Source organism: Lontra canadensis, unplaced genomic scaffold, assembly GCF_010015895.1.
Source record: "Lontra canadensis isolate GAN:19392208 unplaced genomic scaffold, GSC_riverotter_1.0 scaffold50, whole genome shotgun sequence".
NCBI lineage: Eukaryota > Metazoa > Chordata > Mammalia > Carnivora > Mustelidae > Lontra > Lontra canadensis.
In genome coordinates this window covers 8,048,990-8,121,078 of record NW_022631044.1, presented here as the reverse complement: position 1 = coordinate 8,121,078, position 72,089 = coordinate 8,048,990, and the positions used below count along the sequence as shown (strand labels likewise).

General features: G+C 37.1%; 1 protein-coding gene across 2 annotated transcripts; it reads right to left on the bottom strand.

The window, feature by feature from the left end:
* Positions 1-13,566: 13,566 nt before the first annotated feature.
* PELI1 (pellino E3 ubiquitin protein ligase 1) lies at positions 13,567-71,582 on the bottom strand. 2 transcript variants are annotated; one of them, XM_032873786.1, is made up of 7 exons: positions 71,476-71,582; positions 27,049-27,188; positions 24,139-24,268; positions 21,053-21,154; positions 16,843-17,040; positions 16,559-16,747; positions 13,567-16,001 (listed from the first exon to the last, which is right to left on the bottom strand). In XM_032873786.1, exons 2-7 carry the CDS (start codon positions 27,117-27,119, stop codon positions 15,435-15,437), a joined length of 1,257 nt encoding a protein of 418 aa, XP_032729677.1. In that variant the 5' UTR covers positions 27,120-27,188; positions 71,476-71,582; the 3' UTR covers positions 13,567-15,434. The 2 variants fall into 2 exon arrangements, with proteins under 2 accessions (XP_032729677.1, XP_032729678.1); XM_032873787.1 differs by lacking the exon at positions 71,476-71,582 and adding an exon at positions 40,292-40,313.
* Positions 71,583-72,089: the final 507 nt, after the last annotated feature.

Sequence of the window (72,089 nt, the reverse complement as noted above, 5' to 3'; positions counted from 1 at the left end):
TTGAGACTTGAGTCTTCTTCCACACAGTGGAGTTCACACAAACCTCATTGGGCTACCTTAACACAATGCTAGAATCATTCTGATTACTCCCAACCCCCAGTCCAAGAGAACAGAGATTAATTTTTGAAAGATTTTGCATCTGCCCAGACTCTGCATATCTCTTCTTCCCACCTCCATTCTGTTGTACCTACCTTGATAAACCCTATTAGTATCTGCTATGGTCTGAGTTCAAGCCTTTAATTTAACATGTAACTGGGCACAGGGCCACCTATAATAAAGTCTATTTGTCAGTGTCCCTTGCAACTAGATGTCTCATGTTCTATGGCCAATGGATTTAAGTATGCGTAGCATATGGGCTTCTCCTGATCCTTCCTTCCTTCCTGCTTACTGGAACACAAACAAAAAGGAGGGAATTGAAGAAACTGCTGGACCAGGATGTGTAAGTCAAATCTGAGGACAGTAAAACTAGGAGCTAGAAAGAGTCTTGGTTCTTGACACCTTGGTGCTCTTCTTTGGCCTTATTAGTCTAGCCGGATTTTTGTGTAAGAGAGCAGTGAATCTCTTATGTTTACGTTACTTGGGCTTTTCTGTCACTTGTAACCTAATCTAATGAATATAACAAAGTTGCATCATGATCATTCTAACTTCTTCCCCTATACCAATCCTGGGGTTTCTAAATGCTAATGGTCAAATGACTAAGAGATCACAGCCAATACCTAGTACCTTCTCCCACCTCACCTGTGCTGCTTAGCAGTGTGTCCAGTTTTCTCCAATAACCACTTCAGATCTCATTTTTTCTCTTAGAACTTTTCTCTCTTCCTTCTCCCGTTTCTTCTCAGCAGTTGGGTCTCTCCTTATTTCAGAAGGAAAATACAAAAACCCATTAGATAGGGACTATCCCCCCCATGACCCACTTCCTAGATTTTCCATATCCACACCCATTTTTTTTCCTTTCCACCATTTACAGTGAGATTAGCTTCTGAAGGCTAATTCTTTCCCTTGCTAAGGACCCAGTCTCTTCCATCCTACTAAGAGACTACCCTACTACTACTGTCCATTATCTTCCTCCCTTATTCCACTGGCTCCTTTTCAGTTTCAAGCATCCTCAAGTAGTTCTCATTTGCAAAACAAACACATAAAAACCTTCCTTCAGCCTTGCATTCCTGTCCAGTTTTCTCTTCTTCCCTGCTTCCCTCTCCTCCCTCTTCCCTCTCTAACACCCTCCCCATCTCCTCCTCTCCACAGTCAAACTACTTGACTTTTCCAGGATCTTCTCAAACTTTCAGAGCATGGTTTCTGCTCCCACCACTCCACAAAAATACTGTTGTCAAGGTCACCAACACCTTCCTTGTAGCCAAATCAATGGATATTTCTCAGTCCCCAACTTGCTTTGCTCCTCAGTAATGTGACTCTGTAGACCATCACTCCTTAATGCGTTCTCTTCTCTTAGCTTCCACATCATTTATCTCTCCTGGCTTTGTCTTTTTTTCCCAATGACATCTCTTTCTCAGTCCTTGTTATTTTTTTTTTTCTTTACTCCATAGATGTTAATCTTCCTGTCTGTCTAGGTCACAACTTCCTGGGAAGTTTCATTCACTTATAGGACCTCAGGCTGGTGATCCCCAAATCTTCATTACCATCTCCAAGGTGGATCTCATTTTGGGGCTTCAGAGTCATACATTCAACAAGCAACAGAGCAGCATCATGGATGTATTATAGTGGTCTCAAACTACCTTCATCCCTCACCCCCAGACCTGCTCTTCTGTTAGTCCAGTTCAGTAAATAAACAACCATCCATCTAGTTGTCCAAAACAGTCATGGGTCTTCTTTAATCAATCATAAAGTCTTGCCAAGTTTACTCTTAAATGTGTTAAATTTGTTTCAGATCCATCCACTTCTCTCCATTCTCAATGTTACTTCCCTCATGCAGTTCCCCACCATCTCTCCCTTGGGCTATTCTACAACTTAAGCTCTGCTTTCCAGTCTTGCACACCCATTCCCTGCAGTACAGCTGAGTGATCTTTCAAAAGTGCAGATCTGCCCTTGGCATTCCCTGATTCCTTGTGGCCATTAGTATAAAGCTTAATATCTTGGCTTTCTTACAAAAGCTGTCGGATATGTCTCCAGCCTGTGTCTTAGGCTTCTTCTCTTGCCATTTTCCTCCTTTTATTCTCCACTCGGCCACATTCAACTTCAGTTCCTCAAATATGTGAGGCTATTTGTGCTGAGACTCTGAACAGGCTAAGCTGTTTCCTCTGCTGGGAATCCTCTCCCCACTGCCCTCATCTGCCACCCTCCTTCATCCTTGGTTACCTCCCCCTTCTTTCAGGTGCCTGATTGTTATCACTTTCATCTAAAGAACCTTCTCTGACCTCCCAAGTTTGGTTCAGTACCCCTCCTATGTGCTCTCTGCCAACCAAAAAGACTGAGATCTTATTTCTGTCATAGCACTTACACATCACATTGTAATTATTATCCACTTCCTTTTACTAGATTTTTGGCATTATGAGGGTAGGGATCATTTCTATTTTACTCATCTTTATATCCCCAGTGTTTCCCACTTAGTAGATGCTCAATATATTTTTAGTGACTACATGAACCCAAAGTAGGTATATGGTATTCAATACATGTGTCCTTTTCTCAGTGGCTAAACTCATCTGAGTAGTCAGGCAATTGAGAGACACTCAGTGAAACAATGCTCCTGGTGAGTGAAAAGAAAGAATCCCTCTCTTTAAACATTTTTATTTAAAATTTTTTTAATATTGCTAAGTTTAACAAAGCTCTGGAAATTGTGACGCTCATTCAGAGAAAAAGATCAAATTAAAATCAGCTCTTGCTTTCCAATTAAGCTGTCAACAGGCTTCCTTCTTTGAGGTTTCCCCAGGAGTCCCACAGACTAAGGAAAGAGAAAAGGTTTATCTTAACTGTGAGCAAAGACCCTTATTAATTTCCTACTCCATGCAGAAGTGGAGTTCCTCTCTCTTCCATCTTGTGATCTCAAGTTGCTAAAAAATTAAAAATAGTTCTTCATCATTCATGAAGGATGAAGGGTCCTCTTCTGCTCAAATATTCAATGAATATTTAACTGAATGCTGACTATATGCAAGACACCTCTTATTTGTCACAATCTCAGGTTTTAAGAAGGATCATTGGGGAGGGTATGTGCCATGGTGAGTACTGTGAAGTGTGTAAACCTGGTGATTCAGAGATCTGTACCCCTGGGGCTAATAATACATTATATGTTAAAAAAAAATGAAAAAAAAAAAACCTAAAAAAATAAAAAAGGATCAAACTTTTGTCTTTTGCAAGTATTTTATTCTCTCGCAGACCTCCCTTCAAGAGGCCCCCTGGCCTTTAAGAAGCAGAATGAAATCAGAGATATAGTTTCAGTCACAGTCATTCAAGTCTAAATCACATTACCGATTTAAGACACCAAAAAAATTTTTGCTCTGAGCTGTCTTTCTAATCATATTGATCATGATGCGTTACACTACTTACATGCTCTAATCCAGTCATTCCAGATGGTCCCTAACTTATAATGATTTGACTTAACAATTTTCTGACTTTATGATAGTTCAAAAGCGATATGCATTCAGTAGAACAAATTTTAAGTTTGGATCTTATTCTGGACTATCGATGGACAGTTTGAGCTCTTGTGACACTGGGCAACAGCATCCCAGTCAGCCTTGAAATCAGGAGGGTAACAACCAATATACTTACACACATTCTGTCCCCGTACAACCATTCTATTTTTCTCTCTCAATATAGTTCAGTAAATTACATGAGATATTCAGGACTTTATTATAAAATAGACTTTGTTTCACCAACTGTGGGCACATGTAAGTGTTCTGAGCACAGTTAAGGTAGGTGAGGCTAAGCTATGATGTGCAGTAGTATTTAAAGTATTTTCAACTTAAGATATTTTCAACTTATAATGGGTTTATTGGAACGCAACCCCATTGTAAATCAAGGAAGATCTGTATATATTAGCCCCTGATACATGTTTGTTGGTCATAAAATAGTTTTCTCCATGAGAAGATAATTGTTTCAGAAGGATCAGAAATTTTAGTGTTATTAAAAAACCCATTTCACTATCTCCAACTTCACTTAGAGAACTGAACTCCTGGAATTCTCCAAAAACATGGCATTACTTTTGTTGGCCCCCATGTAAGTTGAGCTTGCTTAAACACACCACCAGAAAACAGAAAGCCAATGCTGGCATTTCAGAAATGCTATGTTAGCTGGAAATAAAGCATGCAAACAGAAGCAAATGAAAGAGGGCCTTAAAAGTCACAGAGTGTTTGCCAGCCAGGAAGATAATGTCACTGCCTAAGATTCCATTTTGTTTCATTACACCTAGTTCTCCAAATAAATAAAGACTTCTATCACCTTTCTACATAAAGAGAAACTGAAAAAGAGCAGTCACAAAATAGGTTTTCTGGAAATATTCTCACTTGTTTACGTGTAAATCTTCTCTAGTGAATGTGGTTACAGGTGAACTTACGATTCAGACGAAGGGTATTTCAGAATCCAGAAAGTTGACTGGTAGCTCAAAGTGCCAGCCATTATGAGCAACGATAATGACCTACATCAAATTAATGTAATATTCTCAGTAAAAATTTAAACTACTACATGTGTTGCCCATTCTTTCATTCATGTTTCTCTCATTTGATGGTATATTTTATGGGTGAGCAGGCTTAATTCATAATAAAGAAATACATAAAAAGGTTAAGATCAACTATCTATTCAAATTGCCATCATAACCAAATATTTTTGCAGATCAAAAAGATACTCAAACTGCTGTCATAGATCAACATATAACTAAATTGCAATACAGGATAATATGGACAGATCCTTGGAATCTGTTAGGGGATTTCAAATGTTGCATCACTGCACTGACCTCTGTCCCCTCAAACTAGATAGACCCTTTCAGAAGTGTTTCAGCCATGAATAATTTGGAATATCCTTTTTGTTAGCCATTAAATGACTTAAAAATACTCAAACTGAAGGTAATCTCAGAATTTCTTTAAGACTCTCTGGTTCTGTTATATTTCAGAGAGGCTACTGAGCTCTTCAACTGAAGTTTTCTTAGTCTGGGACCATCTGCTCTGACAAGTCTCATTCCACACAAAGGACCAGCACCCAAGTCCTAAAGGCCCAAGATGAGGTAGTGAATGCACTGATGCCAAAGAGTCAGATTATCTTGTTCCCATAGGTTAGCAGGTAATGAGATTTTTTTTTTTTTAAGATTTTATTTATTTGACAGAGATCACAAGTTGGCAGAGAGGAAGGGAGAGAGAGGAGGAAGCAGGCTCCCCGCCGAACAGAGAGCCCGATGTGGGGCTCGATCCCAGGACCCTGAGATCATGACCTGAGCTGAAGGCAGAGGATTTAACCCACTGAGCCACCCAGGCGCCCCAGCAGGTAATGAGATTCTTAACCACAGTAGAGCCAGGGAGCTAAACATATAAAGTATGTTGCAAAATTACAGGACATGCTGGCCTCAGCATAACTGGATCATCTCCAAAAGGGGACTACTTATCTCCATATTTTCGAACTCCCCTCACTCAGTCTCTAGTTTATTTACAGCGAATAACTGCTCATTGTTACCTACTTTGATAAAAGAACATCTAAGCACTGGTATCTGGGGCCAGACTGGATTAAGGCTTGGACTCATGCCTTGTCTGAAGAATTCCTTGTGTTTGTGAAATTCCACCCAGACATTTTCAATGGTCCTTTTGTATTTGAAGAGGAATTAAAACACTTTGGTAAATAAATATGGTCATATTTGAAGTCAGGAGTAATAATGAAACCATAAAAGCACCTTTAAACAAACCGTTGATTATAAACTCTCAACCTTTTAAACTCCTAAAGCACATGCCAAAGCGGTAAAAGTTCTCTTAATGCTTGTCTGCAAAAGGCCACGTCTCAAGAGTAGTATCTCTGACTTTCGCTTCATCATATCCCAGGTATCACTTCATAGTTATTTATATTCGTTACCTCTGCCACAAGATACCAACTTTGCATAGGACACCTCATTCAGGAATTCCTGCCATAGTTGAGTTCTTTGAATAAAATCAATCAAAAATATAATTAACTTTTGCATTCATGCAGTGTGACTAGTATAGAAATTACACTAACAAACTTGTTAGAATTTACACACTCAAGTGAACACTGTTTCTTTCAAAAAGTCATCTTGAGAGGCTATACTTATTCCAGAATTGCAAGCAGCTGTTTGGTGGGTGTGTGTGTGAGACAGACACAGAGGGACAGAGAGCTCCAAGAAACTGCCAATCTCTTCTTGTTAGATTCCTTCTTATAATGTCCACACCTGGACATGTGGATAATTACTATGGCTTCTCAGGGGAGAGGCACAATTAATTCTCAAATCCACCAACCCATCCCCAACCCCTGTTTACACTCAACTCTGAAAGTAATTACTTTAGGGATCCTAACATGTTGCTAAGACCCCTCTTATCATGTTACTAAGATCCTAATATGTTACTAAGAATTCCTTTCCTTAGCCCTTCTCACCTGCACCTGAGCCCATCTCTGCTTTGGGAGCTCTTACCTGCTGTAGGTATTTGAAGTCATTTTGTAGGAATGTCCTTGTACAGCTAGGTACAACTGTCAACTACTGTTTCTCTACCCAGGGATCTCTCCCTTGTAAGGGCCTATTTAGCCAGAGCAGCCTCACCCTGGTTGAACTGCCATTTTGTTGTAAAACTTAAATTGACTTTGCCCCGCCCCCCGGGGGGGGGGGAACTTACTTAAAAGCAAGTCCGGGAAACCAGTCCCAGGTAACAAAGTCCAAATACAAGTGTGGGTCAGGCCAGGTGGAGGTATTCAATCTGTGGCGGCGCATACTGTCTCCTAGCTAACAAGGAGTATGGGCCCTGCCCTTTGGGTACCTTTGGGGCACCAATTCTGAACTAGGTGATAGGCTGGTTCAAATTTCTACTAGGGTAAATTGTAATTCAATTGGTCACCTAGCATCACTGTGGAGTTTCCTGTGTGTGTTACAATCTCATTGGCCACCTGTGTGTGGCCAGGCCCAACCACATGGCCTTTGCTCTATAAAAGGTAGTCTGGAAAGCAGGGAGGGTCGTCCTCTGTGTAGTGGCGGCCCCGACCGGTCTGTTTGACGGTCGGTCTGATTCCTGATGCTTGGCGCGAAATAAAGTTGTGCTTGACCTTTGCTTTGTATCAGTCTCGCTCCTTTAAAAATGGACCCATTATTGGGGTACCCAATTTTGGGGGGACCCAACACCTTCATGATTCAAGCTTTGGACAACTTTATGGGCACTTAGGATTCAGGTGACTATTGTTAATTACATCATGGATTAAAAAAATTTTGGGTTGCTTGACAATGCAATAATTTTAACTTTTTTTTTTTAAAGATTTTATTTATTTAACAGAGAGATCACAAATAGGAAGAGAGGCAGGCAGAGAGAGAGAGGGAGAAGCAGGCTCCCTGCAGAGCAGAGAGCCCACTGCGGGGCTTGATTCCAGGACCCTGAGATCATGACTTGAGCTGAAGGCAGAGGCTTAACCCACTGAGCCACCCTGGCACCCCTAATTTTAACATTTTAATGAGACATTACATCACCATTTCAAATAAGTGATTTTCCAAAGGTTGTTTGACAAAGAAGCCAATTCAAAGTGAGGAGTATCTGAACATGCTGCATTCCCGTATAGGTGTGGTATGCAAAACAATTGTGCTAACCACACAATAAACAGAAAAAGGGACAGAAGAGCCTTGTCACTGAGTGAGTGCTCCTGTTAGCTGAATGATTCATGCAGAGTACCAAAGGGCTATTAGTCAAACTACTGCACGCTTTGATTCTCACTTCCTCTTGTCTTTCATTTCCAAACTAGACAGCCTTTTAGTTGAAAGAATTCTGAAGCAGATCATCCCCTACAATTGGGAATTATTGTTTATAACACAACGACAGTTGATGTTTTGACTCTACTGGCACTAATAATTTAAAAATAGAAACTATTAAAGTGTAACATAGTTATCTCTGCTTCAACAAATAAAACTTGGGAATTTAACTGAAACTTGGTGACCTAAGTCCCTGAATTAGGTGGACATAGGAAACAGAGGTTCTAGTACCAAATTTATCAGTCAAGAGCCACTTTGCCTGACTAGGCTTTGGTTTCTCAACTGTAACTTGTTTGATGGAGGGATAGTCCTAGTTTCATATTCTGTATTTTTATTAATAGTTACACAGTAATATGATATAGTAGAACTTTAGGAAATTACAAGGTGGACAGATCTTAATTTTCCCTTTCAGTCTTGGATTGATTTTTGTGCCTTTCCTACCAAAGACAGGCTCTCAAGTCTGGATAACATACTTTTGGGCTGTAATTGATATTCCTTGTCTTTTCTCCAGGAGAATCCTTTTTGTTCTCTTCTGGCATCATCCCTGGGTTTCTTTTTGTTGCCCAGTTACCTACTATTGTCACCTTTTGTTATGTCTCCACATTTTCCATTTTTATCTTTTCAGCCAATAAAAACCATTTTCTGATCAAATAGCTTCTGTAACCTTCATTCTTTTGACTGTTTTTGTTAATGCTCCTACTTAGAGACTGTTTTGGTAGTAATAGTTCAGAGTTCTAACAGTTTCCTACAATTACCTAAGAAATAGTTTTTGAGCATCTACCTTGTGCGAGGGACCATGATAGCTCATCAACTGGGTTAAGAATTCCTTCAGTGTGTTCTCTCATTAAAGTGGGGAAGGAGCAGATAGGACACCAGAAGCACAGGCAACAAAAGCAAAAATAAACAAGTGGTACAATATCAAACTAAAACCCTTTTGCACAGCACAGCAAACAACAGAATTTCGAAAAGGCAACCTGTGGAATGGGAGAATTTATTTGCAAACTGTATCTGATAAGAAACTCATACGATTCAGTAGTTTTAAAAAAACAACTAAAGTTGATTTAAAAATGGGCTAAGGACTTGAATAGCTATTTCTCTTAAGAAGATATACAAATGGCCAATAAGTATATGAAAATGCTCAATGTCACTAATCATCAAGGAAATGCAAATCAAAACCACAGAGAGATGTCATTTCATATCTATCAGGTTGGGTCTTTTTTTAAGACATTTTATTTATTCACTTGAGAGAGACAGAGCAAGTAAGAGCACAGCTGGTGGGGGTGAGAGGGAGAAGCAGACTCCCTGCTGGGCAGGAAGCCCAACACAGGGCTGGATCTCAGGACCCTGGGATCATGACCTGAGCCGAAGGCAGACATTTAACTGACTGAGCCACGCAGGTGCCCCAGTCAGGTTGACTATTAAAAAAAAAAAAAGACAACAAAGCACTGGCAAGGCTGTAGAGAAATTGGAATTCTTGCACACTGTTGGTGGAAATGCAAAATGGTGCAGTCACTATGGAACACACACACACACACACACACACACACACACATAATTCCTCAAGAAGTTAAGAATATAACTACCATTTGATCCAGCAATCCTGTTTCTGGGTATTACCCAAGAGAATTGAAATCAGGTTCCAGAGGAGATACTAGGACTCCCATGTTCACCATGACACTATTCACAAGAGCGAAGGTATGGGAACAACCTAAAAGTCCAACAGGTGAACAGATAAAGAAAATATGGTATATACATACTCTGGAATGCAATTCAGCCTTAAAAAAGAAATTTTACAATATGCAATATGGATAATACCTTAAGGACATTGTGTTAAGTGAAATAAGCCAGTCACAGAAAGACAATCCTGCATGAATCTACCTATATGAAGGAATGGCTCTATTTCCCAGATGTGAATTTCTCTGGTTGTAGGATTAGAAATGATCGTGAGTTTCTTCATCAGTGAGTTTGCTGTTACTTTCTAAGCAGCTGCCCGGATCTTGTAACTGATCATGTTGCCCTTACTGAACAACCCACTAAACACCTTTGTGCTAGACTGATTTGTGACTCTCATCTAACAAGTCTATAGGTCTTCATTAAATCCATTCATGTACTCATGCCACTTCTGGTTCTATCTTACTTTGTTCTAATTTCAAACCCTTTTTTTCTTTTTATTGTTGTTCATTTAAAAATTTTTGTTATTGATGTTTTAATCTTCTTAATTATAATTTTGGTTAGCTACCATAAATCATTTTAAAAACAGTGAAAGAAATAGACTTCAAATCCTACTCAATAAAAAAGGGGTAAGGAGCAAACATGGTGGCTGTGTACACAGGAATGGAGCAAGAATTTCTTTTTTTTCTTTTTTTAAAGATTTTATTTATTCATTTGACAGACAGAGATCACAAGTAGGCAGAGAGAGAGGAAGGGAAGCAGGCTGCCTGCTGGGCAGAGAGCCTGATGCAGGGCTTGATCCCAGGACCCTGAGGATCATTTACCTGAGCTGAGGGCAGAGGCTTTAACCCACTGAGCCACCCAGGCGCCCTGGAGCAAGAATTTCAAGGTTCAAATTCCAACTTCTGTAGTCATGGGCCATGTGAACCTTGGGCAAGATACTAGAATACAATGTACCTGGTTTTTGTCATGAAATGGAGACAAGAATTCCTGTGTCAACAGAGCTCTTTTCAGCTTTAAATAATATATGTAAAATTGTGCATTTAGAACAGTGCTTGACACATAACAAATAGTCATATGTTAGTTGTGAGGAATTTATTTTATGCTGTGGTTGAACTTTAACACACGTAGCTGAGTTTACAATCTAATGTCAACCTAAACAGACCAGTATTCCCACCAGATCATCTAACAGAATGTTTGGACAGGATGCTTTACAACAGTCCCTAGGGAAACTCTGATACTCTGATCTCATTTACTCTGTTTTCTGCTGACAGTATTATCAAATACAGGCATACTTCTTTAAGGGAAGCTGAATATTGAAATCTGGATTTATAGGTTCAAGATTTGTTTTCTGTAAACATCTGAATATTTGACATTTTTAAAAACAAAACACAACTTGTACTTTGCCAGAAAGAATTTGAAGCAGCAAAACATTAAGATTCAAAGGACTTTTTTTGTTCTTAGCCAAAGGACTTTTTTGTTTTTGTTTTTAAGGCAAGAGCAACAGAAAAAAGATGTACATGAAGAGAAGGGAGAAAAACTGTATTAGAACACAGTGGTTAAAGGAAGTTACTATAGTTGAAAACAGAACTGCATTTTCTCAGAGGGCAGCCAAAGCAAAGAGACAAACATGAGAGGTGTCCCAACTCTATCTAATGACAGGAAGTTTGCCATTAATCAGGAGAAACACTTTTTGTTTCTAAGCTAACAGAGCATGTACGGAGAACTTTGTTCATGATGGTTAAGAACTTTGACAGCAGGGGCACCTGGGTGGCTCAGTGGGTTAAGCCTCTGCCTTCTGTTCACGTCCCGATCTCAGGGTCTTGGTATTGAGTCCCGCATGGGGCTCTCTACTCAGGGGGGAGGTTGGTTACCCCCCACCCCCCCCCCCCCCCCCCCCCCCCCCCTGCCTACTTGTGATCTCTATCAAAAAAAAAAAAAAAAAAAAAAAAAAAAAAAAAAGAACTTTGACAGCAGCTTAAAAAAAGCGGAGCCAGCTTGCCTTTGGCAAGTACCTTGTCTAATAGAGGAGTCTCAGTCTAATGTCCAGGGCTCTGTTCCTGGTTCTCAAGTAGCAAGCCCTCCACCCCAACTTCTCTTCTCATAACCTCCACTTTATTTAAATGGTAATTCTATTCTTCCAGTTGGTGAGGCCAAGTCATTCTTGACTCATCTCCTTTTACATCCTATGTCCGATCTGCCAGCAAATATTGTCAGCTCTGCCTTCAAATATATCCAGATTCTGGTCACTTTTCAAACCGGCTCCACTGCCACCACTTTGACTCATGCCACCATCATTTCCTTCCAGGGTTACTGCAATGGTCTAATTGGTCTCCCCCTGATCACTTCAGTCTATTTGTATCTATAAAAAACGTTAAGTCGGATCATGTTACTTTCCTGCTCAAATTCCTCCTTATAGCACCCATCTCTCTCAGAATAAAAACCAGCCTCAGGAGGCACTCCATGATCTAGTTTCATCCCTTTTCCTCTTTGGCCTTACCAATTACTCCTCCCTCTCATACTACCGTTTTGCTATTACAGAAATATTCCAAGCACACTTTTACTTCAAGACTCTTGCAATTCTATTCCCTCTGTCTAAATGCTCTTCCCCTAAGTGTGGCTTTCCCTTGCTCTCCCTTTAATATTGCAAACTTCCCACACACATGACCCATGACATTTTGTATCTCCCTTTCCTGCTTTATTTGAACCTTCAGCACTATTCACTATCTATCATGCTGTGTCTTTTATTTTTCTTATTCACTTTTATCTTCTCCACTAAAATATAAGCCCCATGAAGGCAGGTATTTTTTTCCTGTTAAATCACCCAGTGTGGCTTGGTGTGTAGCAGATACTCAAATATCTGTTGCAAGCATGTGTAGATAAAATTTGAGGGCATGGTCTTAAAGTATACTTATTTCTGAAAGTGGGAGTGGGTGACAGAATAATATAGTTCCCTAAGCAGTATTTTGGTAATCTGATTTGCTACAGGGTTAATGCTTGGAACACAAATTATGAAAGAATGGATCATAGATCTCTTAGCTAGTGGTCTCTAAAGTGGAATAGAACAGTTAGATAACCCATCAGGATGAGGGCCCAAGTATTTAAATTTATATGAAAAATATAGTCCTAAAGAATAATGGATGGACTTTCACTGGTGCCCTCACTCACTCAGTCTATGTGTCAGAAGATCATGCATCACCCATGGCTCTTGAGGTATCCTGAGAGAAAAGTAGAATAGGAGTACTCATGTTAGATGTAACTATATATTTATTAACATTATTATATATTCCTATCCTATTTTAAATGTTCCAGAATATTTTTAAAATGGTAGAAGTAAGCAATTATAGCTTCCAGAAGATAGCCTGGTAAAAGACTCCTCCTTCGGGTTATTTAGCCTATCTCACATCAAGACCCTAACATTTTAGATGATAGGAACTTCCCTATCTAAATTAAGGAACATTTAGATGGTAAGATCACTTTGATAAAAGAGTTAAGCCGTAAAGATGATCTTTCTTTCAAGTACATTTGGGAGATCTAAATACGACTTTTTCTCCTTGGCCAGGATACTGATATGCCCTTAATACAACTAAGTAACTAAAAGTGTTCCATTAGGCATCAGCAAAATGACAGAACCAATATTCAAAATGCTTGAACAGAAATACACCTAATGATTTAAATTATTGGAGTTTTCAAAACTTGGAATTTGGTAGAAAATGAACCTAACTTTTCATAGTCAGTGAAGCACTGTCTAGTATCACACTCTTGTAGAGAGCCAACTTCGTAGTAGGACTTAACTAAAGCATCAATTATTCGACCACTAAACAAAGTTTTTTTATTAATAAGTAAGAGATGCTTTCCCAAAAGAACCAGAGATTTGAAGCGTTACATTAAATGCAAATTCTTTATCTATTTCAAGTGAGTATTTTTGAAGTCAGGGGTAGATTTGTCCACAAGTTTTCATTTCTGGTTTCCCATTCTCAGTTATGCGAAAACGAACTCACAGAGACAAATTCAAGTATCTATTTTGAAAAGTATTTACTTAGTTTGAATAAATTAATTGCAAATAAAAATTAGCTACAATATATAGCCTGAATAGAAATGACTAGAACAAATACAACACAGGGCTTGATTTCCTTGCATTAGTCACAAAGCATGTGACTAGAAAACTTCAAAATCAATTATATTTCTTTGAAAAGGGGGTAACAGCAGTTACGGATACATCACAACTAGTAAACTTATAATACAAGTTTCCTGACATGCATTTCCTGAGTGAACCCAAATGATCATTTTTTAAAAACAAGGAAATTTTGACAAGTTGAATTAAAGTAAAATAGTTCATGGCTTCTAAGCAACAGAGGTTTTTTTTTTTTTTTTTTTTTTTTAAACCAAAAGAAAATTCAGAACAGCATAGAAATAGTTATGATAAATTAAAGCTATACTACCACATACGAAAATTTGCTAGAGTCAATTATTACACAACTTTTGAACTAAAGGAAAAACAAATCAAAAGATTAAAAAAAAAAGATTCTCTCTACTCTAAAAGTGTACTGATTTCTACAAGTGTCACAAAGGGTTTGATGTAGTGCAACTGTCTATACTTCCCTTGTGTATTAAAGAAAGGGGAGGGGAGGGAGTGAAGAAACGTTTTCTTGCTTCTTTAAGCAAAGAACTTATTGGAATGAGAGAATAAACATACCATGCAAGTATGTTCCTCTACTCGGCTGTCACTGGTGCTCATCTGCCAACCAAACATTTCCTTGAGTCACACGGTGGCAACTCTCCTTAGGATTCAAAGCCCACAAAGTTAAGGCTGGTCTGCTAGGTTAAAAAAAAAAGAGGGGGCACTATTGTCATTGAACCCTTTATATCTCTCTACATTTCTTAATGCCTGGATAAGATCACACACAGAATAATCAACTTATTTATTTTTCTAAAAGCAAATCAAGTCACTCTCCTCCTTGTTAATTTATGCGTTTTCTCATGAGAATGTTTTTTTTTCTAGAAACAGTGAACAGATGAACCACAGTTTATATCTAAAAAATAAACTTGCCAAATGTTGCTGGTACTAAAAACAGATTAGTTATCATGGGAGAAAAATAGATAATCTAGATTAAATTGCATATTCAAAGGAGCATATAAAATGTTTCTTAGCATTTTTTGTTATATACTACACTTGAGAGAAACATTAAGAAAAAAACTTTCCTGATTATATTCAATGTGGTTAAAAACAAATAGCTCTTACACAATAATAATTAATATGAATTTGGTTTTACAAAGTATTTTAATTTACCAAATTCCGTATTTAGAAGGGGGTAGGGAGAGAGGCTCTCTTGTCCTTCTTTCTAAGCTTGCAAATCCTTGAGCTGTGCTCACTAAACTACCATTCACACCAAGAGTGTGACACCATCGTTACCATGCTACTCTATCAAGAACATTCGAAGATGTTTTCTATAATAAAGATAAATAGAAAAAAGTTAATATACATGTTGCTGTATTTTACAATGTTTGCAACAAACTGTAAACTAACATAGTTTGAACCAACAGTACCCTCAGTTATATAAAACAATTTTTCAACACTGAGGATGGGTGATTCAAAAACACTAAAAGGAAGGCAACAAATTAGACTGTGTCTTTTCATCCTCAAAATATATTTCCAAAACTCAGAATTCAGAAGTCTGGTACTTTCAGAAATTCTTTTCCTTGAGTTTCCCAGATTTTTTGATCAGAAATTGTTACTTTTTATTATAAATGTTTAAAAAAATTCTTCATCTTAATGCAAATGACCAGAGCAGAGAAACTGTGACATGGACAACCGGTTGGAAAACCCAACTCACTTAGCTTATAAATTTATAATGTAGTCCTGGAGGACAACTGTCTGTTAGTCTAGAGGTCCTTGGAAAATAAGTCTGATGTAGCCTTGTTCACCAGCCAACTGATGTGCACAAAAGGGGCAGGCTGCATGAAAAGTATGAGTACCATGAGGAAGCGGGATCTGGGACCAATAAGCAGTTGTCTTTTCTGAACACACATGCCCACATGGGCTGAATGCATGGGTTGGAGGGCCGGCGTCCACATAAAATCCAGCTTCACATCCAAGCCACAGAGGGACATAGGGACCAACAGACCTACACATGGGACATTCACGATCTTTTCCATCACGTTCTTCTTTGTTTCCCCAGTTATGATAGCCATGCACATGGCCGCAGTTTAGATACACCCATGGTTGTTTTTCATCGACAACATCTTTCCTCTTCATACTAGGAAATGCTAGTGTGTTGAACCCTACAGGGCATTGAGGTCGTGCTGCATTGATTTCCTGTCTTAAAGCTTCTAAATGCTTCACTGTAGGAGTGTGGGAAAGGCCTTCTGCAGTACGCCACAGCAAAGTTGCACCACAGAGGTCAATTAATGAGCCATCTTGTAACTGATTGGTTTCAATTTCCACCTAGAGGAAACAAGAATCAAAAAACACATTCACCACTATGTTTTCAATTTTTACATGAGAGTTTTGGTCTTATATGCTCTTTACTCAAGAACTGAGATTTCCTATGATTATTACTAAATATAAGAAACTCTACTGGCAGTCATGAAAAATTTAAGTCTGAAAATCAAGGATAAAATATTGAACAGGAACATATTTCTTCTCAGCCTTATAGTAAAGACAATTTATGATTAAAACAGCTGGCTACTCAGTAAGTCTAATATTTCCCATATATATCATGGCCAAAGAGGTAGAAAATACACAGTGTTATCTAATTTAGGAAAGCTCAGGTTTTAAAATATATTAACATAATATGAAAGACCAAATTTTTAAAGGTCCTGATTGAAACCTTAAGATAATACCCTCTAGTATAATATTTAGTGGTCAGCGTTTTTGATAGTCAGACTTAAGTACTCTGTGTCAGGAAGAGATTTAAGTTTTTGGAATTATGTAATGCATTCAATCCAACACACCCAATGTGCTTAGTGGAAGTAAGTAAGAAGTTACATCTCAATACTTGCCATTTTTCCTCTCTGCTGGGCTGATCTGGTTTCCCGCAGGCTGAACACATTTCCACACACTGATATTTCTCTCCATATTCCAGGCTTGGAGTCTTCTGTGAACCCATTGCGTGGATGCATAACAAGAACGCCATTAGTGGTCAAACCATCCATCTGCCCATCTGATGTCTTCCATTTGGCAGCCTTCTCCTAGTAGCAATAAAAATAGTGAGCTTCCAGTTCTTTGGAATTTGGAAACAGAAATGGTTAAAAATAATGCACCATTCAGGAAAAAAGCTCTTTACCCCAAGAAAGATGTTTTTTGATGAGTCAAATCCTGCAGCATAAATCCGTGCTGTAAAGGGGGGATTCCGTTCACATATGATTCTACAGGCAAATCTTGATATAGTGCTTTGCACTGACTGTGTATCAGAATTACTTTGGCTTCCAGGAACTGTGTCAGTTACTACAAAATCAATGGGACTTTCAGTAGACCGACCAATCTAAGGGAAAAAGAAATATCTATAAACCTATTGAAAGGAACACTGTGGAAAATCCATTCAAGAAAGGTACAAGAAAAAAAAAAAAGGTACAAGAAGATGAAATCATTAAGCCTCTGAAATTTCTAAAGTGCAAACATAACTCTGAGAGCATTTACACCCTAGAAAACTAATCTGTCAAACTTGTTGTGACTTAATAATTATTTAGAGCATAGGAGTAAGTAGGAACTTACCATCCAAAATATATGAAACCCTCAGGGAATGCAGAATTTAGGATGGCTGAGATTTCTAGATGGCTGCAGATTTTCATTTTAATCCCTTTGGATGGAAATATGGCTACCATGTATTTACCTTCTTTAACAGAATATAGTGAACATACACTATGTTATGATGACTCCAGGACATTGAACTATGAATACCATTTATATTACACTGAATGCAGTGATGTCTTCAGGTGCTATAGAGCAATGTACAAGAAGGCTGACCCTTACGTTATGGGTTTACATAGCTTCCTTTGAGGTCTTATGTATAGTTTATAGATATTCTTGTGTGTTTTGTGAGGTTGTCAGCTATCACTTCTTGCGGTTGGGCATACCTGACTCTAGCAGCATACCCCTCCTCTAACTAGTCACTATTATTCTGCTGTGGGTTGAGAAATAAAAAAAAACTAAACTTTAAAGAATAGTATTTCAAAAGGTTCTTGGTAAATACCTAAAAGATTTTCTAGGGAGCAAAGAAAAGGAATTTTAGTGTGTGGGCTACATGGCCTTTATTTTATATGCCTAGATGTCCTTTTTATTTTCTTCCTGGTTCTCAGCTGTATTTTAGAGAGACAAGGTTCCCAGATCAGAGTTCTGGTGGATGGGTGGGCAAATTAAACATCTTCAGAGGTACTAGCTAGTAAATAAATTAATTTTCATTTTGAAAGATGAAAGTTGAGAAGAAAAAAAGGAAACAGATAACAGAACTGATCAAGTGTCACAGGGTTTTAAAGTAAACATTTAAAAATGAAAAGAAAAAAGGAAATCTATGGAATAGATGACAGACCTGACAAGTGTCACAGGGTTTTAAAGCAAACATTTAAAAATGATGAGTTCATTCATGTACTGGTTATAAAGTAATATCATAAAATTGAAGAAAGTGGATACTGAGAAAAAACACTGACCCTCTTCAATGATGATGACACTTCAAAGTCATTCTTAGCATAGTTGAGTCTCAAGAATTCCTCATAACCACACACTTTTAGAGAAGATCCTTTTAGCATTTTTGTCCTATCATCAAGTATAAGACTTTCTTTAGTTTGGATAGTTTTAGAAGAAAACTGGGCTGGTTAACAAACTTAAGATTGGATGTCCCTTTTCCTGTATTTTAAGATAGGATATCCAAAGAAAATGGTCTTAGCCTTTTGAAACTAAAAATAGTTCTAAGAATAAAAGACTCCTTTAGATCCAAAAGATGTAGGCCCAGGAATGGATTGAGGATTGGTATTTAGAATCAAGATATTCAGAAGGGGCACTTATTTGGAAGGAGAGATTGTTCCAAAACAGCTGATATTTGATCTGTGTCTTAGAGGAGATTTAAGACATCAAAGCAATATTGGTCAAGATTGGTAAGAAGGAAGATATGTTAAGTATCTACAAAGAGAAAAAACCCTATGTGATCATGATCAGTTGCCAAAATACAACTATGTGATAAGATAAATTTTAGTAATTCCTCCTCTTTCTAACTGCCACTATTAGCTATAAGTATAGATTTTTTTCATGTCATTCCCTCCCACTCTCATTAAAAACCCTAATGGTTCCTTACAGACTATTCAAACTTCTTAGTTTCTTATTTCTGTAATAATAAGAAACTGACTTCACAATTTGCATCCCACTGATGCAGCTTAATTTCCTATCATTGCTATTCACACAAAAAGTATATTCTAGCTGCAAGCAGCTCATCGGTCAATCTTCTTCTTCTTCTTTTTTTTATTTTGACAGACAGAGATCACAAGCAGTCAGAGAGACAGGCAGAGAGAGAGGAGGAAGCAGGCTCCCTGCTGAGCAGAGAGCCCGACGAGGGGCTCGATCCCAGGACCCTGGGATCATGACCTGAGCTTTAACCCACTGAGTCACCCAGGTGCCCCTCACTGGTCAATCTTCTACCACACTTTGCCATCTCTTTTGTCAGAATGCCTTTCTACTGGCTAGACTGATAAAATCCTACTCAAACTTCATTAAAACAAACAAACAAACAAACAAAAACAAAAACCAAACATATCTGGATAAAAAGGCACTACTATGAAGTCTTTCCCTCACCCTTCTTCAACCCAATCAGAAACTTGTATTTCATATTTAGACTGCCAGTGTACCACCTATGAATATAAGCAACTTGTAATGTCTCCTTTATTTACTTCATAGTGTTAACCAATGCAGAGAGTCAGAGTTTGAATAGTTGATGAATTGAACAATAAATATTCTTTGTTCAGTGTGGAAGGCAGGCAATATCAGAATGGTTATAAAACCAGTTCCTCAAAGACTGGTTAATTTATCAGGGTAGTTTTGGATATATCTCTGGTTTTTTTTTTTTTGGATGTAGAAATGTTTAGATTTTTCACTGGTCTCATGCTTTGTAGAAAGAACATTATGAAGACTAAGTAAAACTCTATTCCTTTATGAAAAGGAAAAAAAAAATGTTGCAACTTATTTAAGGACCTTCATAAGATGGCAAAGACACTGTTCTATAATTCAGAATGCCTGGTTTAATCCCAATTCTGCCCCCAACTAACTGTAACCTTTAACTAACAAGACTTCAGTAACTTTATTGACAAAAAACAAGGGGTAAACAAATGAATTCAAGGTATTTTCTGAAACAAAAATTCTAGTCTGGGGTCAAACATCTAGGTAACATCTTAACTTTTTAAAAAAGCTAATTAAGCGTATTTATTTTAACTGGTTGTCAGTGAAATAAAATGTGGAAAATCATCCTAAAGCTTGTGTTAGGTTCTCATTAAGATCCCAACCTTAATCTTCATTAAGGGTGTTATTTATTTAAAATTTTTTTTTGGCAAAAGCAAGAAAGATAAACAAACATACATCCATACTCTGATATTAACTATAGAGACACAATTCTAAAAAATTCAGTATTCTACTAGAAGGGCTAGAGGGGAACAAATGACTTCAATGAGAAATATTTTGCTATTGGTTATAATTAAAGACATCTCCAGGCCTTTTCTGTTCAATCTTATAAAACAAAACAAAAAAAATTTGAGAAGTCACTGGGACAGTAATTGCAAAAGCAACATTATTGGGTACTCTATGTCCTATTTGTTTCCAAAAATCCAGGCTCTACAAAGCCAAACAAGAGAAGACATCATGGATTCTGTTTATATCTTTGGGTTTGATTGTTCTATCATCTATTAAGTTTATGAAAACATCAGCACTGGATTGGTACAAAAATGAGAGAGAGAAAAAAAAAAAAACTTTAACTGCGTTAGTAGCAGAAAATATGTGCTAAAAAACAAGTCTGATCACAAACATGATACAGACAATTAGAGATTGCCTGTACATTTTGCTACCTAGAGAGGAAGGTGGGAAACAATGGCAAAAAAAAGTCACAAGTATGTGCAGAATATTTGTTTTTTTTTTTTCTGGTAACAGCTAACTAAGCTATTTTTATAACCACTATTATTAATTGCTAAGTGTTTACCAGCTCCCTGGCTCAGCTTTGAGCACTTTACATGTACTAACACATTTAAGTCTCCTAAATGTCATATGAAGGAAGCTCTATTATCTACACTTCACAGGAGGAAACTGAGGCATAGAGTGATTAAGTAATGTTCACCAGAGCCCATTTCTTAACCATGCTATGCTGACTTCTATATATGAGATTTAGAAATCAATATATATTTTAATGTAACACATGACTAAAATATGATAATCATTAAACTGACCACAGAATAAGTCACTGAAAATAGGTTGCCAACTTTTTTGTTTTTTTAAGGAAAAAAAAAAAAATTCAGATGTTATAGTACCTGAAACATATCAGTGTTGCTGTCATGAGTATATTCAACCACCACTGTCTGGGCCCGAGATAAGGTATATGATATGCTGTGCTGGTCCTTGTTGCTTATTGCCTAAGAAAGAAAATATTAATAGCAAAAATTAGCTGGTAGGCCAATCAAATCAAATTCAAAAAAGAAAAGTAATCTATCACATGTTTGACATATTTTCTCCCAAAATTTAAGGTAGAAATTAGTAACTTTTCTGTAATGTGAGCTGTGATAGTAGTTACTCAGACTGAGTGGGGTGTACAAGAATACTTTGAAGATTCTAGAGTAAACATAATTTCATTGTATGAAAACACTGTAAAATCTGGGTTTCCCTTATAAATATTTTAAATTATAAAGTAATCAAAATGAGACCCCATGCAGAAACTGAAAATAGTACTCGATTATATTTTATTAAGGAGAAAATACAAAATTTTACAAGATAAGATTCTTATATTTAAAGTAATTCAAAGAGTTATAAACAAGTTACCAACACGCAGAGTTAAATGTTTTTCTTAATTATTCTGTGACTCTATAGGTGACAAATATTTGCCATATGCTGGGCAAATACGGAAAAATTCGTAGAATGATTAAACCTTACACCAAAGGAAATGGACACAATGCTTACGACTGTACTTCTGACTTATCCCAAACTAAAACTAAAAACATTGCTAAAAAGAACTTTTCAGTTTTGTTTTTGGGCGTTTTCTATGTATTTGAGTTGAAGATAATATCAGAAAGGGGGAAAACCTGCACAAAGGAAGTGGAAACAGGTTGCGTAAAAGGAAAACAGATACAAAGACATAGAGCAAAGAAGCTAAATTCAAAAAAACGTTTCTTAATTAGAACAGTGGCATTATAAAACCTCACTTGGTTTCAATTTGTAGGTAATCTGTAATAGATAAAGCTTTAAAATAATAGATTTAAAGTTAATTAAGGCTGTGAAATTTTCAAATATTTAAAGAAAATTTAAAAAAACCACCTGGGTACCAACTACCCAGCTTTATCAAAGCATAACAATGCCATTTTTGCTTCCGGTTTCTTAAATTCAACAGAGTGTCAAGGCTGCTTACATGTTTCTCTCACTCTGCTCTCTTCAGAGGTATCTAACCTCATTAATGCATGTAGATCATTCCCATGCATGTTGCTGACGTTTTAAAAATAAATATAAAATTGTTTATAGATTTTTAAAAACCTGTAATTACTTTAACTTAGCATAAAGCAATGATTTTTCAATCAAATAACTGCCCAGAATCTTGGAAGTAACGTGTTCTTAACGGCTAGAGAGATTTATTTATTTATTTATTTATTTTTTAAGATTTTATTTATTTATTTGACAGACAGAGATCACAAGTAGGCAGAGAGGCAGGCAGAGAGAGAGGAAGGGAAGCAGGCTCCCTGCTGAGCAGAGAGCCCGATGCGGGACTTGATCCCAGGACCCTGAGATCATGACCTGAGCCGAAGGCAGCGGCTTAACCCACTGAGCCACCCAGGGGCCCCGGCTAGAGAGATTTAAAAAACACAGGTTTTTGTGTACTTTGACATTGTAATCTCTGGCTTTTTAAGCAATTAAACCTAGTCTAGATTAAGAGTAAGAACTATGTCTAGTTAAGTTCTCACTGGACTGAAAGGCAGAGTTTAACCTTATCCCAGATGACTGCCAAAACAGGGTATTTTAGATATAGGGATTATAACTATTTTCCCTCTGCTAGTGGTTCTCAACCAGAGGTAGTAGTGGCTGTGAAAGGGGCACTTGGAAATATGTAGGAGCATTTTCTGGCTGTGATTTGCAGGCTTACATGGCATTAGTGGTTGGGGACAACAGATGTAACAATCCTGCACAAAGAAGTGGCATACACCCAATGCAAGAGCACTGCTGCAGGGACAGATCTGGCATTGAGCTCCTCGGGTTGGGTCATTAGCTTTCACTCACTCTCACTACCTGCTTAGCACAACCTTTCTCTGCAAAGGAGCAAAAAGAAACACTTGAAAGAAACTGTCCCTTTTCTACATTTACTGGGTTTCAAACAGTAATAGATGTGGCCGCATCAAGACATGAAGACTGTTCTAGACACCATGTGGGATACAAAAATTCAATTAACTTCAGGGACTGGAGCTATGACCTAAAACAAGTCACCATATGCCAATTTCTCCATCTCTTGTTCATTTAACTTACAAAGATATATCTGAGGGGTATAATATTAATGCATATGTTGGGGCTGCCTAGCTAAAGATACAATTACTTCCAGAAGATGAGAGACTTTGTAATTTTTATTCATTCAACACAATATCCAATACTAATTCTGTATTATGAAACTGGAAGTAGAAGAATTCACAGAAATGTAAAGATTTAAAACTCCCCCTAAACTGTCTATCACTCCAGGAAAAGCCCAAGTGTCCTGAAATGATGGCTCAGGTTCTGGATATTTTGGCAGGGAAAGAAAAAGGAGCCAATACAGTTGGGTATTTGCTCTTATAGTTTTGATTCAATTTAATAGTTAACTGTGGTCCATTTTGTTCAAGGCACTATGTTAAAAGCTTTGAGGCCCATAAAACAAGCAAACAAAAAAATAAGAGCATAAGCAGAATCTTTGATAAAGATCTCCTGTAAGAATCACACAATTAACCCTTAGTTTAAAAAAATCACCTCATCTAAACAATCCTTCTAATACCTGAGTATGCTTATTATATACTACATTCATTGGCAAGGCCCCTCTAGTAACAGTGGAAACTCCCTACTTCTCAGGGTAGACAGCTGTATAATTCTAAATACTAGATAAAGCCCTGGTCCCAACCTACCTTTTTAAAAATTTCTTATTGAAAGGGAATGTTTCCTCCTAATTTCTACCCACTGATCCTGGTTTGTCATTTAAAAAAAAAAAAAAGTCTGATGCCCTTCCATATGGCAGCCTTTCAAGTAATGTCTCCAAAGTGTCTGCTCCCATCGAAACAAAAGGAAACTTCTGGTACAGAATGTGAAGGGAACCCTAGAGAACATAAACAACATGTACGGGTCTTTCAATTTCTCAAGTTAACTTATTTAGTTTAATTTGGGTTTGTTTGCTTTTTACCTTTGCAGCCTGAGGAGTACAAGCGATATGCACAGTGCTGGGCTTCACCCCATTTGCCTTAGGTCTTTTAAACAAAGCAAACCTACTTTTCCTTCTTCCTCTGTCACCGTTTGGGAGAGATCCATTATACCTGGTGGGGGGAAAAAAGTTTAGGGGATCTCTTGTAAGAACCACACAATTCTGAAACAAATGTTTTACTTTGCCTTAAAATATGGATCGATCTCCAATTAATTATCTATTAGCACACTGTAAGTATCTCAAATTCCTTTCAGTAATTGCTGATTCCTAGACCAGCTATCTGAGTATGAAACAAAATGATATTCTGGTTACATTCCAAGTCACAAAGAAGTATTTTTTGGATTATAAATAGCTTTAAATTATCTGTATTTTTCTTCCCTCTTTTATTCAAGATAATCAAGAGCTGATTAATGGCACATCTGATTCCTTATGACTCATTCTATGTTTTTTAAAAGGTGGATGTTTGTATGTGCTAATACAACCTTTAAAAGTACAGTATGAATTGTCTAAAACAGAATCTCCTTTAATTGTCAACTAAATATTTTAAATAGCTTAACTTTTGAAATAAGAAATTTTTAGACTCATTTGATAAGTCTGATAAGTCTTAGGACATGAATGCACACATACACATTCACATTATGTTGGGAAAACCTATCCAATTAAGATGCCTGCTAAACAGTGACAAAACACATTTTTGTCATTCAGATCTTATAACCATTTCTCCATGATACTATATACATGTCCTGAAAATAAGCAAGTAAGTGAGGACTGGATAGGAAAGAAGTTCACAAGAAAACATTTGGGTGTTTACTGTGTATTAGGCACTATTGTGTTCTCTACCATATAGCACCTCATTTAATCCATCCTCATAAAAACTCTAGAGATTTGCATCACTCAGCTTTTACCGTTTAGGAATTTAAGTTATTCCTCAGGGGAATAAAATTCCTTAGAGGCTCAGGGAAATTAAGTCATTTTCTGAAGGTCACACAAGTGACAATGGAAATACTAGAATTTGAATCCAGGTCTTTGTGTCATGCTTTTTTGAATTCTTTTTTGCTTCATTTGGCCTGAGTAGTGGCTTAATAATAATCTCTCCTCATTCACTGTCCCCTGCCCCCTGACAAATCTTTGGTTTGTTTCCTGGTCTCTCATATATAGTTGGTCAATCTTGAAGGAAAATGAAGGAGGGACCAGGGACAGTTTTGAGGTTGGAGAAGAATGTGATTGTAAAATGGCCTACAGTAGTGGCTGACAAGGAAGAGAAGGGGCTTTACTCAAACTGCCATATATAGAAATTATATTGATTCTTTACAAAAAATAAAACACACTGATTTCTGTTGGAGAAAGCCCTTGCTAATCTTGCTAGCCTTGCTAAGAGCTCAGAGTCACACCCCTTAGTTAATACAACACTAATTCTAGGCTGTGTTTTGCCACCGGTCCCACTGTGGATCCTGACTGTTCTGTCTGCTTAGTTACTTGACTTGTTTCTCTTCTGGGGATATACTCTCTATTCCCAAACACTGTGTTTGTGTAGCTCAAAACTCTATTCTAAAGTAGCAATAACACCAAACTGACAACCTTATCCAGCTTTATTTCTCCTGAGGGCTGGAAAGAAGTATTATTTGTATTTTAAGAAATCAAGTGCCAGATACAGAGACAACTACTATGAGAAACTGCTGGGCTAAGAAAGGCAGTTTAAACCATATACTAAATTTTAAATTCCAGTCTTCAAATGACTCAGAATTCCTGGTAGAAGAATTTAACTTTGAATAATTTTTGGTAATTAGAAGCGGTTAGTCATTACTATATTAAGGTCTATGGGATCTGAAGTTGTATTAAGTTGTTTTTGAGAAAAGAGATTTTTAGGTCTCAATGGACCTTAGATGATCTTGTCTGTCATTTTACTGAAGAGGAAACCAAGACCCAGAATGGTGAAGTGACTTGCCCAAGGTCATATAACTAGCAATGGTAGAATAGGCACTGGAATCTAGCATTCATGACTTCTAGTCAAGCTCATTAACTCCATATTATCTTCCAACTTTCTCTCACTCTCTCCTCTGAAACAAGGGACACATTCTCACTTAAACAAGAACTTGTACCAACATGACTAAAACATGTTGTTTCAAATATCTAAAGTCATATAATTGTTCCTAAAGCTGATTTCTAGACAGAGGAAAAGAAACATCAGGGGGAAAGTAAAATTTGCAATTTCTAGTTTCTGAAATCTCTAGCTAATGGACTAATATTCTCAGTTTTGACAGTTAATGCAAGTTTAGACTGAATAAATTGAAATATGGAATCATCTGTTCCTTATTCTTTAGATTATGTCTATGTAAGTTGTATGGATGAGAACACGTAGGAAGCAAACAAGTAGTGAGACTCTGGGCTTCAGAGTCATCAGATCTTTAGCCTGTACAACTCTATTACAAGAAGAATAGGACCATATGCATAAAGAAACAACTATCTCAGAAGGACAAAGGAACAAATAAATACTAACTTACGTGAAATGACCTAAACAGGGAAGGGATTTAGGTAAAGGCAGCTGAGGCAAACTCTTCTAAAAGATGGGACAGGGAAGACAAATGGAGTAATTATATGACTTTAGACATTTAGATTTTACATTTTTCATCTTTAAGAAGCTTTGTTCTTTCTGAGAGTAACGGTAAGGCAAAGTTTATGCATATGTGAGCACTTTTAAGAGATGGCATAAAAATGAGGATTAAGAGTTTCTTGATTTAACATTATCAGTATTATTTTGAGATAATTATCCTGTAGCTTTAAATCATTTTTGGAAATAGATAGGATATACAATCTAAAAAGTAATTTCAATCTGGATGTTAAAGTCACTATATATTATTCAATTTTATGTGTCATCAGATGGAGAAAACTTACCCTAAGACAATGAGTTCACCGTATTTTACTGGTGCTTTGGATGGATGATTTTCTTGATCAGGAGAAAACATGAGCTTGGCTGTCTTTCTCAAATCCTTGTTCACTGTTCAGGAGCCTTGGGACACCTTTTGCATTATCTCCTAGAGGCAAAAAGTTTTCATTAATAGTGTGAACAATGAATTTCAGTTTAAATAAAGATGTTATCTTCCAGCAGTCCTTGTGAGCACAATATTATGCAAAGTTATCATACAATATAGAAAGTGCATGACATTTTCCCCAATAATAGTTATATATTTAGTTCTACTATTTAAATAGTTTAAAAATGTAAATTTGGTAACTTTAGGAAGATGGAATAGGAGTAATTTTTCCCTATTATTTCCACTAAGTACAACTGCAAACTCTGGACATTATATACAAAATATAAGAAGACTCTGAAAAGTAGAGAGCAGACAGACCAGCTAGGGACCTTGGGGCACAAGGAGTGACACAGTGCTGAGTTTCTCTGCGTTTTCTTTACGGTTACTATATCCCAGATTTAGAGCTCAACAATCCAGCAACCTGGAAATAGCAATTGGCAGAGACAAAAAACAAATGAACAAACAAAAAGCCACCCCAAAGCTTTATCTTTCCAGTTAAGGGAATGAGGAAGGGGCAGCCTTAGTAAGAGAGATAACTTTTGACAATAACTACTCTACTATAGCCAACCACCACAGAAAACACTGGCCTTACCACTGCCCACACAAGCAAGAGCCTAGTGAGGAGCCTAGACTTCCACCTCACAAGGCCGTAATAAAGAAGCCTAGTCCCCTGCCCCCAACCAAGGTACTGTCAGGCAGCCAAGTAGGGATCCAAGACTTTTGCCCTGCTGGTTGGTAACATGCCCCCCCCCCTCTACTCTAGCAGTGTCACGGAAGCCTGGACTTCATCGCCACATGGCAGTAACAAGGATTCCCTTGCGTTGGGTGTCAATGAAGGCTGAGTATGGAACCTGGACTTCTATGTCTATTTGGCAGTAAAAGGAGGCAGCCACTATTCCCCAGCCAAGGCAGTGAGAGAAAAAGACAGTGGAAATAGTAGGTTTAGGTAACATCCAGAGTCTCAGAACATAATACCAAAATGTCCAGGTTTCAACAGAAAACCATTCGTTGTATTAAGAACTATAAAGATTTAAGACAATGCAAAAAAAAAGCTGAGACGACAGAGATATCAGAATTACCTGACAAGGATTTTAAACCAATCATGATAAAAATGTAAGATGCAAACATATTTGGGACAAACAAAAAAGTCTGGACAAAGAGACAAAAATTTAAATGCTCACTTTTTAGGATGGGCTTACCAGCAGAATAAAAGTGACACAATAAAGAATCCGTGAACCAGAAGAGAGAAATTACTTAATCTGAACAACAGAGGGAAAACAGACAAGAAGAGGAAGAAGAGGAACAACAGAAGGAAAACAGACAAGAATAAGAGGAGGAAGAGGAGAAGGATGGGGAGGAGGAGGGAAAATCGGTAAGAAGAAGGAGGGAAAATACACAAGAAGAAGAAGAAGGAAGAGGAGGAGGGGGAGGAGGAGGGAAAATGGACAAGAAGAAAGATGAGGAAAAAAATAATGAAGAAAGAACAGAGCCTCATGAACCTGTGGGATCACAGCAAAAGATCTAATATTTGTATCACTGGAACCCAGAAAGAGAAGAAAGAGAATGGAACTGAAAAAGTATTCATATAATGGCTGAAATCTTAGCAAATTTGGAAAGAGAAACCACAACCACAGATTCAAGAAGCTGAACAAAACTCACAGAGCATAAACCTAAAAAATCCATGCCAAAATACATCATAGAAGCCAGAAGAAAGTAACATATCTTTTTCAGGTGTTGAAAGAAAAGAACTGTCAACCCAGAATTCTATACCCGGCAAAAATGGAGGGGAAATCAAGACAGTCTCAGGTGAGAGAAAATTAAACAGAAGTTGTCACCACAGATCTACTCTATTAGAACGGCTAGCAGAAATTCTCTAAGAAGAAAACTGATAGAAGAACCCTGGAACATCAGAAAAGAAGAAAGAACATAGTAAGTAAAAATACAGGTAAATACAAAGAACTTTCCTTTTCTTGGATTTCTACAGTATGTCTGAAAGTCAAAGCAAAAATTATTAACACTGTCAGAGGTGGTTTCAAATGTGTGTAAAGGAATATTTAAGACAATTAGATATGGCACACCTTGGCATTTATCCTAGAGAAATAAAATGAAGACTTATGTTATAAAACCTGTACATGAATGTCTTATAGCAGCCTTATTCATAACAGCCAAAAACTGGAAATAGTCCAGATGTTCTTTACTGAGTGAATGATTAAACTGTGGTACATTCATGTTGTGGACTAGTACTCAGCAATAAAAAGGAACACAGGGGGCGCCTGGGTGGCTCAGTGGGTTAAAGCCTCTGCCTTCGGCTCAGGTCATGATCTCAGGGTCCTGGGATCAAGCCCCACATCAGGCTCTCTGCTCAGCAGGGAGCCTGCTTCCTCCTCTCTCTCTGCCTGCCTCTCTGCCTACTTGTGATCTCTGTCAAATGAATAAATAAAATCTTAAAAAAAAATTTTTTTTTAAAAAGGAACACAGAAGAAATAACAAGGATGAATCTCTAGAGAATGATGCTGAGTTAAAAAAAAAAAAAAGCTAACCTCAACAGGTTACATAAATGATTTTATTTATGTAACACTCTTAACATGACAGAATTATAGAAATGGGAAAAACATAAATGCTTGCTAGGATGTTAAGGAGTAGGTGGGAGTAAAAGGGAAGTGGGCGTGGCAACAGAAAGACAACAGAAAGGACCCCTGTGGTGATGGAAATGTTCTGTTTTTTACCAGTGTCAATATTCTGGTTGTGATATTTTACTATAGTTTTGCAAGATATTACAATTGGGGGGAACTGTGTGAAGGGTACACAGAATCTCTTGTCTTATTACTTATGACCACATATGAATTTATAATGATCTCAAATTAAAAAGCTTAATTAAGAATATAAATTTGACAGGAAAAACAAGACTAATATTTCTGATAAGCCAGAAGAAATGCTATAATAAACAATCCCCATAATACTATATCTATTTCATCAGCAGCTTAATGGGACTAGTTATTTCCTACATCTATTCTCTCCATGATCTTCCTGTTAGACCTGTTACAAAGGTTTTTCACAACTCTTACTAGCTAACCCATGACAGTCTCCTGACTTTATACTTCCACCAACAAGTTTCACAGGAAACAAAATGAATGAAAAATGCCTATTTGTCTTCTTCTATAGTACAGTGAAATACAGCCTCTACAGCAGCACTTTTGGAGAGAAGGCAACACAGACTATTTGTAGCCCAATGAGTAAGAACAAGTAAAAGAAGGCTTAACCATTCTCACCCTCTTTTACCCCTCATAACTGACATACACATTTAGACCAGCAATTCAAACACACTAATTTTTATTGTTAGTAAATTTAAGAAACACTGAAGTTATTTTAAATAAATAAAATATACTTAAGAACTATTTTTCAAAAATTTCCTCCATTCAAATACTCTACAAAATTCCCTCAACTCTCGGGGCACCTGGGTGGCTCAGTGGGTTAAGCCTCTGCCTTTGGCTCAGGTCATGATCTCAGGGTCCTGGGATCGAGCCCCGCATCGGGCTCTCTGCACAGCAGGGAGCCTGCTTCCCCCTCTCTCTGCCTGCCTCTCTGCCTACTTGTGATCTCTGTCTGTTGAATAAATAAAATCTTTAAAAAAAATTTAAAAAAAATAAAGAGCTACAATTCTATGAAAAAAAAAAATCCTCTCAACTCCCCAAAGAAATGCTTTATTTCAGTAAAATAAACAATACTGATCATATCCTCCATTTAGAAAAAGAAATAACATGAAGCTAACTAAAACCTTCAATGAAAAAATTGAAGAGTTTTAAAACAAATTAATTCAAATTAACCAAAGAACAATTTTGGTCCATTTACCAAGACCTTCTAATCTATATTCAATCAGATTTTAATATACAAACAAGAATTCATACCCTCTTATTCCCCCCCACAGAAACATCCCATTACAACAAGCTGAGCAAAGCTTAATTAGAAGCTTTAACTGTGCTTTTCTTGTTAGAAATTAAAGTACTGCCATCAAACACAAAAAACATTGCTTTGATACATTTCTAATCAAGAACAGCAAAAATTAAAAATTTAATAACAAGAATTAAATTTAAAGTTTAAACTAAATTTTAATATTGTGGCTTTGTCTTGATTTAGACTCCGATTTAGTTACTTTCTATTTTTAGGAAGTGATAATTTTTCATTTATAGTAGTAAAATGTTTAAGTTTAGAAACACTTAAAGAGGTAAGTCAATTTAACAGTATTAAATAGTATCAATAAGTACACATATATGGCCGAAATCTGAAAGTGATATATACGAATGCCCATATTTGGCTGATACTAGCGTATAGCATGGTTAACAAATATTAGCCTATGTTCTAGTTCTAGTTCTTTGAACAAAGCAATGTTCCCTCATTTCTAAAAATGATGGGACTAAAGTCGAATGAAGAGAATTTTAGAGCTGTAAAAAATACAAGACCATCTGGTTCTAACATAAGAATTTATAAGGAATGTACATGTAGGACTATAGATTTAGTCCCATCGCCTTGATAGCAAAAGGAACAATTTTTAGCTTTGACAAGTAACTGGAATAGGGCTAGCATACATCCACCATTCCATACTTCCTAGAGACCCTGGCCAAATTAGCCAAGGAAAATCAACAGACTTTCAATTATTCTTACTCTTCTTAGGTCCCTTAGGTTTTGGGATATTTTATCAGTAATATCAAAGTTTCAATCACGGGAACACACTCAAGCTTGGCTTTTACTTCTGTATCTAATAATCTGAAACCCATAATAAAACACTTTAGTAGTACTGTTTATACACTTAAATCACCCAAGAAAAGTTTTCTTAAGTTCAAAATGGCATATAACCAATGATATATAACTTGGCATTCTTAAACTATGAATAACATATGCTATGACAGCTACTTCTGGAAACTTTCATTGTAATTCTAATACATTGTTGTTGACAGGTTTTTGTTGGAAAGAAGTGTTAGAATCTTTACATGTTCTGAAGAGTCATGATTTTGAGTGGTTTAGAATCTTTAACAAAGCCAATTTGCTAGATGGTGCTCTTGTACTCACCCTCCTTCTGTATTCTCTATATTTAAAATCTGAATAAAATACAGAATTCTTCAAATTAATTCCTAAAGTCATTCCTAAATTCACTTGAGAATGTGAAATGATTATCTCTATAAAGTATATTCCAGTGCCTCAATTACTGGCCCCACCTGTTGATACTCAATTAAGTTAGCTGGTTTGATCTCATATATTCAGTTCTATCCCAATGTGATGATCTAACAAAAAAAACATTAAATAGCATATGGGGCACCTGGGTAGCTCAGTGGGTTAAAGCTTCTGCCTTCTGCTCAGGTCATGATCCCAGGGTCCTGGGATCGAGCCCCGCATCAGGCTCTCTGGTCAGCGGGGACCCTGCCTCCCTCTCACTCTGCCTGCCTCTCTGCCTACTTGTGATCTCTGTCTGTCAAATAAATAAAATCTTAAAAAAAAACCCAAAAACATTAAATAGCACAATTCTACCTGAGACTGGGAAAAAATGATAAGAAAAAAATCTTGCTAATAATAAGGCTGCTTCCTATAATACCTATTATTTTAAAACTCCGCTTGATCCTTAGAAAGTAAGCATGTTTTCATTGGCAGGGACCTTCCCTAGTTAAATTGTTTTAAAGAAACGCATTCTAAAATAGTGTTATTTTCTGTGTAGGCTGGGAAAACATAAAAAAAGAGCTATAAACTATATAGTTTTCTTATAAACAGTCTCATTAATTTGACTGATAAAACATTCTAATCATTTGTTGTTTAAAGTTTTGTATCAACTCTTCCCAAAGGAATGACTTTCTTTAACATATAATTGTCAGTTTCACTTAAAGAAGGAAAACTGGGAAATCAATCTTTGTTCAAACTGCTCCCTCAGCATAACACGTTTTTTTTCTTTTATTTACATTGCACACAGCCTCTTGCTTACTACCTACTGAACACAGAACTCCTGCCCTGAAAAATAAAAAGAAGCAAAACAAATACTAAACAAAGAGCAAAACTGATCTTACGTAGATGTTTACATAATATTTTGAACACTTCTATTTTGGTGGGGAAGTGAATAGGCACAAAGGGATGCTGAGAAAAAAAAAACGAAAATGTTTTAAAACATGAAATGCTTCTTTTATGGTGAAAATGGTGTGGACTGCATATATTATCTCTAATGAAACAGATTCCCATCTACACTAGAGTTCCCCTTTGGTTGATTTAAAAAGGATGACTCAAACAGAACTGTTTTGGTATATTTGTGGAGGAGCCATTTTATGAAACCAATTAAGCTACCATTGAAGGGAGGTGAATTTACAGCAGTTTCTTCATAAGAGTGAAAATCTAATCACCTTTTTTCACAATCAGCAGGATTAATAAGCAGCATTCTTCCATAAAAGAAAGGATAGAAGAAACAATGGAGCCAAAAGGAATATGAGGTTAATATTGCCTGTCAATGACTTTAAGCCTTTTAATATAGCAATGGAGGAAGTGAAGTCCATGTTCCCTTTCCCAAAATACAAGACACCCCCTGTGCAAACACCTAGTCTTCCCCCCATCAGGATAGCTAAATGACACACTGATATTCTACCACTTACAGGGACAAGATATTTTCATCCTGATGGGAAAGCAGTTAACATGTTTCATGTGGACAATATTTGCTCCTCTAAACTAGGGCTTCTCAACCTCAGCACTACCGATATTTTGATATTGTGGGGTGGCTGGCCTGTTCACTGCAGGAGGCTTGGTAGCACTCCTGGCCTTTCCACCCCTTAGGTGCCAGTGGCATCCCTACTTGTGATGATCAAAAATGTCCCACCTTCTCACCCTTCACCCTATGAGAACCACTGTTCTAATCTCAAATTGAGGATGACAGCTTGTTTTTAGGAGGGGAATTTCCCCTATTTTTGGCATAATACTTGATACATAGTAAGATAATTAACAAATGTTTGCTTTCTTAGCTCATCATCTGATGTCTTAAATGGTTATTACTAAGCCTTGTGTTAGGCAATGGCTTAGAAGGTAGCTGCAGTTTCAGTATTTTTTTAGAATTGATAAGAGTCGCTGGAAGTGAAAATTGAACTATCACCTTACCTTGATGGTGATTATTAATATTTCTGTGCATTTAAAATATTTTAATATTGTAGCAACCTCTCTTAAGTGGCTGAAGGAAAGGGACTGGAGCTGGGGTGACCACAGAAGTAGTCTTACAGGACAGTGCGGGGTAGTCTGACATTTGGAGAAAGGCTAATCTGTGAGGGCCAGATAAGCAAATATCTTCTTGACCTAGGGGGCCCATATCTAGAGAAATTAAAAGCAAGCTTTGGAAACCATAGGGGAATCTTTTTAAATCAAAAGGGGTGTCAACTTGAATCAACCTTGGATTAAAGTCTATCTTGCACTTGCACAGAATGTTAATTAGCAAAGTGCTTTCACATAAGGTTATTTTATTTGACCCTCACAATAGCCCTGTGAATTAGATAGGAAAGTCTTATTAACTCCATTTTCCAGATAAGGGAACTGAGTGTGTTAGTCAGAAAGGCCACTACTGGGTTCAAGGCCAAAAAGGTAATATCTGGCAAAGCTAGAACTGAAACCCATATATTAATTCAACATACATTAACTCATTTATCCCCATTTTATAAATAGAGAAACTGTGGCTCCTACAAGTTAAGTAGTCTGGGTTTTCTGATACCACAAATCAAATCCCATACAAGATTGGGTGGGGGTACTTCCTAAATAAGAACAGGAGACTCTACTATGGGTTAGGAGAGAGACTAGAAAGTATACCTGGGTGAAATGAACTAAACAAGTTACTCTGGTATGGAATAGTAACAACTATGCAACTATAACTAGTGTTTTTTGAGATTGTTTGAAACTGTCACTTCCTCACTGCTCACTGTATTTGTCAATCCTGTTTCCTGGTAGCAACCAACAATAAAAACTTCAGTATATGAAGAGGACTTTGTATGGCTGTTTAAAAAATGGAAAGGGAGAAAGGAAACCAAGATGAAAAGCAGGTATTACACTAAGGCAAATTCCTGGTACCATCAGAAAGAAAAAAAATATACTGGAAGTGAGTCAAGACAGCTTATGGACAGAAGCCTCCATGTACTCCCTAAAAAGTAACAACTAAGAAAAAACTACAGGGCAGTATTCCTGATTGGCTGACCTCAAATGATCACTTAATACCCTACACCTAGAAATGTATTTTAAAAGACTCAAATAAGGCCTCAAACATTTTTACTGTCTCTGCCCATACTTGGCCTGTGTGCAACTCTTTCAGATTTCCAAAGTTCCTAAAATGAGAATATGCTTCTCAGAAAGCAAGACCAGAATCCCTAGGTTTAACCACTAAAATCCCAAACAAAAGTCTGTAGAAAGCAGCAAATTCAGTGGGCTTTGACAGCTATTTGGAACAAAAACATCGGGTAAGAGTATATCCATGGAAAATTCCATCATTTTCTAAAGTCAGCACTCAACACTGGCAGTCAACTCACACTTATGCTACTTTTTTTTTTCATAGTGGCTAACACTTATTGGGTTCTGTCCCTGTGCCAAGCACTGTTCTAAGCACTTTACATGTATTAACTGATTTAATCCCCAGAACAACCTTAATGATGTAGGAACTATTTCAATTCTTACTTTATAGATAAGAAAACTAAGGTTATAACTCTAGCTCTCTGGAACTGCTGAAATAATGGAATTTAAAAGTACATGGCAGGGGGTGGGTACAGAGGGAACTACAATGGTAAACAACAAGCAAGAATATCCTCTAACTATTCCTAATATAAAATTTTAAAGAGAGTTTACAGGCTACATGTTACATGCTATTGTCCTAACACGGGAATAAAGTAATACTGACTAGCCATTTTAAATTTTCTCAGTAATTCAACTAATTGTTTAAAACTGAATTTAAAAGTCCCTTGAATAAAATTTAAACAAGGAAAAAATGAATAAAATGGTTTCTTTGCCAACCACTTTAAATGTATACTAACCTATGAAATTAAAAATGGAACACTGAGCCCATCGTCATCTTTTTTTTATATTCCAGTGGTAAACCATATTAATCTAATGTAGGTTATGGGCCCTTCCAAAAAGAGTATGATGTAATAATTATTTTGGACAATTAAATTTCTCCCAGAAAGAGAATAACCTGGGTTTTCTCTAGTCCTTATTTTCACTGAAACACCAAGTTACATGCATTTTTAAAAAGGCAACAACAGGGGCGCCCGTGTGGCTGAGTCAGTTGAGCAACAGACTCCTGATTTCAGCTCAGGTTATCATCTCAGGGTCTTGTGGGATTGAGCCCCAAGTCAGGCTCTGCACTCAGTGGGGAGTCGCTTGTCCCTTTTCCTCTCTTCTCCCCCACCACTTGTGCACGTGTGCTCTCTCTCTCTCTCTAATAAATAAATAATAAAAAAAGGCATTAACAGTCTCAAAATATCTCCCCCAAGACATTTATTATTTATACAGGAGAAAACAAACTGCAGTGTTTTAAGCTCGCTGACACCACTTTAATCAACTGATCAAGGATAACATTATCTATAATAAGACATTTGATATCATGTATCCTCTGATTAGGCTGCACCAAAGGACACATTGCTTCCATGGTATGTCACCAAAAAATGCATAATCTCCATCTAGTAACCAGAAAATGTCAGACCAATGCAAACTGACAGACATTCTACAAAATAACTCAGTACTCCTTCAAAGTGCCAAAGTCATAAAAGACAAAGGAGGACTGAGAAATTCCCAGACTGGGAGAGATTAGGAGATGCAGTAACTGCCTGGGGTATGGGATCATGAAACAGAAAAAGACATTAGTGGAAAACTGGTTAAATTTGAATATGATCTATAGTTTAGTTAATCGTATTGTACAGACATTAATCTCCTGGTTTTGATTAATATAATCTGATTATACAGACTGTTCACATTAGAGGAAGCTGAATAAAGGGTATATGTAAACTAGTTGAATTATTTTTCTGATTTTTCTATAAGCTAAAATTACTCCAAAATCAAAAGTAAAAATGAAACAATAAAAACAGAAAATACACAAAATAGCCCCTTAAATTAATAAAAGGCATTAAAGAACAAATTCAAAACTCTTAAGTTTACCTTTCAGCCTTCTCACAACCTAAAAGTACAATTATTTCCATGCTGTGCTGGTCCTATCAAGTCACAGAACCTCCCAAGCCTCCCATCCTTTCTCTGATGTGAAACTGCCAATCCACACAGCCCCTTGGTCAAGAAGGTTGTTATACAAGTATGGCCACTCAACAGACTAAGTGATACCAGACCCAAAGTGATCCATTTCCCACAATGACTAGAATTTTGCAGAACTATGTTTCATGGATTTTTCTTTAAGAAAGAAAAAGAAGTTATGACACAGAAAGGCAACTTACCATTAATCTACTGTAGGTGGCTTTATTAGAAAACACTCTGTATATGCAATAGTATCATAGCTTCTGAATTAATGTATTTACATTTATTTTTCTTATCTATAAAGTCAGGGTTATAATAGTGCCTACCTCATTAGGTTGTTCTGTGGATTAAGTCAGTTAATACATGTAAATTCAGTTAATATATGTACTTTTACAGGTAGAAATCTTTAACAGTGTTTGAATTTGAGTTCTGTCCACCTACACACATGAATGAATCCTTGTCTTAAATAGTTTATGAAAAGGAACAGAAAGGGAACTGGGAGGAAGAAGAGTTAGGAAAAAGCAGCATCAAAGTGTAATTCTGTATACTTCATTAAAACAAAATCTTGAAAAGCTATAAAGTCAAGGACTTTCCTGAATTATTCACTAAATTACTTCATTACAATGGTGTTTTCTTCAGATTACAGAAGACACTGTAAAAGTTCAAGCTGTGACTGCCTAGGGCCAACCCTGAGAATTCTGGCCCTGGATAGTCATGAGGGCTATATCCAGGGTCGTTCATGAATTTTTGAATCTATTAAACCTATTCTGCGGCAAGTGATTTGCTCTACCTATAAAATGGTAACAGTATTTTCCACACTTCATAGAATTTGTCACCAAGGCTGAATGAGAACAACAAAGCTGCTTTGAGATTTGGATGTTGGGCAGGCCATCTGCTTGGTAAATTATTCAAACTGTGAGGGTTAAACCAGGGATTTTTCAGGACCTAATGTAATGTAAATTTTTCTTTAAAAAAGTACTTGCTAAATACCCACTATATTTAGTTAGGAATACAAGTAGGTCTTACTAATACTTAGTAATTCTGCTCCATCATTTTAGATTTATTTTCTCAGAGATTCAGCTCTATTTCTTGGTATCTAAACAAATGTGTATAATCTATTATTGGTAGATAACTGACACCATGCAATTTCTAGTTTTCTACTATTTGTAACATGTAACAGGCTCTGAAATACAATCAAAGGCCTCAAAAATCATTGCAATTAGTGTCAAGGTTGAATGTGGTCTAAATGTTTGATTTTCAAAAACGGGGAAAAACAGCAACCTAAGTCAGAGTTAGTGTATGTATTCCCTGCTCTTAAAGGGAAGTTAACTTTTAACTCTTTCATAGTTTCATAATTCCATTATAAATTCTATTAAAAAGGAAGGGAAAAATGTAGTTGAAAATTCAAATTACAAATGAATCATCAATATTGTTTCTAAAAGTAAGGTTAGCTACCTATAGAAAGGGAACATTATTATAAGATGACAACTATTATTCACGTGACAAAAAGAAGTTTCATCTTTTGAGAATTTTACTTTTCTCTTTAGTTCATGAAAAGTTCTCAAAGCAGCGACTGATCTTTCTTTGACCAAATCATGTTTTCCCCATAAATTTTTATAGCAGTAATTTAGAGACATTGTGTGTGGGAGGCTAAGAACATCTATTTTTTTAGCAGAGTGAGTATTTTAAATCACTCAGTGTGGTATTCCTACTTAAACTCTTCATTAGGAAAATGATACATACATATATACAGCTGAGGTAGTTTTACAAATTTCCTCTCTCTACTCTGATTATTGTTATATTATCACATTACAAATACCCTAATTATGCAAAATTACTATGATCAATTTTTCCTCCTAATTTGCAACTTTTCCCATTACTTCCATTTTATACATGCACAAGAGAGTGAATACTTCCCCTCACAAACAAACTAGAAAATCTGACAAAAAATGAACACACATTACTAGGCAGCATGTCAGTAAATTAACAAAAAGATTCAATTTTTAATAAATTTCCTATAAAAAGAAAAATAAACCTCAATTATAACCCTTTCTTTTAATGCAAACGCAATGCTTTAGAAAAGAATACTGGGAACTTATGATTGTTGATTTTAAAGCAGAAAGGAGTCCCCTCTCATCAAAGATCAGATCTAAAATTATTAAATCTCTTCCCATCATATCAGAGGAAGAACAACAAAACATTCAGGATAGAAACATGACTTAAAATCCTTATAAAGCAAGACTCAGTATTTTTTAAAAATCTTAATTTTTTCCTACCTTGTGAAAATGTCTAAATAGTAAACTGTATTTATTTCAAAGGCCTAGATCTCTTGAGAGAATCTCAAGAGGAGATTTATGGTCAAACAACAAGATTCTGAATAAACTCTCAATAGCAAACCAAAGTACAAGGACAGCACCATCATTCTGGCCTCCAAACAATTTTCTTCAGAGAGCAACATAATTCACAAATTTAATAATTCAAAAGAAAACAATGGACATTAAGTTCTAAAGCATGTAAAAAAAAAAAGCTACGTACACTAGCTTGGATTGGAAAAATATTACACATGAAGAGTTTGCAGGTTTCTGTTGACCAACAGTCAAGAGGCAATAAACACCTATAGATATTTTTCTCAGGACTGATGGAGGTGAGATTAACAGTGTAAAGCCTCCCTAAAAGCACAAAAGCCTCAGAGCTAGAGATTTATTCAAACCTTTCTCTAAGACAGAAGGAAATATAATTCATACATAACATACTTCTAAAGCATGAAAAAATTAAACATAAGAGATCTGATTATGATTCACATTGTTCCTCTTAGAACCTTACCTTTAACCTGAAGTACTGACAATGTGACACTTAAAATAAAGCTACAGAATACCTACCTCTTTATTCCACTGCTATCAGCATAAGCTAGGTAAACAATCTTCTCACCAGTAGATAAAATCCAGACAGTATTAAAGCATCTCCCAATTACACTTGGAATCACACATGGAATAGCTGTCTGCTCAGTGTTCTTTCACTTAAGCACCTCATAATGTGTGTGGGTGGGCCTGTGTTACGCAAAATAGGTAAACACTATATAATTCTAAATTCTATTGGCTGAAGTAGGAACTCAGTTCTCCCTCATGTCCTCCCTCAGGAAGCCTATAGCCCAAAAGGGAAGAAACGGAAGTAAGAGGGAAGCACAGAATAGTTTTTAACACAGGCTTAATTTCAAGTTATGGAATAAGGCAGTATTCTATTTCTTAAAAGGCTGACTGAATTAACTATATAAATGCTCTAGAAATGTCAGAGGTATAACTATGATACCGAACTACCTTTCCATGATAGTGTAATAATCTATTTTTAACAGATTTAATATAAAAATCTGTTAAGAAATATTCCATTAAAAAAAAAAAACAGAAGAATCAGTGCAATTCACATATAAAGAAATAGTATCCATTTGGCATTATCTAATGAATCAGACTTTTTTGGTCTTGTTACAAAACACTACATTAACCCAGGCATAAGAACAGCTGAACATTCAATCACATTTTCAATTGATCATGTTTTTTTATTTCTAGCTTTGTATTTTAAAATAAATTAGATTTATCTGGTGCTCATGAACATGGAGAATCAACAGCAATCCCCAGCGGTGAGTTGGGATTGTTTAACATTCCTCAAATAGCTACTGAGGGCACCCTACTTACATACTTCAGCTGCACTTGTAAACTTCATTTGAAGAGTTAATTCCCTGCTACTCCAAATTCCCCCATTCCTCCTAAGAAATGTTTTTTCTTAAGGTGAAGGGTTGTGCATGGAACTCAGTTATTCCTCTACACAGTCAAAGGTGAACTTAATTACATTTAAGATTTTCTGTGCTTAATTACATTTAAGATTTTTTTTTTAAAGCATGCCAATTAAGTCACAAGAGTAAAGGCTAGTTCATACCTGTTCAGTGAGCTGCATATGCAAACCCATCCATACTCTCCACCCACTAACAGGGGCTGATATTCCCTTATACAAAAATGCTTTCAGTTGGCCTAAGTTTTATAATACCTTGTTACCTAACACCCTGTCATAAAATAACCTCCCCCCATGTTATAGCTGCAAGTTTACTTCTCTTGCTTCCCAGCATTCCATATCTGCATCATATCCCCTGAAGCTGTTCCTCAGTAAATCTGCATAATGCTTCCTTCGCCCCTTCTGCTGGCAGCAGGCCCACTTCAGTTACCATAAAGAAAATCTGCTCCAGTGGTCTGCTTTTGTCTAACTAGTGTAGATGCCATGTCCAGTTCAGGAAATAAATCTGTAAAAATGATCTGGGCATATTCTAAGATTTTGCTATTTGGTGATCCAGCCTTGTAATGTGATTCTGGGCTGATGAAACTGCTCAAGAAGCCAGACATGACAGGTCCAATACTCATACGAAATAGAATGTAGTTGTGACTATGCCTTAAACCTGAGTCTACAACAAAACCTGAGGACGTGCCAGTCTTTAGACCAACACATCAACTCTCTTAATTTTGGGAGTGTGTTTCTTGCTCAACAACTAAGGTAACTGAGATATAAGTAGCTCCTGAACTACCTTAATGATTAACACTAGAGCATTAAGATTATAAAAGGTCCTTATGTACTTCAAGCTCTGTGTTTATACCAAATAGTCTCCTGAGGGAATATAGTTTTCTTAAAGAACTCTAAGAAAACATTAAAGACAAAACCTCCATATTTTCTAAGTGAGTATGGTGAGTTATTTTTATAAATGAGACAAAGACCCATATTCATAAGGGACGGAAGGGCTAGAATTAAATCCCCAAGCTCTTCTTTCCCAGTCTGAATTCTACTTTTTTCTTTCTTTTCCTTTTTTTCAAGTTTTATTTATTTAAGTGATCTCTACACCTAATGTGAGGTTCGAACTCATGACTGCAAGGATCAAGGGTCAGATGATCTACCTACTAAACCAGCCAGATGCCCCTACTTTTTGCTTTTCACATGTGCTTTATTTATAAGAATGTCTGATTAATAATACCATGTAGACCAGTCAAATACAAAAACAAAAACTTTAAGCACTTTTCTTGGTTGGTGGGAATCAAAGTTCCCAAATGTTGACAAATGGGCCTGAATTTCAGTGACCTTCCCCCTACTCCATATCTAGCTTGGTTTACAGGTGTTTTAAACTTCCTGGTCTCTATCTACAGTGTCTGAACTTCAGGCAAGTATCTCAGTTGAGCTTCAGGACCAGTGATAAACTTATAGTACCCTGAAAATTTTTAAAAATCATTCTGGAAAAATGCTAAACAAAACAAAATATACTTACCTCATAATTTCTAGGTCTTTTCAGATGTTTCTTTTCTTATGGTCCTGTTTTTCTTCTTATAAGTTGTAGTTTAGGTTTTGATTTCACCTTTGGACACAACTAACCTCTGAGAGCGTGCTTCTTCTCTAATGGTCTCTGAAAACTTCCACGGAAGCAATTAAGGACATACTCCTCATACTCCCTTTACCTCTAGCCACGCCTATAGCAGGTGTGTAAATTATTTCATCCTTTAGTTCTGCCTCACTGATGATGTGTAGGTCATGTTCTTCTAATACATAAGTAAATTCATACAGATGGCATTGACTATTCTATAATGTCTTTAGTGAGTATCTACATGTTCCTGGTTTTTCACTTGCCAAGTCCATCTACCTCCAATCCTTCTGAGAAAAAGACATAATGGAGCCTAAGATTTTTCAACAAGGAGTGGGGGAAGAAAAAAGGAAAAAGGAAGAAGGAATAAGAAGAAGAAGAAGGAGAGGAAGAAGAAAAGGAAGAAGAAGGAGAAGAAAGTCACCAGTACTACTGCACCATATAATCATATTCTAAAGCTGGAAAGAACCTTAAAAAATATCCTTCCTATTCAACTTGCACAATTTTCCTTTCAATTCCCTCATTTTATAGATGAGAAAAATCTATACCCAGAGAGGGTAAGTTATTTGATGAAGTTACAGGACTAAGTAGTGGAGCTAGCTAACAGATCTTCTGACTTCTTCTCTTCCCCCACCCCCAGATCTTTTGACTTCTGTTGATCTGTTTCATTAGTTTTGGAGGCAAGAGCACAAGCACTAAAGAACAGACCAGTCACCCAACATGTAACTCATATCTTATACTGTGCAAGTATTATCATATGAGACAGCCAAGTATTAACCTTTAGCTCTATTATTTGTTGTGCTGGTTGTTATAATAATTTATATCATAAAGAGGAAGCTGAAAATTAGATTTAAAAAAGTTTGATGACAGGCATACCATGGAGATTTGTTTCTTTTTGCTCATCAGAGGGGCTATGCCTGCCTGAACTGTCTGTTCACTCTCCACCCACTTTGTGGGCTTTTGCTAACCTGGAAGTCTCTTTAAACAAATCAAAGAAACCTAGATATCAAAGGTACTCCCTCTAGGATGACCATAGTAAAAGACAGATAAAAATAAGTATTGGCAAGGAGGTAGAAAAGGTGGAATCCTCAATCATTGCTGGTAGGAAAGTAAAGCGGAATAGTCATTTTGGAAAACAGCCTGGCAGTTCCTTAAAAGAGTAAACATAAAGTTATCATACGACCAGAAATTCTACTCTTAGGTATATATCCAAGAGAAACGATAACATATGTTCACATACAGACTTATGGGCGAATGTGCAAGGCACCATTATTCATACAGTCAGAGTGGAACAACCCAAGTGTCCATCAACTGATGAATGAATAAACAAAATGTCGTCTGTCCATACAACAGAATATTTGGTAATAAAAAGGAATAAAGACTTGTTAGAATAAAATACAAATGGTGACCAGACTTGAGAACTCCCTGAACAGTCATACAAAGTTTAATTTAGCTTATTAAGCAAGATAAGTGATGGTAACTTGACCTGGGTCACTTCTAAAAATCAAAAGCAAAATAGTTCCCCCAAATTGATAAGGGGTGAGCAGTAACCAGTTCTCTTTAAGAAAATTCCAATATTGCAAGTTGTCACCGTAAAGAAAAAACATTCATGCCTTCATACTATATAAGGTGCTTTATAACAATATACGTCTGAGCCTCATTCCATGTTTTGGTTTGAGTGCTCCTGGTTTGCAAACTGTCTTTTTGATATGTGTTCAATAAACTTTTACCAATTTCTATGTAAGTGATTGATATTACTTCTGTTTTCTTTATGAACTTTTGACAGTACTGATAGATGCTACAACATGGATGAACTTTGAAAACATCATGTTAAATGAAAGCCACTCACAAAGGTCTACATTATTATATGATTCCATTTACATTATTATAAGATTCCATTTACATGAAATGTCCAGAATAGGCAAATCCAGAGACAGGATGAGGGCAGGTAAGTGGGGTTTGAGGAGTGATGGCTAAGGGCTATGAGGTTTCTTTTCCAGCTGATGAAAATGTCCTAAAATTGATTGTGATGATGGTTGCACAACTCTGTGACTATGCTAAAATCCAGTGAAGAATACACTTTAACGTGGGTAAACTGTATGGTATATAAATTATATCTCAATAAAGCTGTTATAATAAATAACAAAGAAACAAAATAGTACCACATTAAAAAAAAAAAAAAAACCACCCTGCCATAAACTTGAGATTACTGAATACTGGAGTACATCTGGAATTAAAATACTGATCTTTTGAAGAATAAAAGATCAGAAGAACTTATGCAACTTTAGAATTTGCAAATTAAAAAACTCTACCTATTTTAACTCCTATTACTTGTTGAACCAGAGAAATGGAAAGAAGTAATCATTTGAATATTCTACAAGTTTTTACAAACAGCTTAAGACTTTCCCAAACCAAATGCTTTTGGTATCAGAAATCACAAAATACACAATTAGGCTTGGAATTTCTAACCTCATATTGTTTCAATCTGGCTTTAATTGCAGACATGCGTTTTCTTGGTTTATGCTTTGCTGACATCTTATATCACCTTCAATGAATGCAATGGAGCACAGTGTTTCCTTTGACATCAATCAGTTCATCAATTCTCTGACACCAAGTGGGTGTCCAACAATTCAATTCAATTGACGCTACCTACCTGGAGTTAACTCAGATCCCATAAGTTAAAGAGCTCAGTTCCAAAAGACCATCCCACTTCCAAAGACAGTTGCAAATCCCAGGCTATTTCTACTTCTGACTAACAGACTATAAATCGGGGGTTTCCATGTCCCACTCCACATGTTCCATAATTTACTAATATGACTCACACAATTCAGGAATACACTTCACTTACATTTACCACCTTATTATAAAAGGAAATATTAGCTACAAATATTAGCTTACAGTCCTATTTGGTTAAATAACTAAAAATAGTTTAAAAGCTATTATTTCTAGGTTACCAGATGATGATATCGCTACACAACAAGATTATAAAGAGCCATCCCTCTTCCAATATTCTAGATTGGTATTTTCCATTAAATGCTTATTTGTGATTTTTTGGTACTTAACAACAACAGCAATTGTAGGCTTCCCTTACAGTTTAATTAACTTAGATGTTTGAACAGTTTTCATACTGAGGGCTGTGGTCGCCTTTTTTTTTTTTTTTTTTAAAGTAGGCTCCATGCCCAGTGTGGAGCCCAATGCAGGGCTTGAACTCACAACCCCGAGATTAAGACCTAAGCAGAGATCAATAGTTGAACACTTAACTACTGATCCACCCAGGTACCCCTCTCCTTACTTTTAATTTTGTGCATCTAGATAACTAATAATGCAATTGCTAATCCAACAAATTATTAGTGAGCATTCACTATAATACCAGAAGCTACGGGAATATTCAAATGAGTGCAAATGGTGTGATTCCCTATACCACCACTTATTTCCTTATTGTTAGGAAAAAGGGTACAAATCAATCAGCCCAACCCAAATCAGTACAGGATAGATACCTATATTAAAGCAAAAGACCAGAGGTACTGTAAGACCTCAAAGAAAAGTATTACCACTTCAGTGGAAGAACATCCAGGGAAATCCTCATAGGAGGGATATTTGAGTTGGGCCTTGTGAAACAGATGATGGACAGACTACCAAGACCAGAGAAATGGCAGGTCAGGTGGAAGAAACACATACATCAAGACAAAAAAAGGCAAGGAGTAAAAACTATAGTGAGTCTCAAGAAAGAACAAGTATGCAGGTTCCCTCGAGTGAGGGACTGGTTAGACCAATAAACAGTAAGTCTGGAAATCAAAGCAGTATGTCTCTATAAGCTCAGTCACTATCAGCCAGCACTGAATAAATGTCTAATAACTGAATGAGATACAGCTAAAAGGCAAAGAAGTGCCCTATATAGTGAGCCTTAAGGATCAGGGTAAGGTAAAGAGATTGAACTTTATTCTGGAATTAATCAAAACTCTTTAAACAAGGTTTCAGAGAGGCGAAAAAACAAAAACAAAAACAAAAACAAACGTATTACCTACTAGGTAATAGGTATTAAGAACTTTATATACATTAAACTCAAACTTTATAACTGTCTTATAACAGATACGGAAAACAGGCTAAATAATTTGCTTAAGGTCATTTTGACACTGAGTGGCAAAAGTTACGATCTGAATTTAAGGCCCTGTCCTTTCCATCATTCTACACAGAAAAGGTCAATCAATCAATCAAACCAGGGCCAGAAGTCATCTGCCAAAAATGCCCACAATAAAAATAATGTATTATGTCAAATTCATATTTTTAGTCTAGATTATTACCAAATTATGGAAAAATGGGTTTTTGCCAAATTTGGGTGGAATTTTGGAATATTATGACCCAAATTGTAGGCTGTAGACATGAAACTCACCTTAGGGATTCTTGGGAAGTCATCTCAAAAAAAGAGTTCTCTTTCAGAAGAGAGTAAACCAGTATGAGAAGTCAATCTGAATATGGAGAGGGAAATATATGCCATTTGCATTAAGCCAAAATGAATGAAGTAAGCTATGGGAAGCCCCAAAGGCACAGGCAGCATGGCCTTTTTTTTTCCTAGTTACTAATTCTCCTCACATGTCTTATCAATTTTTTACTATTTAGAAAAATCTATATTGATGAATATAGGGGGCTGGTGTGGGATCCCTCAGCATTTGTGTACTATTGTGTATTGTTCAACATCTCCCACAGGGAGGGTTCTTTTCCTAAGGAAGGTTACCAGAGAGGGATGGGTTTAGAACAGGCCAGCAGTGTGGCTCCTCAAATGAGGTGAGTTGCATAGATGCTTCTGCAATGCAAATATGTAATAGGAATAAAAAACTGTATATGGAGCTAGAAGATGCTTATCAAACTATCTGAAACCAGCCAGGTCAAAACTGATCAAAAGAAATCTCTGATGTTGGACATGGTCTTTATACTTTAAGGTACTGAGAACCAGGACAAATTTGACCAAGTCTGAGTTTACTGAGAAGCTGGGTGGGGTAAGTTGGAAGAAAACCAAAGAAATCACCAATTATGACTTTTAGTATTGTACACCAAAATAAAACACTTCATTTTTAAAAATTTAGTGCAAACAAAAATTTTGATTCCCCTTTATAGCCTCACAATAGAGAAAATTCTTTACCTCATATTTTTTCAATGATGGACAGACTACCAAGAACAGAAAAAACATTTCCTCAAAACATATTAATCTGCAAAAGCCCAGGTTGTTATTAACCCTTTTGCTGATGCTTATTAAACAAAAACAATACAACAAGGTAGAATCAAAACATAAAACCAGGGGCGCATGGGTGGCTCAGTGGGTTAAAGCCTCTGCCTTTGGCTCAGGTCATGATCTCAGAGTCCTGGGATGGAGCCCCACATGGGGCTCTCTGCTCAGCAAGGAGCCTGCTTCCTCCTCTCTCTCCGCCTGCCTCTCTGCCTACTTGTAATCTCTGTCTGTCAAATAAAAAAATAAAATCTAAAAAAAAAAAAAATGTATAAAAAAAAACCCCATAAAACCCATCAAATTCCATGCCATTAAGAGTTGATTTGAGGGACACCTGGGTAGCTCAGTTGGTTAAGCCTCTGCCTTTGGCTTAGGTCATGATCTCAGGGTCTTGGGTGGGGCCCCAAGTGGGGCTCCCTGCTCAACCAGGAGCCTGCTTCTTCTTTTTTTTAAAATTAACATAAATTGTATTATTAGCCCCAGGGGTACAGGTCTGTGAATCACCAGGTTTATACACTTCACAGCACTCACCATAGCACATACCTTCCCCAATATCCATAACCCAACCATCCTCTCCCTACCCACCTCCCCCGGCAACCCTTGTTTTGTGAGATTAAGAGTCTTTTATGGTTCTCCTCCCTGTCGGTGTTCTCTGTCATTCTCCCTCTCTGTCTCAAATAAATAAATAAAATCTTAAAATTAAAAAAAAAAATTGATTGAAAACTTTCCAGAGACACGATTCCATATACACTTGTTGGGAGACTATGCTTTAGTAGATTATGATACCATAGCAATGTTTCCTAAACAATGTTAAGTGAGTTGAGTTTTTGACTCTGGTGAATATGGCTTGAATTGGTAGTGGATGTCTTCCGGAACTCTGTTGTGCTAAAAATGTATTCATTTAATGCTGTTTTAACTGTTTTTCTTCAAGTCTATTTCCAGTGAGAGCTTGACTGAAACAACTGCAACTTTGCTAATCACAGTTCTATTCCTTGTTGTCAAAGGATTACTATACCTAAAATTGGAACTTACCTGGAAAATCTAGGTTTTTGCCTCAGTTAACATTTGAAAATCAGAATTTAGCTTCCCTCTAATTACATTAATTAGGACTGACTGCTAGATAGGAGTAGATCCTTTTTTCAGAAAGCTTCTCTCCTTGGTTGACTGACTTTTTTCCATCAATCATCTCAGATAAAAACAGATTCTTCCCATTCATATCATTTAGAAACTATATTCTCTACTGCAGATACCTGAAAAGATGGTATGCTGTTAAATCTAGTTCTCTTTTAAGTACTTTCAGCTCAAACTAAGATCGGGGAGATGAAAATATCAACCAGTTTTCTTCACACTCAAAACTAAGAACCTATTTGTACCAAAATTGAGATACAAAAGTGGGTGTGTGGGGAGGGGAGAAGTATAGTTTTAAAGCCCAGAAAGATAACACTATCCTATTCCGGAATTTCTAAAATAGAGGTTAGTTCAGTACACATTTACATGGTGCCTACAATGGGTCAGCTACTGTGCAAGGAGTTGCAGATACAAAGATTAAATGAGAAATATTCCTCTACAAAAGGAACTATTAAAATTAGGAAAAACACCCTTTTTTGCCACTAGAATTTTTCTGAGATATCCTTTTTAAATCATGTGATAGTTTTATAAGCAAATAAAGTTATACATGGTATACTTCTATGCTTTTTAAGAGGATTTGAAACTTTTTTTTAAAAGATATTTTATTTATTTGACAGAGAGAGATCACAAGTAGACAGAGAGGCAGGCAGAGAGAGAGAGAGGGGGAAGCAGGCTCCCTGCAAGCAGAGACACCGATGTGGGGCTCGATTCCAGGACCCTGGGGATCATGACCTGAGCCGAAGGCAGAGGCTTTAACCCACTGAGCCACCCAGGTGCCCCTACTTCTACGCTTTTAGAAGACTGAAAGACTGAAAGACTGGATTCACTTCGTATTTTTTAATTTTTAATTTTTTAAAGATTTATTTATTTGATAGAGGGCACAAGCAGGGGGAGCATCAGGCAGAGGGAGAAGGAGAAGCAGACCTCCCCACAGAGCAGGGAGCCCAACATGGGTCTCGATCCCAGGACGCTGGGATCATGACCTGAGTTGAAGGCAGACACTTAACTGCCTGAGCCACCCAGGCGCCCAGTAATGTACTTTTTAAAAGCACTGTAGGGGAGCACCTGGTTGGCTCAGTGGGTTAAGCCTCTGCATTCGGTTCAGGTCATGATCTTAGGCTCCTGGGATCGAGCCCCACCCACATCGTGCTCTCTGCTCAGCAGTAAGCCTGCTTCCCCCTCTCTCTCTGCCTGCCTCTCTGCCTCCTTGTGATCTCTATCAAATAAATAAATACGATCTTTAAAAAAATTAAAAAAAAATAAAAGCACTGTAGGGCCACTGGGGTGGCTCAGTCTGTTGGACATCCGACTCTTGATTTTGGCTCAGGTCATGATTTCAGGGTTGTGAGATTGAGCCCGGGGTCTGCTCTGCACTGAGCATGGAACCTGCTTGGGATTCTCTCTCTCCCTTTGCCCCTCTACCCCCCACTCCCCACCCCTGGCTCTGTGCACTCTCTCTCTCTCTCTCTCACATAAATGAAAGAATGAATGAATGAATAAAAGTACTGTATGCATTTCAATTGCCATCAACATTTCTTTCTTCTCTTCCTCTCACTAGGGAAAAAAATTTTTTTACAGGATCTCAAAAATTTCCTAAAATTTTACATTTTTAAACAGTTAAAGACTGAGCTACAACTAATGACATCTCTAATGAATTTTTAAAAAATTTTAATTGGCTTCTACTGTCATCTTTAATTATTTGTCCTAATAATGATTCCTGCTTTTACTGGAGTTTTATTGTAGAGTATATGACAATATGTTTTAATTTCTACACACATCTTTAAAATTCATATAGCTTATAATTTTCTCAGCAAGGATCTCCTCTATTAATATTTTCACATATTAACAGCTGTCAAAAAATTGGGTTTTATATAAGTTAAAAATTAATTTTTCATAACAGAATAAAACATATTTTAATTAACATATTATTCTTTCTCTTTGAAGTCCCTGACACAGACATAAAATTGCTGATATTTGGATCAGTAAGTTTGGTGGATTTTTTTTTTATCTTAACCTTTCACCATAAAGTGTTTGGTCTATTACTGTGTTTACTGAGCCAAATATCTACAAGGACAAATGGCAAAGCTTCTACTATTCATTCCAGCTAAATCAATTAGGTTATTCACACATTTATTGAACACTTGCCAAAAGCCCCCCACCTTGGTATCAATAAAAAGCATTCTTAAAATAAAGGTTTTTTTGTTTTGGAAAAAAGCCAGCATTCTTAAATTTACTGTGTTACTTTGCAACTCCTGCTTCACTTGCCTTCTACATTGTGTAGGAGGAGGAAAGAAACCAAGACATTCAGAACAAAATGTGAAGTCAAGGGAAATTTTTAGACAGCAATAATTTGTGAAAATGACTTAAACTTACTGTCAGAACAATCTTTTGTTGAGAAACATAAATGTGGGAACTTTAACATACCCCTGATATTCAATGAAAAAATATGAGACTCAGAATACCATAAATTCAAATCTTATTTGTTTAAACTAATTTGGGCTCTTTTTTATATGTAACTCAATAAACTGCAATTAAAATAATATTTGAATAGGTTTTGTCTAATTACTCCTCTTAGTACTTCAAAAAAAAGACTTAACTTCTTAATAACTATGAAATATATTATTCTCTTCTTTGTGATTATGAAAATGTTCTTCAGTAAACATTTAGAGTATTTATAAATTTTCCAAGACCACTCATTTAAAGTCACACTGTATTTTGGAAAGCTCACTTTAAATGAATGATCTTACATTTGAAAAACACATTAATACATATATAAAAACCAAGCACATTAATATGTTGATGATTCTAGAAGATGTATAGAGTACAGACTACAATTGCTAATATTGCTGATCCATATACAATCACGGGAATTTCTTTAACAATGTTAGAAGATTAATCTAGAACCTTCTAAGGAAATGTGTGTAGAATTTTTTTATTCACATCATCGATTACCTCTTGAGAAACAATGTAATTTTTGTTAGAAATGATTTTCAACTTCTATTTATACTACAAAGAGTTATTGTGGTGGCTGAAATAGAAAGCTTCCCATATGATGTGTCCCAATAAGATCCATTACTTTTGGTTTTTAAGTTTTAAACCACATGTCTTTAGGACCCACCATAATTCAAATTCTTCCAACTTTCCCCCAGATTTAAAAATGATATATCACATGTCTCTGACAAAAAAAATGAAACTGATTATGGGGCACCTGGGTGGCTCAGTGGGTTAAGCCTCTGCCTTCGGCTCAGGTCATGATCTCAGGGTCCTGGGATGGAGCCCCACATCGGGCTCTCTGCTAGGCAGGGAGCCTGCTTCCTCCTCTCTCTCTCTCTCTCTCTCTCTCTCTCTGCCTGCCCCTCTGCCTACTTGTGATCTCTGTCTGTCAAATGAATAAATAAAATCTTTTAAAAAATGAAACTGATTATAATTAAATGCTCAGTAAACAATGGTTGTTTTAATGTTGTCACTATTTACCTGTAAAAAAATTCTGATAATGTTTCAAGACCCATTTGATATGCCTTTTCCAGTGAGGAAGTCTTTCTTTATTTCCTAAATACTTATCCTTACATCCAGCTTTGCATTATAGTAGATATGGGTCTTGTGCCAACTCCTATTAAAGCTGAAAACTCTTCTAAGGGAAAAATTGCCTTGCTCATTTTGCAGAACTTGGTTAATAAAAGAAAAGAAAATGTTAAAGGTATGTTTAAGTTAGATCTTATGAAGTCTTCATTTTGTTATCATTTTTTAAGATTTTATTTATTTGAGAGAGACAGAGAATGCACAAGCAGGGGGGGAGGGGCAGGGGAAGGGGAGAAGCAGGCTTCCAGTTGAGCAGGGAGACCCATGACCCAAGCCAAAGGCAGGTACTTAACCAACTGAGCCACTCAGGCACCCCTGAAGTCTTCATTTTAATTTGGTGAGTAAAGCATAAATATTTCTGTGGTGTCAAGAAATTTGGGGGCATCTGGGTGGCTCAGTTGGTTAAGCGTCCACCTCTTGATTTCGTCTCAGGTCATGATCTCAGGGTTCTGGGCTCAGTCCCTGAGTCAGGCTCTGTGCTCAGTGTAGAGTCTACTTGGGATTCTCTCTGCCCCTCTCTCTCTAAAATAAACAAAATAAAAAAAAATTTAAAAGAAAAAACCTAAAATTTTCTGGACACTACAGGATGGTAAAGCCTTTTGGGGATATTTGTATTCATTCACATATATATGAATGTAACATAAAGAATTAAAGGAGTGGGACCCTTGGGTGACTTAGTCAATTAAGCCTCTGCCTTCGGCTCAAGTCATGATCCCAAGGTCCTGGGATCCAGTCCCACACTAGGCTCCCTGCTCAGAGGGAAGCCTGCTTCTCCCTTTGCCTGCTGCTCCCCTTGCTTGTGTGCATGCTCTCTCTCTCTCCCTGACAAAATAAATAAATAAAAGCTTAAAAAAAATAAATAGGAGGAGCTATCTAAATAATTAGAGACTGAAATGTAAATATAATTTTCCACTTCATTTCATATTTTTGATGTCAAAAAGAATAAAAGTATAATAGGTACTTTATTTGCCTTTTCAGTAATAACTGAGTTTCCATTTTCAGACTAAAATCAGTTACAGTAATGAATACATGAAGCCTTTGTTAGTGTTCCTCATCACCACTTACTGCTCCTCCTCTCCCCAAGGACCTGAGTGTCTATAAGAGAACCTTAGATTTCATGGTTCTTTATGAACTTTTTGGTCTAAAGCCCAGTCTGCTTAAGGCATTAAAGAAGTATTAACCTAGAAAAACATGTGAATCCCTAAGACACTGTTGCATATCACAAGAACTAGTTATCAGCAAATGTGATTCCATAACTAATACAAAAATTAATAGTATGGAATTTGTTAAAGTAGCCCCAATTTTAAAATTTTGATATTCTCAAAGCTCTTCAAAGTTGAAAAGTCCTAGCAATTCCCATTTATATATTGCTTTAAAACAGTAATTTGGAAGGGCAAGTCATACAAATTCCAAATTAGCACTGAATACTAAATTAAAAAAAAAAAAACAAAAAACAATCAAACTGGTCTTTCTTTAGTTGAGCCCCAACTCTTAAAATGGAAAATATACAACAAGAGTTAAGGACATCTATTTTCTGTTGCCCAGCATACATCACCCTTCCTGCAATATAATGGTATCCTCATTTCCTTTTTGGAAATTACAGTCTATATATATCTGGTGGAGTTGACTACGTATGCCCTCAAACTTGATGGGTAGGCATATGGCTCACTCCCAGACAATCCAAGCTTCACATTCCTGTGGCCACAGAGCAGGCCAGTCTGAGCCAATAAGATGTAGTGAGGCTTTTGCTGGGCCTTCTAGGAAAAAGATGGTCACATCTTTCTGGATACAAATCACCCTGCAGGGATTTAGGAGCTGAAGGGGTTAAAGTTATCTTCTACTCAGGTAGGGCTGGAGAATAAAGCCAGCAGAGAGGAAGTAGTGCCAGGCAGGAAAAGCACAGAAATTGAGTCTTAACATTATTAAAGCCTTGGGTGAGGCCATTCCTGAAGCCACACCTATCCTGGTCCAGTTTATACAGACCAATAAAACTTTTCCCCTCTTAAGCCAGTTTGAGTGGAGTTTTCTGTCACAATAGAGTTTGTTTCCCCAAGAGTAAATACACTAGGCCACAGAATTCCATTCCAAAAACATGGTAAAACAGACTCTTCTTCATAAATGATTTTGTTTTTCAAAGTCCACTCTCCTTCTCAAGATCCCCTCCTTGCTAAGTTCAAAGGTTGTAGAAGACTTTTTATCTTCTGCATTTATATTGTCTTAACACAAAGGAATTTCTCTTTGGGCAACAAAGAAATAAAAAACCAACAACGGAAAAAAGAAATAATAAGCAATGGGGAAGTGGGGGAGTAAATCATCTATAGAAACTATAACCAGATGTACTTTTTTTTTTTTTTTTTTTAACTAAAGGCCTAAATGAGAGTCAGGGACTAAAACTTACAAAATTAAGGAGATTCAACTATATAAAAAATCTAATACAAGACCTAAAAATACTAAAGTCAAAGTTCTGATTCAAAAAGCAGCTGAAAAAATTAAAAGCAAAACTTTTCCTTGAGAAATTGAAATGTCTATGACTTTTAAAAATAGGCAAATAACTACATGATTTCAAAAGGTATAGTTCATCATAACCATAAAAATTACTGATTTTAAACATAATATGTGAATATGACATGCTTTTGAGCTTCCAAGTCATTCTGAAAATATTTAGCAAAAGAAGATTTAAAATAGTAAGTTATTCACAACAACTAAAGATACTTTAATATTTAAAATTAGTACTCCTCCTTTCTAGGGATTTGGAGACTTAACGGCTAACAAGAAAAAGAGAAAAACAATGCATGTGGAGTAATATGGAATTTAGATGTATATCCTTGTGTTTCCCATATCATATTCAAGTGAGCTTTTAATTGCATATTTTAGATCTTTTACATTTTAAATACCAGGTATGAGTACTAGAATGAATTATAATACTTGTATGATCACAGTGAGATATATGGAGTCTGGTATGCAAGAGGATGAGATACATTATTATTAGTTGAGATGAAATAAAATAGAGTGGTTGAGGGAATTCTGTAGTCAGACTGTCTATATTGACTCCTGGCACTGTCATTTAATAGCTGTAAGTCTTGGGCCAACCCTACTGAGGTTCAATCTCCTCACCCGTAAGCCCAAGATAATAAGTAATAATATTAACATGTATGCAGTGCTTATCATAATAAGTACCAGGTATTTTTGAAAGAACTTTACATATTAGTTCTTTAACTCCTAATTGTGTTTTTGGGAGACAAATAATATCTTCTCTGTTTTATGAGGAAACTGAGGTCCAGATGAGTAAATCACCAGAGGTCACACAGCTAATAAGTGGTAGGGCTGGCATTTGGGATGGGAACCTGGGAAGTCTTGGTTAAGAGTCCACACTTATAAACACTACAGTCTATTACCTTCCAACAATATAATATTACCCACTTCAAAGAGTTGTTTTGAGAATTAGACCAAGTGCTTAGCTCATAGTAGTAGTTCAATAAAGAATTATTGTAGTTCTTTTGATAGTCAATTTCTATGTACTTGGATTTTTATATTGTCAGTTAAATATTTACTTTAGTATAGAAACTCTTTCTTGCTAAAGAGAATTTGGTGGGGGAGAAGGACAACCCTAGAAATTAATTTTTATGAAGGGTAATAAATCACTCTTCAACAACTTTTATAGCCAGGTACTGCCGAAGCTCCCATAGGTTTGACTTTGAGCATGGGAATTTGAGGTAGCTTTGAGACATCCATGGAGCATTAGAGGCAATTATACACACAGGTCTGGAGCTTGGGCTGGAAATACAAATCTGAAAACCTTCAAAGTACAAATGAAATTACCTAGGCAATGAGCATAGAGTATGAGAAGAAAGCCCAAGATTAAGCCTTGAGGAGTTCAAAAATTTAGGAATCTGAAAGAACAGTAGCACCTCCTAAAAGAAATTTTATTTTATTTTATTTATTTTTTATTTATTAATTTTACAGACAGAGATCACAAGTAGGCAGAGAGGCAGGCAGCGAGAGAGAGAGGGGGAAGCAGGCTCCCCGTTGAGCAGAGAGCCCAATGTGGGGCTCGATCCCAGGACCCCGCGATCGTGACATGAGCGGAAGGCAGAGGCTTAACCCACTGAGCCACCCAGGTGCCCCCTAAAATCGATTTTAAAAAGCGACAGCATCAAAGTGTTGGTCTATGGTGTATGGCATCCTGGAAGTGAAGAATGCTTCAAAAAGTAGAAAGTAGTCAGCAATGTCAAATGTTGCTGAGAGGTCAAGTAAGATAAATACTGGGGAAAAAAAAAGTATCACTAATACAGTAGGGAGATAGTAAATGATCTTTACAGCCATTTCAAAGGAATAATGGGATTTATTTTAAACACACTTACACATCTCTTTATCAAAAACAGCAAGCAAACATTTGAGATATGCTGATAATTATATTGGGTCTCCCTTCTTCCTACCTCCAGCCCCCATAATGCCCATCCAAGAAAGGCTATATTGGTGAGATATTCTGCTGTGAAACCATAAGCCTACTGTAATTTTCCTCATTGCACATTAAGCACAGTATTGGGCACTAGGTAAACAAGGAAAACCAAGACTCAGTTCTTGTCCTTAAGAAATGTATGTAAAACAATTTTAAGTCAATGTAATATGGTAAAAGTAGTGTCTGCACCCCATGGAAGCAAAGAAGACTCATCCCAGTTCAGGGGGTACGGTCAGACTGCTTTGTATAAGAAACATACCCACTCATTCATTTTGAGCAGCTCCTATGCACCAGACCCCAGGAACACAAAAGCAATAAGCTTAGATCTCTGTATCCACATAGCTCAGGGTTTAGTAAAATGTGTCTAGATATGTCAAAAGAGAAATTCTAATACAATGTGATCAGTGCTATAACAGAGGTATTAAACAAATATTAACCAAATGACAATAAAAAGCAAAAACGCCTGAGACCTTAACCCAAACATGGAGAACTTGGAGAAAATTAAATAAAAGAGTAATATTGAAGATTGGCTTTGAAGGATGAAAAGGTCTCAGCCAAAGATGTTTATTCTACGCAATAACATATGCAAAGGTTCAAAACCGTTTTAAGAACAATGAGAATTTCTATTATGACTTATGCACAGTAATGAAGGAAATTGAGAGAGAAGCTAAAGGTAGATGAGGGTCAACAATTTAAGGACTTTATAAGCCAAGACAGAATTTGGCGTTTTGTTTTTATTTTTAAAGATTTATTTATTTATTTGACAGAGGGAGGGAGTACGTGCATGCGCATACAAAAGCTGGGGGCACACGTAGGGGGAAGGCAGAGGGAGAAGGGGAAAGAGTCTTAAGCAGACTCCACCCCCACATGGGGCTTGATCTCACTACCCTGAGATTGCAACCAAGCTGAAACCAAGAGTCAGATGCTTAACTGGAGAACCAGAATGGACTGACATAACTATATTTATTTTTTTCAGACTCTCAAACCTGACAAACTAGAGTCATGATTGTACCCCCTGCTCTAACCTATCCTATCCCTAATCTATTTCAGTAAATGGCACCACTATTAACCCAGTAATTGCTCACAGCAAAAACCTGAAAGTGATTAATAACTCCTTCTTCCTCATTTTCTATATTCTGTCTACAACCATGCCCTACCATATCACTTTTAAAACATACGCAGCATCTTTGCTCATGCTATACCCTCAGCTTGAAGCAATATTCCCTGTTCTTTGCCTAGCTGGCTCCTCATTTTTGAGATAGCAGCTTAAATGTTAATTCCTTAGAAAGTGTTCTCTGACCATCCAATATACAATATAACACAGATGCCTTCCTGTTATTCTCTCTCAGCACCCTGTTCTGTATTTACTTGTATATATACTTGTTTTTAATATCTACTCCCCTTCCTAGTCTGTGATTTTTCATTAGGAACTGTCTCATTTGTTCTCTCCCCATATATTCAATGCCTTAACATTGCCTTCTACATAGTAAAGCATTTAAGAAATACTTGTTGTAAGAAAAAAAGTAATTTCTAGGAAAATAACTTTGAAAGCACTAAGGAGGATGTGTGAGGAGGAAGAGGGTGTGAAAAACAGGAGGAGACTAGAACCAAAAAGATCAGATCAGATAAAAAGAGCCCAGGTGAAAGGATAAAGAGCTCAGGCAAAGGGGAATGTGGTAATGAGGACAGAGAATAGTAGTACTTGAGAAGCCAAGGTGGAACTGACAAATTCCTGGCTTGGGCATTTATAGAGTGAAACCTTAACTTCCATCAGGATTGAAGGAGACAGAACAGATACTGAACGAATGAAGAGATCTTCTTGACAATGGTAAGTTTGAAGAATTTGGATTAATAGGTCTAGTAGGCAGCTGAAAATTTAAATGTGGCACACAGGAGGGAGGTCCTGGGTTGGGGAACAAATCTTTTCCTCTCTTCTTCCACCTCTACAAATCAAGATGTCAGGAGGAATAAAAACAGCTTCTAATTTTTGATGACCTACATTATGCTTGACATTGTGCTGAGGGTTTTATGTATTTCTATTCCTTTCAACAACTCTACTAAGAAGGTATTCAAAGCTTTGAGAGGTTAAGTAAACTAAGTCAACTGCCCAAGGCAGCAGAGCTGTTAATCAGAGGCAGAAGGATTTAAATCCAGTTTTCTTTATATCAAAACCTCTTTCTGTATACTACCTTACTTGTAACTTGAATGACCACCTATGAAGTTGGTTCTGGGAAGGGAAAAACAACAAAATTAAAGGAGCTATCAGATTGAGAAAAAAGGGAATGAACCTAGAGAAATGAGGCTTCAAAAACAAGTTTAATAAAATTTCATGTGAAGGAGTTGGAGAAAAAGAAGTAGAGTTAAGATTTAAAGACCCAGCCAGAAGAACATCAAACTGTCATAATAGTTTTATAAAATATGTTCCATGGTATACAGCATCAACACATTTGGTAGCCTGTTAAAAATGTAGGCTCTCAAGTCTCATCCAGACTTACAGAATCGGGAAATGCATCTTAATATGACCCCCAGATAACTTGCATAACACATTAATGCCTGAGAAGCAATGGTCTGATACCATTACATAGTTGAAGACACTAACCAGGCTAAAAAACAGTTTGCAGAGCTAGAAGTCAGGCCTTTTGCCTCTCAGGCTAGTATTAATTCTGATTCACTATGTACCTTTCAAACAGACACATCAAGTTGAACCTCACTAACCTGCAGTTTTGCCATCACAACATTTAGGAGTTGAAATGAGTTTAAAACAAGTCTTCACCAACCCTTTTGAATGTTTCCACTTCACTTGGAATTTTAAGTGTTCCCATGAATTTTCTCCAATTTTTTTTTTTTTTAAGATTTATTTTTTTATTTTAGAGAGGGGGTAGTGGGAGAGAGCAAGAGAGGTGGGAAGCCAGAGGGAAAGGGAAAGAAGAAGATTCACTTCTGATCGTGGAGCCAACTTTGGGCTAGATCTCATAATCCTGAGATCATGACCTGAGCTGAAACCAAGAGTCAGACACTTAACCGACTGAGCCACCTGGGTGCCCCTGCCAATGTATTTTTTTTTTTAAGATTTTATTTATTTATTTGACAGACAGAGATCACAAGTAGGTGGAGAGGCAGGCAGAGAGAGAGAGAGAGGTGGGGAAGCAGGCTTCCTGCTGAGCAGAGACACGGGGGCTTGGGGCTGGATCCCAGAACCCTGGGATTATGACCTGAGCCGAAGGCTTTAGGTTAAAGCAGAGGCTTTAACCCACTGAGCCACCCGGGCACCCCTGTTTTTAACATCACAATATACCTTAGCCATTTGAGTTGCTCTAAGAGAATACCACAGAATGGATGGCTTATAAACAACAGATTTATTCCTCACAGTACCAGAGACTGGGAAGTCCAAGATCAAAACTAGCAGATTAGGTGTCTGGGGAGGGGCCTGCTTCCTGGTTCAAAGATGGTCATCTTTTTTTACTGTGTCCTCACATTGACAGAAGGAGTGAGGGATATCTGAGTTCTTTTATAAGATCACTAATCTCATTGATGAAGGCTCTGCCCTCATGACCTAATTCTTCAAAGATTTTATTTATTTATTTGACAGACAGAGATCACAAGTAGGCAGAGAGGCAGGCAGAGAGAGAGGGGAAGCAGGCTCCCCACTGAACAGAGAGCCTGATGCGGGGCTCGATCCCAGAACCCTGGGATCATGACCTGAGCTGAAGACAGAGGCTTTAAACCACTGAGCCACCCAGGCGCCTCTCATGACCTAACCCTGTCCCAAAGTCCTACCTCCAAATACATCATTGTATTAGGGATTAGGTTTCAACACGTGAATTTTGGGGAGATACAAACATTCAGTCTATAGTCCTAAATGAAACACACACATGCCATGTAGTCAGAACTACAAAGAACTCTTAATTCACAGAGTAAGTTTCAACCCTGATCGTTCAACATGAAAAAACAGTAAAGACTAAGAAAAAGACTTTTTATTGGCAAGTCATTTAAAATCATGGAATCATAGAGTTAATAGATACCTTACAAGGCTGAGGTGACATATTTCATCTAGACTGCCAACTATCTAGCTGCTGACAGTGCAGTACCAAAAAGGGAGTATGAGCTGATTTGGGGTCAGCTATTAAGGTGTATCTGCCATGGGTTGGTCCCAAAGAGGGCTACCATAGAGTTGTTAACCTTGTAAAGATAAGGAAACTAAGGCCTAGGGAGGTTAAATGAAATATGAGTCATACACCAAATAAATGGACAAGAGTTCTAGGTCTCTTGACTTCTGGTACACTGGTTTTTATCCAGAATCCACCTGCTTTTCCTCTCTGATACATTTATTCAATGAAAGAGAAAATCCTTTTTGTGTAATAGCAAAAATCAAGCCAATTAAAATTTAACTGAGAATAAACAAGTCCTCATGATTTATAAGTCCTATAACAACGACTTACATGTAAGTACATCCAAAGATTTATATGAAGCCCACAATCTCTAGGTTGTATCATAGTGATCAGTGAATGATTTCTGACTCAGATTATTTTCTGACAATTTTACATCATGGTGAGTTTTTCCATGTTAAAATTCTTTAGAGTTTGGCCATGACTCAGGGCACCTAGATGCTATGAAGAAGCTTTCAATTTAAGAAGTAGGAGGAGAATGAAGGGGCATACTGAATCATTAACAACCTACTCAGTTCTGAAATCTAGAAAATCCTTTTTGGAAGCCATTTTACGGATAGCTTAAGGAGGCAGATTCTGACTAAAGCCTTTAAAGACTGGTCTTTAAGAGGTGAACTATATACAAATAAACTGGTATACCGTTTCTAAAAGAGACACAACCATCAAATTGTGACTTTCTTTTTGTTAACTAAGTATCAGTGATGGAAATAAAAAAAAAAAAGGTCTGGTGTCACTGAAGTCACAGACATGATTCTAGGTTGAACAGTTTAATAAGGGCCTAACTCAAAATTTATTGCTCCTTTGATGAACTGATAGGACTTAGTTCAGAGGCTGAATCATCCCATTTTAAACAAAAATTACAGTAAGGCAGTAAGTAAATTTTTTAAATTTATATTTATGAGATTTATGAAGTCTGTCCAACACTAAGGTTTTGAGGAACCAACAAATCGCCTCCAATTGTTTTTACTTATTGTTAAAAAATAAAATTAAACTTTATGATGCCGTCTAAGGATTAAGCCAACTGACATGTTGAACACTACAATGAGCATCTAACTAGCCAAAAATCAGGGCCAATCACCTTGTAATTTATTCCATGCAAGGATGGAGAAGTTATAAACTTCTTTACATTATTACTGATTTTCTTATCCTTTCCCTTTCATTGTCAAAAAGCACCTTATCAGAAGTCCAGGCAGTTTTTTTTTCCAAGGCCATTTATTATTACAGTGATGATGAAGTCCCTGACTGATGTTTTTGGAAAAGACAACTTGCACTAAGAGCTGAAAATGGCCTTTGAAATTCTACTAGGCTTCTAACTCTATTAAATTTTGCTAGTTTAGGGGTGCCTGGGTGGCTCAGTGGGTTAAAGTCTCTGCCTCTGGCTCATGATCCTAGGGTCCTCAGTTCGAGCCCCACATTGGGCTCCCTGCTCAGCGGGGAGTCCGCTTCCTCCTCTATCTCTGCCTGCCTCTCTGCTTACTTGTGATCTCTGTCTGTCAAATGAATAAATAAAATGTTTTAAAAAAATTTTTTGCTAGTTTAGGTATAGGTTCTGGATGGATGCAGAATTAACTCACGAGGCTTTCAGTTCAATGAGTGTACTACTACTTCCTACATTATTCAGTTCAAAAAGTACTGTGTTCTCTGGGTCACATAGTTATCTCTTAGTGCCTAGCTGATGGGATATGCTATCTCTCTACTAGAACACACACCAAAAAAGGGGGGCAAGATAAGATAAAAAAGAAGCTAAGTAGGTAAGACACAAATAGGACAAGTGTTATATTTGTCACCTACCTGTTACTTCTTTAACACTCTTCATTCATTCCAAGCCCACTCTGTAAGTATAAAAAATGGCAGACATGTAGAAAACATGGTAGAGGAGCAATGGGCACTAAAGCAAGCAAAGGAAGATAAACAGAGCCAGTGACAAAGTGAGAAAGAGATGAAAGTAAGAGAGAGATGAAGTGAGACCTGCAGAGATATGGAATACTAGTATCTTACAAAGCACAAGTTGAAAAGAACATCTTGGAACCTGATGCTACAAAAATCTACAGAGTTTAATAGAGTGAACTTTCTTTTTTTGAAAAAGGTTTATTTTATTTATTTGAGAGAGAGAATGCAAGTGCACGTGCACATGTGAGCAGGTGAACAGGGACAGAAGAAGGGAGAGGGAAAGAAGGAGGGAGGGAGGGAGAGAGAGAGAAGCAGACTTCCCACTGAGCATGGAGCCCAACTCAATTCACGACCTGAGACAAAATCAAGAGTTGGATGCTTAACCAACTGAGCCACCCAGTGCCCCAAATGTGAATTTTCAAATAATTCTTTATTTCTGTTAATTATCATCACCATCATTATTAACATTATTATCAATTCATTATTGTTATTATTTCCCAAAATAAATACAGGCTTTATCATAGTTAAAATGTTTAAGCCAATATGAAATTTAAGATGTCCCTTTTGCAAAGCAACTTTTTTTTCTTGAAATGGAAGGTGTATTATTATTACTATTCTCCACTCAATTTATAAATTTGAGTCTTAGCTCATTAAGTCATGAACACTTACGTAGGTCCAAGTTACAAGAATTATCTATGGACATGTTTACTCTTTTGTGAGAGCCAATTTTTTTCCTTCCTTCCTTCTCTTCCCCTCCCCCTCTTACTCTTTCTTCTCCATCATAAGTTATTTATTCCACAAAAAGGGAAATGAAAAAGATTCATAATCCTACTACCAAATCAACAGACTAAAAACAATTTCTAAGATGAGCCACACACCATGAAATTCCCATCATAGAATTTCAAAGTTCTTCATGAAAAACTATTTTTCTTTTTATTGTATTTTACAGGTGAATCAAAGATAGCTTGTAAAGATCTTCAGAGTTAATGGAAAGCCCAGGAATTAAACATGGGCTCTCTGTTTCATGTCAATAGACTAGTGTTTAAAATACATTAAATAACCCAACCTAACATCTAAATCCTGATAATATATACAGTATATGAAGGAAGGTTCTATTTGTCTATATGTACACCTACACATATATACACACCAAAAGGACCAAAAACTCTGGTTGAATTAAAGAAATTAAAGAATTTTCTGAAAAATGTTTAAAATAGGGAGCTTTTTAAAGTATACTGTTACATACTTACATTCTCAGTGATCACTTTATGCAACTTTTTTGTTATTATTTTTTTAAGATTTTATTTTTTAAAAGTAATCTCTACACCCACCATGGGTCTCAAACTCACAACCTTGAGATAAAAAATGCATACTCTACTGATTGAGGAAGCCAGGTGCCCTTGCAATTTATTATATAATAAAAGTTCACAAGTTCTACTTACCTCATTAAATCCTACATATTATTGATGAAAAATACAAGAGAAAACATTGTGCCCTCCTATTATGCATAATTAACTATAAAATTGTTTTTAAATTCAATGTTATCAACACAGTAAAACTCATTGAAATAAGTTTAGTTTCTCAGGTTGGAAAACTTATCCCTATAGAGAATGAAAATCATTTATCATTTTAAGTAATTCAGTGTAAAACCATTCAAAGTTAGTAATCTCCACATGTATATTGTCCCATGAATGGAAGATTTTAAAAATCCATATTTATGGAGGGTTTCTTTGAGAGGGACTTTCAAACATTTGGAAGATGAGATCAATTTTTCTATAGTAATAAAAGATTTAAATACGGTTCTTTATTATGGCAAATCATCATGTTCCAGAAACAACTACTAATCTGAGAACTAAAGCATGAATATAAGACTTAAGAATCAGATTAGTCTCTAACACTAAATGTGTGCTAGTCTTTCAATTCCCCAAGTATATGCCATAGCAACAAGAAAGTTATACAACTTCAATACATTATAAATGCCATCTCTTCAGTCTTGAATACACAACACAGAAACTTACCTTCAATGATTGTTTTGAGGACCTAATTATTAAGAAGTGTGCATGGTCTAGTGTGTATATGTGCTATAAAGCATCAGACAAAACTTAAATATCACAATGAGTGTAATAGCCTCTTCCATATTAGTCACTCTCAGAGGTAGATCCTTATTCTAAATGATGCTACAATTGTCCAAAACATTATTAAAATTCCTTTTCAGTCTACGGGTAGATCTGATATTTAGAAATAGTAATTGCATTCTCAGAGTGGATGTGAATTTTAGAAACAGCCTGAAGTTATTTCCTATTTTCTTTCTGTCCAAAATCTTTTCTGAATCATATCTGATAAATGAAATCAGATATCATGTGGCTAATACCCCCCTTTTCCTTAAAAACAAGGAACAAATATAAAGTACTGAGTTATTTTTGTGTGTGGCTCTTCAACTTGCTTAGAAGGCAATTCCCAAAAAAAGGTGGTTCCAAAAATATTTGGAGTAATGCTAGTATTCTTGAAATAAGTGCATAGCTTTCAGGGTGACTAAAGTAAAGTATGTAAAATAAATGTCCTTACTTTAAAGCAAGGATGGATAACCAAGCAGGTCCTATAAAATCTTGTCTCCTGGCCCCTCCCTTTACCTCTCTTACCCAACCTCCTGCTATTCTCTCACTCTAACGCAGTCACACCCGTCTTCTTGTAGTTTCTTGCATTCTAGTCAAGATTCTCTACCTCAGGGCCATCATACTTGCTGTTCTCTTTGCCTGTGTCCTGCCCCAGGATTATCTGCAAGGTTTACTCCCTTACCTCACGTACGCGTGTGTGTGTGTGTGTGTGTGTGTGTGTATAAACTGTTCATTACAGAAAATTTCAAACATACACAAAAATAGACTATGAAAAATCTCAGGTATCCATCTTCATCAACTTCATCCACCTTCAACAACTTTCAATATATGGCCAATCTTGTTTCATTTATGCTCCTCTCCCCTCCAAATTATTTTAGAGCAATAATCCAAACATGGTATTTTAATTCATAAATACATTAGATCTCTAAAAGGACTATTTAAAACCCATAATACATTATTATCACACCTACAAAAACTAACAATTCCTTTTAATCAAATACCTAATGTCCAGATTTCCCCAATTTTCCACAAACATCTTTTTATAGTTAGTTTGCTCAAAGCAGGATCTAAGGTCCATACACTATACATTTGGTGGATATGCCTCTGAAGTCTCTCTTAATCTTACAGCTTCCTCTCCATTTCTTATTTCCCGTTATTTATTTTTTGAAGAAATGAGGTCATTTGGGGCACATGGGTGGCTCAGTCGGTTAAGCATTTCCCTCCGGCTCAGGTCATGGTCCCAGGGTCCTGGGATTGAGCCTTGTATCAGGGCTCCCTGCTTAGCAGGGAGTCTGCTTCTCCCTCTCCCTCCACCCTCCCCCATCCCACTCATGCTCTCTAGCTCTCTCAAATAGGTACATAAATAAAATCTTTTTTTTTTTAATTTTTTTTTTAATTTATTTGACAGACAGAGATCATAAGTAGGCAGAGAGGCAGGCAGAGAGAGAGAGGAGGAAGCAGGCTCCCTGCGGAGCAGAGAGCCCTGATGCGGGACTAGATCCCAGGACCCTGAGATCATGACCTGAGCCGAAGGCAGAGGCTTAACCCACTGAGCCACCCAGGCGCCCCATAAATAAAATCTTTAAAAAAATAAAAAAATAAAAAAAAAAATAAAAAATAAAAAAAAAAATCTTTAAAAAATTAAAAAAAAATATGAGACCATTTCTTCTTAAAACATGAAGTATTTTACTTATTTTATTGCCTGTGTCTTGGTTTAGAATGTAAACACCATTAAGGTAGAGTTTTTACTTTTAGTCTATGAGTGATATTAGCATCTAGACCAGGGCCCAATATATAAACGACATCCAATAAATACCGAATGAATATTTGGCATTCATGTCAAAAGTCCATTGCCCACCCAATAGCAGAGATTGCTAATCATAGCACTCTTTCCTGCTGAGTCTGAACTGGGACTCCCAGTTTTCTAAATATTGTGCAGGGAGCCAGATTTGGTACCCAAGGTGAAATTTGTTATCCCTACTTTACCGTCCCTCTTTCAAAGTAAGCATACTTTTATCTCCAAAATAAATTTAATGCACATTGTACAATGAAATTTAGCTGAAGTTTAGCAGATTAAATAACTGACTATATTTCTTGTCAAGTATGTGAAAACTTTTCTTAGCTCATTTTAGACAATTTAGGGGAGAAAGCAAATTGTAGCCAAAAAATGATAGGAAAAGAAACTGCAGAAGATGGGGGGAAACTAGGGGTACTACATATTTTTAGAATTAGCAACATCCCAAGGGTTCATTATAAAAGAAAAATCAGTAATAAATTCTTTGAAAGGAAGTAAATTACATGTGTATTGAATTTAGAACTTTTTAAAAAACTACATGAATGGTCAAAATTAACTGGGGAATGACAAATGTCTGGATTTTGCCATTTACAGGCAATAGCAACATATTCTATTTTTCTGTAAATGGTATTTTGAGGTGTATAAAAGTCTTATAGGGGTAATACAAGGAATACTATGTAGATTCTTATTCTTTGAAACAGTTTACTGAAGCGAAGAAAAAAAATCTAAAACATCGCCTACACATTCTGAAAAAACAATGACATCTTCATAGACTCATTTACAATTCATTTCTCTTAAATTACCTGATGAAGCTCTTTTCCTAAGTTTACTTCTGAAGGAAGCTATGCTAATTGAAAGGCTCCAATCAGATATTCATGTTTTGATTACTTATTTCTATTTAAAAATGAAAAAAAAATCACAAATTCCCTGATATTCCCTCAAGAAATCATTGCTGCTTCTTTATTACCTGCAAATTAATTCAGCAACAACAACAGAACTTATGTAGGGCCTACTAAGTGTAATGTTAGGCAATTATTTTCAATCTTTGAAAGGAAAATTAGAAGTGGTCTTTCAAGACAATGTGAGAAAAAGCTAGTGGCATAACTTGAAATTATGTCTGGTTTCAGTGACCAATATTTCTTGTTTTGAGATTCCCACACATTACTGTGGGGGAAATCTTCTCTGGCAGAAGTCAAACTTAAAGAAAAACAACAATAACCCACCCACCCCCTTAACACATGTGTAAAAAAAATCTCCAACAACCCAAATCCCTTGAAAGAATGATCTGTTTACTTTTTCTGTGTAATATATTTAGAAGGAATCTGGAAAAGATGGCTAGAAATCTATAAACAGAAAGTGCTAAGTGGAATTCACTGTTTATAGATTTTAGCTAGAATTTTGTCCCTTATATAATGTTGCCAGGAATCTTTTATATTGTACTCTTTAAAAACATTATCAGGTTTCCTTCTTTCTGTTGATTTTCCTCTTCCTTCTTTCCACTGGCTCTTAAATTTGTTTCATTCTTTTTAATTAAATGACGTAAATGTAACATGATTTTTCCAAAGAAACTCCTGGGACCATCTTAGTGCCATCATATACCTGTCATTTTGAAATTTTAATATATACTGTACAGTTAAAATATAGAAATAAAATAATCCGCACAAATCTTTTTGATTTAATGAATACAAGGATAGATCTATATTGATATGCAGTGGTAAGATGTATGTGTGTGAGAATGTTAGAAAGATAGCTTTCAATTCTAAGCCCAGGCTTAAAATATTTATCAGCCCCAGAAATTTCTGTCTGTAAACAGTTGTTCACAAAGCAGGATTACTACAGTATAGTCCTTATCATCTGACCCACTGCACAACTACCATAAGGCATATTCTGAATCACAAGATTCTGAATATACAAGTGACATTATAACAATCTGAAAAGAAGCTGAAATAAAGTCAAATAGCAGTCTACAGAGGTTTCCCCTTGAAACATGCCTGACTAGCATTCGGTGGTACCAGACTCATTCCCTAACCTGTGCTTTTCAGTCATTTCTTTCAGGGTTCCCCCAAAGACATCAGGAAACCTGCAATGCCAGCCTTTGCCAGTCAACACTAGCTTCTGCCTTTGGACTCCAGTGACTGAGTAAAGATGTTTTGTCAGTAGCTTCCTTAAAGCACAAATGCCTCTGGCAAATCTGGTTTGTAAAAGCTTTCAGAAAAAGTTCAACATAACCAACTAACTGCAAGGTCACTGAAATGACAATTTTAAGGAGAGCACAGCTTCTCCTCCTTCACCCCAGATCTGTCACTAAGACACAATTTCTAGCTTTTTCTTTAAGTCAATAAATACTACCATTATTGCAATACATCACCTCTAATACATTAATTAAAACCTAGATGACAGTTTTCCCTTTAAAAGGTGCAAATTTATTAGCTGAGGCATTAAAACCACTTCACTACATGCAACTTTCCATACACTTAACTGTTTGATTTCCAACTGTTTGTTTTAAACTCAATGCCTCTTTAAATATACTACAGGAAGGGGGCAGGTTAGAGGACTGCAGAGAAATATGAAAAGAACAAATGTCTCACTTTCCTTTTCTGATGGAACCACCAGAATCTAAAATTTGGGGACAACTATACTACACAAAGTTAAATTCAGGAGTAATTAGGATAAGTGAAAGTACTCACTGTTACTACAGTTCTAATCATTATTCACCTCAGGAAATAACTAAGAGAAATGATGCTTAATTTGAATTTTTGGTACCCTTCAGTTTGGTTCAACTACCAAAATAAACAAGCTTGTTCTCAGAGTTAAGTATTTTCCTCCAGAAGAGGTTGTTGGTGTGAATAAAAAACAAAAGGAATTCATATGATATATTTGTACAATAAGGACAATGTTTTGAGAGATGGAAATCTGATCACTGAGAAAACATTTCCTGTTTTAAAGGAAACATAAACTGTAACAGAAGAACTGAAAGACTGAACCTTCTCCACAATTCAAAAATTTAAATTCACACTACAATGCAAACAAACAAAAAAACAGCACTTTACATCTCTCCTCAATTATAATACATATTCAATGTAGAAAAAGAGAAAGCCAGTTCTGAAACAAAAGATCAGCTGCTACGAAAACAAAACATTTTGCAGAGGAAAAGTACACAGCCTTGAACCAAAACAAACAAATGACCTTTTCAAACACTTAAAGCTTCAGTCCATGGCACCATCAGAACCTTATGGATGAAATGTTCCCTCAATTTTTTGTTAACATACTGTTTGACGACTACACGAAGGGAAGGCTGTTGATGCTGTTAAAACCAAGACACATTTCCTTGTGTGTAGTGATTAATATCTGTCAAATCTACATTAAAAAAAAAAACAACAAAACTCTGCCCTCCTGCCCCCCATCATTGCTCTCTTGCCTCATAAGAGACCTGAGTGTACAAAAATAAAAGTAGATGCTGAGGTGAGTTTATGATTTACAGCATTTTCCAAGAGTCCTTTGAGGTTTTAAGATTCAAATACTATTTAGGAAGAATTATTGTTTGAACTACCTAACAATTACCCAGACTTCTTTTAGACTTCAGTTAACCTGTAACTAAAATGAGCATCTTTAACTTTTCCACGGGGCATTGGAGAACGAGTTCTTACTCATAAATGGTTTCAGGTCCTCAGACATTAGGCGCGGCGGAAGATCAAGAGCATCCATCAATTAGAGAGCTCTTCCGGACCTCAGTTTACCCACTTACGAAAACGGGCATATTAACTTGTTTCGTAGGGACCCCAGAGGTGTAATTAATTAGTGTTTTTAAACGCTATAAGATCCAGAGATGAAAGGAAATGCGAGAGACACGCAGAGAAGATGACAATAATCACAACAATAAAAAGAATGACTAACTTGGAAGTCTGCGTTATGTAAGGAAGGAGAAAGAAGTTAGCAGATTCACACAAACAAAAGAAAAGCCCACCGCCCCCTTTGTTTCTCTTTCAGTTCTCTCTTCCTCCCTGCCCCCGCAGAGCTCCCGTCACGCAGCTTGCGGCCGCGCGCAGAGCGCGGGGCTAGGATTTGGCCGCCGCGCGCCGGACTCCCGGGCGGAGGGGGAGGGCGCGTCGGACCGGCTCCTGACAAAGGCGCTTCCTCCTGCGAGGGCGCGGGATGTCCGCGCCGCAAACTCCGCTCTCCGCCGCCTCCAGCGCGGGGGCGCGCAGGCGGGCGGGGAGAGTCGGCCGGTCGCCCCGAGCAGCAGCCGAGGAAGTTACGCGCCCGCCTTGCCCGCACCCCTCCCCGACCCCGTCACCATCCCTCCCGCGGCGCGCCGCCGCCACACTCACCGGACAATTGCTGGTGGCCGCAATCCCAGCACGGCCCGGAGAGCCGGAGCGAGGGGGTGAAGTGTGCGTACGCGAGGAGCGCGAGCAGACAGCCCAGCGTTCTGCGCCGCCTTCCTTGCCAACCGGCCAAGCCCCGCGAGGGAAGTTGGCCGCGGAACCGAGTGCTGAGGAGCCGCGGGCGGAGGGAAAAGCGCGGGGCCCGCTTTGTGGTGCGCTCCCGGAGGGCTCGAGGCAAATCCGAACGCGCGGCACGGCTGGGGTTGCTGGTGGAGGCGGCGGCCGCGGCGGCGCCCCCCGACGGTCCCTCCGCCTCACACCGCCTCTGGGTCACTGACACACACTCTGAGGGAGGGGAGGGGACTAACAGGAGGGCGGGGCAGGAGGGAGGGGACTAGGCAGGGCCACGGCGGGAGGCGGTGACGCTTCGCGGAGTGGTCTCTTGGGAGTTGTAGTTTTCCGACTGAAGAAAAGAGGGAAACCTTGTGGTTGAGGACGGGGCCCACTCTTTCTGCACTGCGCATGCTCGAGGAGAGAGGGTCGGCCCCCACTGTTACTATGGTCACCGACACACACCGAGGAAGAGAACTTGTTCTTTGCTGCAGCGGACTAAACAA

Coding starts and splice junctions, on each gene's coding strand:
- PELI1 (XM_032873786.1), bottom strand. CDS start 27,119: ATGTTTTCTCCTGATCAAGAAAATCATCCATCCAAAGCACCAGTAAAA. Junction 17,041..21,052: donor GCAACACTGATATGTTTCAG/GTACTATAACAT, acceptor TTTTTCCCTTAG/ATTGGTCGGTCTACTGAAAG. Junction 16,748..16,842: donor CAAAAAACATCTTTCTTGGG/GTAAAGAGCTTT, acceptor TATTGCTACTAG/GAGAAGGCTGCCAAATGGAA.